Source organism: Manis javanica, chromosome 17 (genome assembly GCF_040802235.1).
Source record: "Manis javanica isolate MJ-LG chromosome 17, MJ_LKY, whole genome shotgun sequence".
NCBI lineage: Eukaryota > Metazoa > Chordata > Mammalia > Pholidota > Manidae > Manis > Manis javanica.
This window is the reverse complement of record NC_133172.1, coordinates 11,272,399-11,343,898: the sequence shown is the minus strand read 5'-3', so window position 1 is coordinate 11,343,898 and position 71,500 is coordinate 11,272,399. Positions and strand designations below refer to the sequence as shown.

The window sequence follows — 71,500 nt, the reverse complement described above, 5'->3', positions numbered from 1 at the left end:
TTTGTTCTGCTAAAAATTCTGTTTCCTCCTGAAGAGTCCTCCTCACCTTGGGGACCCAGGTTTGTTTCTTTTTACGATCTTCCAGCAAAAACAGAAATCTCTATCCCTTGACCCTCTCTTTTTAGGAACTTAGAAAAAAAATATCTTTCTTTCTTCACAGATTTCTTTTTTCTATCCAGGATCGCTTTCCAGCAAAAATCCTTCCTATCCATCAAGGATTTTTTAGTATCTCTTTCCAACTCATTAACAAACCATTCATTCCCAGTTTCTCTCTGGTCTGATACTTGTTTTCCCAACCCTCTTCCCCAACTCTCCAACAAAAGTCTCTCTTGATCAACAGTTCTTCCCCAGTTAGGCTTGTCCCAGCAAAATCCCCAGGTCCCTCCCCAGAAAGGGGGGATAGGATAGGAGGAAAAAACAACTTTTTCTTAACAACAAAACCCTTTTTCCCACCTAGAACTCTCCCGTTTGCTATTGCTGCCTTACTTCTAAAAGTTGCCATCTCCTCCAATTTCTCACCAGTGTCCTTGGTACCTTGGGGACCCAAGTTCTGAATTGTCCCCTTCCTTTCCAGCACCTGCTCTTCAGGACAAAAGAAGTTGGACGAATCCTGAATTTACCACCCGGCGTTCCAGGAGGCAGTACCCAGTGGTCTGACCATTGCTGTCCCTGTGGGTCCTGACCTGGGCCCTCCTGTTCCCTGGAGGATCCCTCACTTGCTCTTCCGGTGAGTTTCCGCCCTTCCTCAGTGGATTCCTTTCTTTCTCAGAAGTGTTTCTAATCCCTCCAAAAATCTCTGTACCAGTGGTGAAATCATTACAAAATTGCTGTTTGGGAAATCAGATAAGGAAAGGGGTTATTTGTTGTGCATGTTGACCTCTCTGGAGGAATGCAGACATTTATAGACTGGCTTATGTTTCATTGTTTATTGCAAAAATGCCTTTTCCTTCTCTAGCCCAGGCTAGCAACTTAAGATACCGACAGGCCCTGAGTGTGATCATCCAGACTGCGCCCTAAGCGACGCCAGTCAATGCTAATCGCCGCCACATAGAAATGCCAGGACAGTGTTGCGAGAACTTAATTTTTTAAAAATATCGTTGATATACAATCTTATGTTGGTTTCAAATGTACATCACAGTGATTCAGCAGTCCCTGAGACCACCTAACATTGTGACTGCAAATTACTGGGCCCCTTTATCCCCCTATCGCCGCCACCCCCCCCCCCCACCACACTGGCCTCATCCCCTCCACCTTGGTAACCACAAGTCACCTCTCAGTGTCCATGAGTCAACTGCTGTTTTCTTTCTTCTGTTTCGCATTGCAGAACTTAATTTTTTTTTTTTTTTTTTTTTTGGTGAAGAGACCAGAATGCTGTCTCTGTGAAACGCTTGGATCTTTAAAAATGCTATCAATGAATTTAATAAATATTTAAGGACAGTGTAGGCCCCTTACAAAACATGTCTGCTGGCTGCCAGTTTAGAATTTTTGGTTTAGAGTTTCTTTCTGTGTTAGACACACTTACACAGATATATATCCTCCTGGGCACATGCGTATGTGCAGGACTTGTTCTCTTTAGGGCTACAGTTCTCAAACTTCTTGATCTTATGACTTGTCTACACTTAAAAATTATGGAAGACCCCAAAGAGGTGTTCTGCATGTGAATTATATCTGCTGATATTTGCTGCATTACAAGTTTAAACTAATAAACTTTAACAATATTTATTAATTCTTTTTTTTGGTATCATAATCTACAATTACATGGGGAACATTATGTTTACTAGACTCCCCCCTTCACCAAGTCCCGCCACAAACCGCATTACAGTCACTGTCCATCAGCGTAGTAAGATGCTGTAGAGTCACTACTTGTCTTCTCTGTGTTGCACAGCCCTCCCCCCACATTATACATGCTGATCTTAGTGGCCTCTTTCTTCCCCCACTCGCCTCGTCCCCTTATCCCTCCCTTCCCACCCATCCTCCGCAGTCCCTTTTCCTTTGGTAACTGCTAGTCCATTCTTGGGTTCTGTGATTCTGCAGCTGTCTTGTTCCTTCAGTTTTTGCTTTGTTCTTTCACTCCACATATGTGAGAAATCATTTGGTACTTGTCTTTCTCCACCTGGCTTATTTCACTGAGCATAATACCCTCTAGCTCCATCCATGTTGTTGCAAGTGGTAGGGTTTGTTTTCTTCTTATGGCTGAATAATATACCATTGTATATGTGTATCACATCTTATTCATCCATTCATCTACAGATGGACACACTTAGGTTGCTTCCATTTCTTCCCTATTGTAAATCGTGCTGCAATAAACATAGGGGTGCATATGTCTTTTTCAAACTGGCTCCTCCATTCTTAGGGCAAATTCCTAGGAGGGGACAGGACTATGTTTTTTAACAATGTTAGGAGTGGGGAAATCAGGAAAAACTTTCATAGGTTAAAAGCTGCAGGTCTATTTGCAACAACATGGATGGAGCTAGAGGGTATTATGCTCAGTGAAATAAGCCAAGCAGAGAAAGACAAGTACCGAATGATTTCACTCATCTGTGGAGTGTAAGAACAAATAAAAAACCTGAAGGAGCAGGACAGCATCAGACTCACAGAACCCAAGAGTGGACTAACAGTTAACAAAGGGAAAGGGACTAGGGAGGATGGGTGGGAAGGGGAAAAAGGAGAAAAAGGGGTATTATAATTAGCAGACATAATGTAGGGGGGGTCATGGGGAAGGCAGTACAGCACAGAGAAAGCAAGTGGTAGTGACTCTAGCATCTTACTATGCTGGTGGACAGTGACTGTAATGCGGTATGTGGCGGGGACTTGATAATGGGGGGTGTCTAGTAACATAATATTGTTCAAGTAATTGTACATTCATGATACCAAAAAAAAATGTATCCTCTGACAGTCTGTCCTCTTTCCTTATTTTTTTTAAAAGTATAACCATATTATATTCATGAAGTATTGGTCTGTCCCCCACGAGAGGTATGCTGTGGAGTACCAGAGCCAATCGCTATATGTGGCTAGTCCGAACTGAGATGTCCTGTGAATGTAAATATACACCAGATTTTAAAGAATAAAAAATAAGTATGTTATCTCATTAAAATTTTTATATTGATTAAATGTTAAAATAACATTGCAGGTTGAGTTGTTTATTAAAGTTGTTTTCACCTTTTTTTGTAACCTTTGTTTAAAAAAATGATTACTAGGAAATGTAAAATTGTGTCTGACACTTGGGGCTTGTATTTCTTTTGGACAGTGATGTTCTGGAATACAAGCTGAGGCAGAAACGTTTGTTTCTGAGGTACAGACACTGCTGTACCTCAGAAGAGAACAGAAACTCAGTAAGCAGTGTTTGCTGAATTAAGGGACCCAAAAGTAGAATGCCAGTCCTTTTTGTTGTCTATCCCAGGGATCCATTTTTAGAAAATAACAAAACTTTGAGGTATAATTTCCATAAAAGTCACCCATTGTAAGTGTATAATCCAACAATTTTTAGTGAATTCACCAGATTGTCCAACCGTCAACATCCCTTTTAGAATATTTGCATCGCCCCAATCGGATCCCCTCATGTCCTTTACAGCCCATCCCTAGCCCATCCCATCCCAAGGCAACCACTGTACGTCGTCTCCGTATACGATTTCCTGTGTTGGATTTCTAAGGAATGAATCCCTGTGTCCGTCCAGGGAGCAAACTCCCTGACCAGACCGGGCCATTGCTCCTCCCGGTTTCTGTCTGTCCCTCAACGCTGCTCAGCACAGGGCCGGACCCACACATGGCTCAGGGTTTGCTCAAGGGAAGGCGGGTGAGCTCGCGCCCCCTTAGGGGTTCTCAGCCCCGCGCCTTCCCAAGGCCCCGAAGGGCAGGCCTGGGGGCTCGTGGTCCGCTGCCGCCTCCTGAAGAGCACGTGGGGCCGCCTCGCTGAGCCCCACAGCCCTGCGGGAGGGGCGCCTGCTCCCCAAGCCCTCCTCGCGGGGACGGGGACTGCGGCTCCCAACGGCCCGCACGGGCGCGAGCTCCGCATCAGCGCGTCCCGGGGCGTCCCCCGGCGGCTCCTAACCCTGCTCTGCCTTCCCCCGGCCAACCGCCTCCCTTCCCTTCCGCCGCCGGGCGCCTAACCGCGCTCAGCCCCGCCCCGCCGGAGGCCCCGCCCCTCGACGTTTGACGAAAACCCGCCGGGCCGCACGCGCGGGGAGCCCGGGCGTCTAAGGGGCGCGCGAGGATGCTCCGGGCCGGGCAAGGCGGCCGCGGCCGGTGCCGCGCACGCGTGCCCGCGTCGCGGGTGAGCTCACAAGATGCCCCGGGGGCAGGCCCGGCTGCGCGAGCGTGCCCGGCCGGCGGGCAGCGCTGTGGAGACCGGGGGACGCTTGGAGACCCGCGAGGCCCGGCGCGCGACCCCCGGAAGCGGGTAAAACCCGGTTGCTGCCGCCACGGCCGCCTCTCTTCCTCTCTATCCACCTTCCCACTCCTTCGTCATTTTCAGCCTCTTATCCCTTTAAAATCTAATTTGTTTGTACATTTATTTTTGAGGGCACCTATCAACCCTTGGATGGGCGCAGGGGGCGCCGTGAGCGCCCCTCGCCCCGCGTCACGCACGCACTGTCTGCCCTCCCAACGGCTCCGGGCCTCGCTGCAGCCCCGCAGCCCCTTCTCCCTTGGAGAAGACTCAGCGGCCGCTGGCCACTGCACCCCTTTTCTTACCCACGCCGCTCCCCAGGCTCCAACTGCCCCCTCGCAGTTCTCCAGCTCGAATCTCGGGCCCTGCCCGACCTCCGCCCTTTCTGCATTTTGGCCTTGGATTCGCCGCCCCCCACTCCAGGTTCGTTCTGCTAAAAATTCTGTTTCCTCCTGAAGAGTCCTCCTCATCTTGGGGACCCAGGTTTCTTTCTTTTTAGGATCTTCCAGCAAAAACAAAAATCTCTATCCCTTGAGTACAACCCTTCCCCTCCTTTTTGGAACTTAGAGCAAAAAATATCTTTCTTTCTTCACAGATTTTTTCCCCCCGTCCAGGATCGCTGTCCAGCAAAAATTCTTCCTTTCCACCAGGATTTTTTGGTGTATCTTTCCAACTCATTAACAAACCATTCATTCCCAGTTTCTCTCTGGTCTGATATTTGTTTTCCCAACCCTCTTCCCCAACTCTCCAACAAAAGCCTCTCTTGATCACCAGTTCTACCCCAGTTAGGCTTGTCCCAGCAAAATCCCCAGGTCCCTCCCCAGACAGGGGAGATAGGAAAGGAGGAAAAAACAACTTTTTCTTAACAACAGAACCCTTTCTCCGACCTAGATGTCTCCCGTTTGCTATTGCTTCCTTGCTTCCTTGGGGACCCAAGTTCTGAATTGTCCCCTTCCTTTCCAGCACCTGCTCTTCAGGACAAAAGAAGTTGGACGAATCCTGAATTTACCACCCAGCGTTCCAGGAGGCAGTACCCAGTGGTCTGACCATTGCTGTCCCTGTGGGTCCTGACCTGGGCCCTCCTGTTCCCTGGAGGATCCCTCACTTGCTCTTCCGGTGAGTTTCCGCCCTTCCTCAGTGGATTCCTTTCTTTCTCAGAAGTGTTTCTAATCCCTCCAAAAATCTCTGTACCAGTGGTGAAATCATTACAAAATTGCTGTTTGGGAAATCAGATAAGGAAAGGGGTTATTTGTTGTGCATGTTGACCTCTCTGGAGGAATGCAGACATTTATTAGACTGGCTTATGTTGCCTTGCTTATTGCAAAAATGCCTTTTCCTTCTCTAGCCCAGGCTAGCAACTTAAGATACCGACAGGCCCTGAGTGTGACCATCCAGACTGCGCCCTAAGCGACGCCAGTCAATGCAAATGGCCACATAGAAATGCCAGGACAGTGTTGCGAGAACTTCATTATTTAAAATTAAAGTATCGTTGATAGACAATCTTATGTTGGTTTCAGATGTACATCATTTGGTTTAGCAGTCCCTGTGACCCCCTAACATTGTGACTGCAAATTACTGGGCTCCCTTATCCCCCTATTGCCGCACACCCCACCCTCCTCACTGGCCCCATCCCCTCCCCCTTGGTAACCACTTGTCACCTCTCAGTGTCCATGAGTCTAGTGCTGTTTTCTTCTGTTTTGCTTTGCAGAACTTAATTTTTTTTTTTTTTTTGGTGAAGAGACCAGAACACTGTCTCTGTGTGGAACCTTTTGATCTTTAAAAATGCTGACAAGTTTAATGAATATTTAAAGACAGTGTAAGCCCCTTACAAAACTTGTCTGGTGGCCGCCAGTTTAGAAGTTTTGTTTTAGGGTTTCTTTCTGTGTTAGACACACTTACACAGATACATATACCCATGGGCCTATGCGTATATGCAGGACTTGTTTTCTTTAGGGCCAAAGTTCTCAAACTCTTGATCTTAGGACTTGTCTGCACTTTATTATGGAAGACCCCAAAGAGGCGTTCTGCATGTGTACTCTATCTGCTGACATTTGCTGTATTACAAGTTTAAACTAATAAACTTAAACAATATTTTTTAATTCATTTTTAAATAGCAATAGTAGACCAATTCTATGTTAACATAATTGACATTTTTATTAAAAGACTGTTTCAGAAAACAAAAAATTTAGTGAGAATAATAGCATTGTTTTATAGTTGTTTCTTATAACTGCTTTTGTATTCAGCCTCTTTGGATATGTCCTGTAGCCTCTGCAAAGTTTCCCTGAGAATGAAAAAGACAGATATTTTTTGTAAATAGTTTTGACCTCGTTGACTTCCTGAAAGACTCTTGAAGACCTGGGGGCTCCCCACATTGCCATCCACCTCACCATGAGAACTGCTCCTCTAGATTTTAGTGCTTATTTGCACCTTCTATTAGGATCAGCTTTTAGTGAGAAACTTTGGTGTCTCTTTTCTTCGTTTAGTTAATTCTGGGTAAGAAATTTTCCTGGGAAGTACAGTCAGAGGCTACTGATTGCACCATGTCTTTCTCTTTCACAATGTAAGCTTTAAATCTGCTCTTTTCATGAGATATCGGAGGAAATGAGTTAAACCTCTGGTAAAAATTATATTGGTTGGATGGCCAGAGGAGGGAGTCTTTCCTGACTAGTCAGTTTAAAAATGTGGGTGCAGAGTATTACACAGGAGTCCCTGCCTCAAGTGTGGAATTACAACACAGTGGAGTGGTTATGTGTGAGAGCTTTGAAGTCAGACTACCTGGGGGTGAATCATGACCTTGATTTGGGGTAAGTTACTTAACTTCTCTAGACTACGTCATCCATAAAATAGGGTTAATAATACAGCATATTGCCTCAAAGGGGTATTGTGGGAATTAAATGAGATGATACATACATGGTTAGAGTAGGGCCTGGTATATGATAAAGCCTTTATAAATGTTTGCTTCTACTCTTACTATTATGATGATGATTATTATAGGGGCCTGGCAAGAAGATAAGTGAGGACTGTGGGAACTGGAGGCCACAGCCTTCTCTAGAGACGGCACCATCTGTCAGCTCTCTCTTATTGATGACTATCAGGGAATATCAAATCTGGTAATTTTTAAGAGAAGTCAGAAATCCACATATTTAGTTGAAATCTCTCCATTAAAAGAAATGTCAGTGGCTGATCCATTTTCATTTTATTTTATTTTATTTTTTTATGGTTTTTTTTCATTTTATTATCTTTAATCTATAGTTACATGCTGAACATTATGTTTCCTAGACTCCCCCTTCACCAAGTCCCCCCCACAAACCCCATTACAGTCACTGTCCATCAGCATAGTAAGATGCTATAGAATCACTACTTGTCTTCTCTCTGTTGCACAGCACTCCCCATGCCCCCCCACACATTATACATGCTAATCGTAAGGCCCCCATTCTTTTTCCCCACCCTTATCCCTCCCTTCCCATCCATCCTCCCCAGTCCCTTTCCCTTTGATAATTGTTAGTCCATTCTTGGGTTCTGTGATTCTGCTGCTGTTTTGTTCCTTTAGTTTTTCTGTGTTCTTATACTCCACATATGAGTGAAATCATTTGGTATTTGTCTTTCTCCACCTGGCTTATTTCACTGAGCATAATACCCTCTAGCTTCATCCATGTTGTTGCAAATGGTACAGTTTGTTTTCTTCTTATGGCTGAATAATATTGCACTGTGTATATGTACCACATCTTCTTTATCCATTCATCTACTGATGGACACTTAGGTTGCTTTCATTTCTTGGCTATTGTAAATAGTGCTGTGATAAAAATAGGGGTGCATCTGTCTTTTTGAAACTGGGCTGCTGCATTCTTAAGATAAATTCCTAGAAGTGGAGATTCTGGGTCAATAGGTATTTCTTTTGAGCTTTTTGAGGAGCCTCCATACTACTTTCCACAATGGTTGAACTAATTTACATTCCCAGCAGCAGTGTAGGAGGGTTCCTTTCTCCACAACCTCGCCAACATTTGTTGTTGTTTGTCTTTTGGATTGTAGCGATCCTTACTGGTGTGAAGTGGTATCTCATTGTGGTTTTAATTTTCATTTCTCTGATGACTAGCGGTGTGGAGCATCTTTTCATGTGTCTGTTGGCCATCTGAATTTCTTCTTTGGAGAACTGTCTGTTCAGCTCCTCTGCCCATTTTGTAATTGTCTTATTTGCTTTTTCTTTGTTGAGGTACGTGCAGTCTTTATATATTTTGGATGTCAACTCTTCATAGGATCTGTCATTTATGAATATATTCTCCCATACTGTAGGATACCTTTTTGTTCTTTTGATGGTGTCTTTTGCTGTACAGAAGCTTTTCAGCTTGATATAGTCCCACTTATTCATTTTTGCTTTTTCGCTTGCCCGGTGAGATATTTCATGAAGAAGTTGCTCATGTTTATGTCCAAGAGATTTTTGCCTGTGTTTTTTTCTAAGAATTTTATGGTTTCATGATTTACATTCAGGTCTTTGATCCATTTCAAATTTACTTTTATGTATGGGGTTAGACTGTGATCCAGTTTCATTCTCTTACATGTAGCTGTCCAGTTTTGCCAGTACCATCTGTTGAAGAGACTGTCATTTCCCCATTGTATGTCCATGGCTCTTTTATCATATACTAATTGACCATATATGTTTGGGTTAATGTCTGGAGTCTCTATTCTGTTACACTGGTCTGTGGCTCTGTTCTTGTGCCAGTACCAAATTGTCTTGATTACTGTGGCTTTATAGTAGAGCTTGAAGTTGGGCAGTGAGATCCCCCCACCCCCACTTTATTCTTCCTTCTCAGGATTGCTTTGGCTATTGGGGGGTCTTTGGTGTTTCCATATGAATTTTTGAACTATTTGTTCCAGTTTGTTGGTAATTTGATAGGGATTGCATCAAATCTGTATATTGCTTTGGGCAGGAGGCCACTTTGATGACATGAATTCTTCCTAGCTGAGAGCATGGGATAAGTTTCCATTTGTTAGTGTCCTCTTTAATTTCTCTTAAGAGTGTCTTATAGTTTTCAGGGTATAGGTCTTTCACTTCCTTGGTTAGGTTTATTCCTAAGTATTTTATTCTTTTTGATCCAATTGTGAATGGAATTCTTCTCATGATTTCTCTTTCTATTAGGTCATTGTTAGTGTATAGGAAAGCCACAAATTTCTGTGTGTTAATTTTGTATCCTGCAACTTTGCTGTATTCCAATATCAGTTCTAGTAGTTTTGGAGTGGAGTCTTTAGGGTTTTTATGTACAATATCATGTCATCTGCAAATAGTGAAACTTTAACTTCTTCTTTGCCAATTTGGATTCCTTTTATTTCTTTGTTTTGTCTAATTGCCATGGCTAGGACCTCCAGTACTATGTGGAATAACAGTGGGGAGAGTGGGCATCCCTGTCTTGTTCCCGATCTCAGAGGAAAAGCTTTCACCTTCTCTCTCTTCAGCATGATGTTAGCTGTGGGTTTATCATATGTGGTCTTTATTATGTTGAGGTAGTTGCCCTCTGTACCCATTTTGTTGCGAGTTTTGGCTGATCCATTTTTAAAGAACATTGTGTAGCTCAAAAAAACAGGCCTGTGGTTTTTTTAGTTTTTGTTTTTTTGAATTTTTGTTTTTTGGTATCATTAATGTACAATTACTTAAACAACATTATGGTTACTAGACTCCCCTATTATCAGGTCCCCCCCCACGTACCCCATTACAGTCACTGTCCATCAGCATAGTGAGATGCTATGGAATCATTACTTGTCTTCTGTGAATATGCTGCCTTTCCTGTGTCCCCACCTGCTACATTAAGTGTGCTAATCCTAATGCCCCATTTTCCCCCTTATCCCTCCCTTCCCACCCATCCTCCCCAGTCTGTTTCCCTTGGTCACTGTTAGTCCATTCTTGGGTTCTGTGAGTCTGCTGCTGTTTTGTTCCTTCAGTTTTTGCTTTGTTCTTATACTCCACATATGTGTGAAATCATTTGATACTTGTCTTTCTCCACCTGCCTTATTTTACTGAACATAGTACCCTCCAGCTCCGTCCATGTTGCTGCAAATGGTAGGATTTGTTTTCTTGTTATGGCTGAATAATATTCCATTATGTATATGTATCACATCTTTATCCATTCATGCACTGATCCACTGATGGACACCTAGGTTGCTTCCATTTCTTGGCTATTGTAAATAGTGCTGCCATAAACATAGGGGTGCATCTGTCTTTTTGAAACTGTTCTACTGCATTCTTAGGGTAAATTCCTAGGAGTGGACAGGCCTATGTTTTATAACAAAGTTAGGACTGGGAAATGAGGAAAAACTTTCATAGGGTAAAAGCTGCAGGTCTGTCTCTTCATGCAGCTTCCAGCAGCCTGCTGTTACTCAAAGATGATCACTTCCTCCCTGTAACACCGATGCAGAGGGAAAGAAGAGGGTGGTGGTTGGGTAATAAAAGGCTGATGGTCCAACAGGTTGGGGCTTTTCAGAAAGGAAGAGAGGTGGCACAGTGGAATCCTGTCACTCTTCAGTGAAAGCGCTGCTGAGAGCCTTCTTTGATCAGAGTTCTGTGCCAGCTGAGATGTTATGAGAAGTATGCACACATAAAGCAGAGTCACAGCCACCTAGAGCTTATAGTCTAGAGAAAATTGAAGAACCTGAAAAATAAATTCTGAGGACATTTGGGATAAGTGTTAAATGGATTATCAGACAAGTGCTTATTGGGGTTCAGAGGAGGAAGAAATAACCTCGGACTGTGTTATGTGAATAGTATTCTCCAGGTCAAGGGGGCATTTAGGCATGATTTTGAAGGGCTTCATTTGGCAAAACTGACTAAAGAGATGTTGGTCAAAGAAAACCACACAAATCAGGGTTTTGAATTCAGATGCCTCTACAGGCCTGACAGGGCATATAAATGAGAGGATGGGTGGGTGTGAGAGAACAGGGAGTGGTGAAGACTGTGGCAAACTGATGGGGGCATGCTCTGTCTAAAGTAGCTACAGCTTCTTAGCTCCAGCCAGTTGTTACTTTACAGGAATGTGGACTCAGTGTTGAAAGATGCTCAGATTTTTTCCCCCAGAATTTTAAATACAAGTTGGCAGCCTTACTTAACATAGAATCTCTTAATCTGTAGTGTCCAATTTGGTAGGCACTAGCCACTTGTAGCTATATAAATTTGAACTGAATTAAAATAAAATAAATAGTCACTCAGTTGCACCAGCTGCATTTCTAGGTATTCCTTAGCTCTGTGGCTCGTGGCTATCATTAGTGCAGATTTAGAACATTTCTGTAAGTACAGAAAGTTCTTCTGGAGAGTTCATACGCTATCCAAAAGAACTCAGACAGATTTTTCAATTTGATAACTAGTAGAAAATATTTAAATTTACTGCAGGCTAAACAAAACATCTTTGTAGACCAGGTAAACATTCAGATTTTCCCCTCCCTCCAAACAATGCTACAGTAAACATTATTTATCTAGTGTGGACTTCCTGCTGCAGTCTAGAACCATATGGCAGGTTACCCCCCACCAAAAGGTAGCATTTCACAGAGTTCTTTCTCTTCCTACCCCCACCAGTCATGGAGTGATGACCCTGTTTTAAAAGAAAAAAATTGAAATTGCATTGGATCGCCAGTATTGACTTATTGTTTTTTAAACAGTTAATGCAAAAATGTTGATGAAACAAGGCTTATATTCCTAGAGTTTAACAGTTCTTATACAGTTCTCTCTGCTATAAAGTCAGCATACACTTAAACACAAGCCAAGCAACCGAGCCAATGTAATTCAAAATACAAACATGCTATTTTGTTGAAGTTTAGCTGCTTCCTTGAAACAACTACTTTCCCGACTGCCACACTGAGCCCTTCTGCATTTAGCAGACCCTGTGATGTCTCAATTCTTCCATTCTTTCTCAGTTTGAACTACAGTAAAACCTCCATTTGTACCAGGATGCCTGTTGGCTTTTAATTGAACAGAAGGCATTGCAATGAGCTAAATCCACCTCTAGCTTCTCATTAGCCTGCGGCAGTAAAAATAGTCCTTGTTTGCCTTAGTGCCATTGTAAACATACCCTAGGCATCAAAACCAAATGGTAGCACTTGGTTATAGAGTGTTAATCCAATCATATAGATACACTGATTTTTTTTCTTTTAGTTAATTCTTAAAATGAAAACACATACAATTCTTGGAAAGAGTATCTGGACCCTTGGGTATGTCTACAAGGATCCAGGGCACCACAGACCCTGCCCCACAGGGACATGGAAGGTGCTGACACTTGATGAATTGAATTTGTGTGATGACAGAACCCAAGTAAATTCAATATCGGCTGAGGGGGGCTTGCTTTACTTTGTGGAAAAGCACGGCCTTTGGACTTTGGGCTTGCTTGCCCGAGGTTGTGACCAGACCGATGTGTTCTCTGGACTTTGGGAGTATGCTGGAAAGCAGGTGATTCAAGCGTTGGGGGATTCCAGAGACAGTCTGTCTCCCGCCCTGGCCCCACCCAGAACCTCTTGTGTTTTCTAGTTTAAAGGGTACACAATGTGGTCTGCTGTTTATTCCGTAAGGAATCAGTGTTGTGTGGTGGATAAGCACACAAGCTCTAAGGTCAAATTATCTGGGTTTAAAATCTGGCTCAACTACTTGTTAAGTACATGACTTTGGACAGATTACTTGTCCTCTCAGAGTCCCTTTCCTTCCCTGTAAAATGGAAGTAATAATAGAACCAGCCTCTGGGTAGTGAGGAGTGAGTGAATGAATGCATGTAAAGCACTTGGTGTAATCCATGAGAAGGAGAAAATGCTTAACATCTTATTTTACAAATACTACTTTATATTTTATCAGCTTGTTTTATTACTGGGAGATGAATAAAGGTGGGTTCTTTGCTCCTCATAGGACTAAAAACAGCTTCCAGCAGCCCTGTAAAAGAAACTTGAGAATTGGCAGGGTAATCATTTTGCCTCTGAATAGAAACTAATACAGTTCACACCCTTTTCTCTGCAGTTTAGAAACCTAGGAAGTTCTGAGAATGCCAGGGTGTCTCCAGTCTCCTTTGGTGGCCAAACCTGAATTCACATGTTGCTCTTTGCAGTCTATTTATTTTGCTTTACTCTGAGTCATCCTAGGTGTTATGATTTGGTCACCAGGTGCTGTCCTGGACTCCCTGGGGATTATTTAAAACACGCTGTATGCATTATGCACCTTTCTAAATCCCCCATGTTGTGAATTCTGGAACTCAGTCAGGTCCCAGAGCTGTGGTCCAGGTCTGTGGACCTGTATTCAACTTTGAAATTTGAGCTCCCTCGGTGGGCTACACACGCAGACACACAGGGAGATGCACAATGTGAAACGCAGGTGTTGAGGGCACAGCAGTTCCGTTACATCTCAACACAAAAAGTTTTTAAACAGTACGCACTGATATAGCCTGGAGTCCAGGCCCAACTCCTGGTATCCTAGCATCCACCAGATTTGTTATCAGTGAGTCAGTGCATGTTTTTATTAAGTGTTTAGGTGTGGATAGAAGTATTCATAAAAGCCAAAATGGAAACACTCCGGATGCCCATCAGTAGATTAATAGAGGCAGAAAATGTGGTCTCTACAGACAATGCAATGTTTCCTGGTCATAAAAAGGATGAAGTAATGGTAGGTTAATGCTGTGAAATGTGGATTAACCCGAAAAAATGCCATGCTTACTGGTAAAAGAAGCCAGACATAAAAGGCCACATCTTGTTTGATTCCTTTTGTATGAAATAGATGACCCTGTGATTGGAACATCTTTGTTTGCATGCGTCGTAACTTTTTGTTGAGAAACTGGACATGTTGAACATTCTAACGTGGGGACTCTGGGAGTCAGATTTTCCCTCTACCCCAGGGCTGCCTGTTGCCCTTCCTCGTGGTTGTAACTATTTAGTGACTTTTCTAGACTATTTCTGTGGACTGTTCTTTGTCAAATGCTGTCAGTGAAGACTCTTTCCATTATTATTTTTTATTTTTTATTCAGGTATTATTGATATACACTCTTACAAAGGTTTCACATGAAAAAACAATGTGGTTACTACATTCACCCATATTATCAAGTCCCCCCCAGACCCCATTGCAGTCACTGTCCATCAGTGTAATAAGATGCCGCAGAGTCACTGTTTGCCTTCTCTGTGCTGCACTGTTTTCCCGTGATCCCCACACCATGTGTACTAAACATAATACCCCTCAATCCCCTTCTCCCTCCCTCCCCAACCCTCCCCTTTGGTAACATCTAGTCCCTTCTTGGAGTCTGTGAGTCTGCTGCTATTTTGTTCCTTCAGTTTTGCTTCACTGTTATATTCCACAAATGAGGGAAATCATTTGACACTTGTCTTTCCTGCCTGGTTTAATTCACTGAGCATAATGTCCTCCAGCTCCATCCATGTTGTTGGAAATGGTAGGATTTGTTTTTTTTAGCTGAATAGTATTCCATTGTGTATATGTATCACATCTTCTTAATCCATTCATCTACTGATGGACACTTAGGTTGCTTCCATATCTTGGCCATTGTAAAAAGTGCTACGATAAACATAGGGGTGCATATGTCTTTTTGAATCTGAGACGTTGTCTTTTTTGGGTAAATTCTAAGGAGTGGGATTCCCAGGTCAAATGGTATTTCTATTTTTAGTTTTTTGAGGAACCTCAGTATTGCTTCCACACTGCTTCAACTAGTTTACCTTCCCACCAGCAGTGTAGGAGGGTTCCACTTTCTCCACATTCTTGCCAGCATTTGTTGTTACTAGTCTTTTCTATGTTGGCCACCCTAACTAGTGTGAGGTGATATGTCATTGTGGTTTTCTTTGCATTTCCCCAATAATTAACAATGTGGAACATCTTTTCATGTGTCTTTTGGCCATCTGAATTTCTTCTTTGGTGAAGTGTCTGTTCATATCCTCTGCCCATTTTTTAATCAGGGTATTTGTGTTTTGGGTGTTGAGGTGTGTGAGTTCTTTATATATTTTGGATGTTAACCCCTTGTCGGATATGTCATTTACAAATATATGCCCCCATACTCTAGGATGCCTTTTTGTTCTGCTGATGGTGTCCTTTGCTGTACAGAAGCTTTTTAGCATGATGTAGTCCCATGTATTCATTTTTTATTTTGTTTTCCTTGACCCAGGAGATGTGTTCAGGAAAAAGTTGCTCATGTTTATATTCAAGAGATTTTTGCCTATGTTTTCTTCTAAGAGTTTTATGGTATCATGACTTACATTCAGGTCTTTGATCCATTTTGAGTTTCCTTTTGTGTGTGGGGTTAGATAATAATAAGTTTCATTCTCTTGCATGTAGCTGTCCAGTTTTGCCAACACCAGTTGTTGAAGAGGCTGTCCTTTCCCTATTGTATATCCATGGCTCCTTTATCGTATATTAGTTGTCCGTATATCCTTGAGTTATATCTGGGCTCTCTAGTCTGTTTCACTGGTCTGTGGGTCTGTTCTTGTGCCAGTACCAAATTGTCTTGATTACTGTGGCTTTGTAGTAGAGCTTGAAGTCAGGGAGCATAATCCCCCCGACTTTATTCTTCCTTCTCAGGACTGCTTTGGCTATTCGGGATCTTTTGTGGTTCCATATGAATTTTAGAACTACTTTCCCTAGTTGCTTTAATGTTTTCAACAAATGCCATCCCCATGGCTACTCTACTCGCTGTCCTGAGTTCCAGGTTAGGCAAAGTCAAAGCAAGACCTTTGTGTTAGCTTTTCAAGAGCCATCCAGGTCAAGAGAGACATCAGTTGTTTGAGAACAAGATTGTCTCCTCTTTCCTCATTTCCCTATTAGACACAGGCCTGGGACTTTTGCATCTGCTCCTCATATTTCCTCAATTTCTCAGTCATATTTTCCATGTCTTTATCTCTCTGTGCTGAATTTGGGGGGGAGTTGCTCACATTGCTCTGCTGATTAATTATTCCTCTTTAGCACTGTTTAATCTGCTCTTTAACCTGCCAGTGAATTTTTATTTAAATGCCTTTCTTTTCTAGGAATTCCAATTGCTTCTTTTAAAAGATATTTGCTCTTGTCTCATACTGACTTTTTCTTTTCTTGTGCTGGGTCTTTTCATCTCTTATTGTCCTGTTTTTTTTTGTTTGTTTGTTTGTTTTCTTTTAGTTCTTGGAATGCTTCTCTAGGCTTGTGTGCAGTTTCTCTTTTATTTCTTTAGTTGTCCTGTGGATGTCACAACTCTTCTGGGGTCCCAGGTCTCCATTTCCTGTGAGCTCAAGGTCCTGTTCCTTTTCCCTTGTGTCTATTTTGACCCCAGGTGCCAGCCTCCAAGGTAATGCTCTGTAATAGAAATTTAATATAAGGCATATATTATTTATAATTTTCTTGGAGCCACATTGAAAAGTAGAGGTAGACAAAATTAATTTTAATAACATTTAACCCACTATATCTAAAGTACCACTACAACTCTATAATAATGTAAAACATTACAGATACATTCTTTGTTTTGATTTGCATTAAATCTTCTAAATTGACTGTGTATTTTATACTCACAGTGTGTCTCAGCTTGGGCCTCCCACAGTTCAAGCGCTTCAGAGCCACATATGCCTTGCGGCTGCCGTATTGGACAACAGCTCCGAGTCCTGTATCTGAGTCTGATTTTTCCCCTAAGGCAGACCTGAGCTTGTACCTCCAAGTCATCTTTGAGTTTTCACTGGCAACTTGGGGTTTTACCTGTCTCTTGAGCCTGGCTATGTATTAAAAATTATCTTTTGTCATATTTGTATATGTTCATTGCTGGAGAAGAAGTCGGTTCAGTCCATGAATTTGCTGGAAATCTTTTAATTTATTCCCAACAACCACCTTATGATGGAGGTGCTCTTAGGCCCAACTTACAGATGAGGAAATAGGCTTGTGGAGCTTAAGTGAATTCCCTGTGTTGACATGGCTGTTAAATGGCAGAGGACAGACCCAGATACAGGTCTGTCTGAAGTCCAAGTCCATGCTCTGTATGCTCCATGGCCATCTCATGATTTTGATTCCTCCTTGTTTGTTTTCAGGACTTAGAAACCACCAAGGGATCTCTCCTCCCCGATTCCTTGCAAGCCTCGCTCGTCTGGAGAGTAGCTCTTGGCCAAGATTTGGCAGCAGAGAGCCATGGACCAGAACAGCGCAGGGGAGGAGGGTGCCCATCCATCTGAGATACACCTCCCTTCATTTTCTGAGAGTCAAGGACTCAACTGCAGCAATGCCCTCAACCAGGATCTGGGTCCCAGCTCCCGAGACCTGCTCTCTGCTGGCCTGAGTGGTTTGGACATGGACCCAAGCCTCCCAGCACCCAATGTGCCCAGCAAGGTGCTGGAGGACAACTTAGATGCTTTCTCCCCGTACTCTGGGGAGGACCGTGACTCTGTGAAGCTGCTGGAGAAGTATGCAGACCCAGAATCTCAGGCTTCTTTACAGGGTGAGGCTGTCCACCTGGGTCCCAGGGCCTGGTGGGCTGTGTGGAATTTCCTGGGCTAGCTACATGTTGATTCTGTGTGGATTGGTTAAGGAAACTTTCAGTTTCTGTGGGTGAATGGGGAAGGACAGTCACCTTGTGGTTTTCTGCTTGGGCATTGTTCCCAATTCACTAGTCAAGGAAACTGAATACTGATCCTAGGAAATAATGCTGAGAAATGTGGATGTTTGGAGATATCCTAATCTTGTGTGTGGAGTGGGCAGACCTTTGAGGTGGTGAGAGTCTTTCCTGCCCATGCCACATCTCAGAGGCTCTTCTCCTGTTTGCAGAATGAGCTAGGATCCTGTCCATTTGCTCCTTGGTTGTCTCTTCTTCCTAAGGATCAGTGTCTTCGTCTGCAAAGTGGGGGATGACAATACGCACTCTGCTTTCCCCAGAGTGACAGCGGTCAGAAGCAAAAGAAGAAGTGAATGTCAAAGCCCCTCGTAGATTATGAAGCACTGGACAGTGCGCAGATTTTTATCGATAGTGTTTGAGTTAATGCCGGCAGCCCATTGATTTAGTTCTACGTCTTCTCTTCAGCAAAGAGAGAACTAAGACAGTAATTAGAGTCCTTGCTTGTCTCCTTTTGCTTTGCCTTCAGGCTTCCCACACAAGATAAACTCAGTTTTTGTTTTAGCCTCTTCACGATATCCTTAGGTAAGATGCTTAGGTGGGTTGATCGAGCGAGAGTCACAGCACGTGCGGGGAAAGCCACATCTGGAGTGGCCCTGCAAACCAGATATTACTGCTGGTTGGATAAGCAGCTCACAAAGCCCCCTGAAGACTTGCTAAAATGAAAAACATCCGAGGCCCCCACTCCACGCAAGGTGCAGTGCTCCCGTGTTGCAACAGTGGCTAAATATAAATTCCTAGAATTGGGACATCCATGGTACTGCCCTGGGCACTGGACAGGCCTGTGGGTACCGTAATTGGGGTTCTCAACCCTGTCCACAGAAATTAACATGAAAATGCCAGTGTTAAAACATGTGCACATTTCAGAGAAGATAGGTAGTGATTCTACAGGATCTTAGTATGCTGGTGGATGGTGACTGTAATGGGGGTTGTGGGGGGGGACTTGGTGAAGGGGGGAGCCTAGTAAACATAATGTTCCTCATGTAATTGTAGATTGATGATACAAAAAAAAAGTGTGTGCACATGTGTGCATTTTGCTGGCCAGAGAAACTGCAGCTTTCACCAGAATTTCATACGGATCCATGCGCCCCACTGAAAAATGTTACAATCATTAACTTAGTTCAACATTTCCAAATTCATTTTAAATTGCATTTTTTAAACCTTATTAAAAAAGTCCACTGAACATTAAGTTTTAACTCTTTGTTTTTTAATGCTTCCATAACTTAAATTCATAAATGCATATACTTTTATTAATTTTAATGTTTAAGTTAGAAAAGTAATGCATATTTATTTAAGAAAACCTAGAAAATGAAGAAGAGTAACAGGAAAAATCCCCACCCTGGCTCCCACACATAGATTTTTTAAACCATGGGTGAAGTCACTCAGAAAGACATGGTTTTGCAGAAATTAAGTGGACATTTCTATTTGAAAATTTTAAACCTTAGTATATTTGCTTTCATATGTAAAGGTAGAATATTCAGTCATCGTTGTAACGATTACTCCGTGGTGTTGGGTGGCCATATTCTTGCTGGTTAGACTGTTACGGTGTTTCTGTGAGCAACTTCTTACACGTGTTTTCTCTTGGATCGGTTCTTTGAGCGTATTCCTAGCAGTGGGTTTGTCCGTCAGGGACGCACACAGCTGGAGAGCGCCTGGAACCCTGCCTCCTGGGAAGGGCAGGCGGCTTTCTGGGCCGGTGACTCGTTTGCCTCTTTGTCAGGGTCCTTGCTAATGTTTTGAAGCAACATTTTGTTTTCTAGTTTAATTAAATTGCTTTAATGAGCATTTTAAAAGTAACTCAGCAAGGCTGGGGACTTGCCCCGGAAGGAGTCCTGTTTTTCCTCATTTAAAGTGTTGGAATCATTTGACCGCTGGGGACAGTGATTTCCCACAGGAGGAGAATGTAGATCAGGCAGGTGAAGTCACAGGAGGCAGCGGCCAGAGGCAGGTCGGGACGAGAGGCCGGGCCTGGAGGCCCAGCCCGGGCTCCGTGCTGCTGGGTCTCTCCGCTGGGTCTCAGGCTCAGACGCTGAGCACTCTGGCTCCTGAAGCTGAGCCCCTCCGCCCCCCACAAGCTGGCCTGTTGGATTCTTGGATCCCACCTCTGCGGAGTCCCAGATAAATGGTGTCATAAAGCCCCTGCCGCCACAGCACCCTAGTCTTTAGAAGCCTTCCAGGCCACAACTGTCCTGAGTGTGGCCTCTGACTGGGCGCCGTCCTGCAGCGTGGCCGGGCCAGGGTCCTTACTCTCCCCACTGCCCAATCTAGGCCTTGTTCTCTCTGTGAATTAAGGTGCTGGAGATGGAGAAAGGGTTCCCGGGCCTCTCTTCCCGCGTCTACTGCGGTTCTGAGAGTCGGGGAGCGCTTTAGCCGAGCTCTTCCATGTCCCCGGGTGTCTCTAACGTGGCTTTCTCCTGTTTGTTTAGACCTGAGGCTGGCCGTGCTTCAGGTGCCTGGAGAGGCTGACGAAGGAGGCAGGGCCACCTCCGGGAGCGCAGGGAAAGAAGAGCAGCATCACACTTCGCCTCAGAAGCTGCTTCTGGACTGCAGCGTCTGCGGGAAGGTGTTCAGCAGCACCAGCTCCCGGAGCAAGCACTACCTCACGCACAGCCAGGAACGGAAACACGTTTGCGGAATCTGCAGCAAGGCCTTTAAGCGCAAGGACCACCTGTATGTAGGAGTCTGGTCACCAACGTCTGTGCAGGGGCCTGGGGTCGGGGGGCATGTTCCTAGGTCATTCTCATCACCTCCCAGATGAGCCCGACACACCCTGTTGGTGTTGGGTCCCTGTGACCGGTGCTTACACAAGAACTCCATGTCTGGGGACAGGTCTGGCACTGCCCTGAACAGGTCACCCTTCCAAGCCCCCAAAGTCTACCAATGAGAAAATCACTGCCTTGATTTGCAGACAGGACGTCCCGAGGCAATGTTGTCATGGAGGGAGTCGGGTTAACTTTATAGAGAAATGTTTGGAGACAGTGGTGGGTACCTGAGGAGAACCAGCCCGTGTTTATATGAGGAACATGTACCTGGACTCCACAGGGCATGAGAGACTCTTGTCTTTTTTAACTTATTATTATTATTATTTTTAACTCGATTTTAAAAAGAAAGCCCAATAAAAGAGTCTGAAGCAGAATTCCTTTTGTTCTTAATGTCTGGTAAATGATAAGCTTTTCCTGCTAGTGAGGAAGGACAGACAGACTTTCTCAAACCAAGAGACTGGCAAGTGGGAGACAGCAGTCCATTGCTTTTTTTGTTGTTGTTGTTATCATTAATCTACAATTACATGAAGAACATTGTTTACGAGTCTCCCCCCTTCACCAAGTCCCCCCCAGAAACCCCATTACAGTCACTGTCCATCAGCATAGTAAGATGCTGTAGAATCACTACTTGTCTTCTCTGTGCTGTACAGCCCACCCCATGTCCCCCACATTATACATGCTAATCGTAATGCCCCCTTTCTTCCCCCACCACCCCCTTATCCCTACCATTTGCAACAACATGGATGGAGCTAGAGTCCATTGCATTTTATATGGTCCTGGCCGTCCCACAGGGCTTTGACTGACCCACCTTCCGACTCATCCTCTCACCAAGCCCCCCAGGGAAGGGCCACGATTTGCTCATGTCACAGACCAGTTAACAGGGGAGCTGGAGATTGGGTCTCTCCCACTCTCCTCCGATGGAGGCTGGGGCTGACCTTTAGGGAAGGGCTTTGTCATTTATCAGACACGTCCCATGTGCAGTATTATTAGGACTGTCCAGACTAGGGCTGCTTGGAGTGCAGAGGGTGATTTTCTCATCTGTTTATAGTTATTAATGTAGATATGAGTATGACATAATCATTGTGCATATTTGTATTCATTTATATTATAGGAGGCACATTTGGCTGTTTTCTAGAAAGTTCTGGTAGCACATCTGTAAATTGTATTTTTTCCTGTGGGGGATTTCAGGCAGCTGTCTCCTTGTAGGAATTCTATGGTAGGGGAAGGACTCCTTTGATAAAGGCAGGATCCTCCCGAAATGAGCTTTTCCTCAAATGTATTCTACAAAACTTTGGTTCTTAAGGGTGCAAAGAGGGGCTATTTCAAAAAACAGTTCTGTGGGCAACTATGTTTCAGAGACATGGCAAGTTACATAGATGACCCTCTATCTATCTACCTGCTATGTGGCTTTTAAATTTGCTCCCGTGAACCTCCAAGAAGCAAATGGTGTTTTATAAGAACGGACTTGCCAGCTGAGCCCACGTCCTCAGGGAGCAACTGTGGAGGGCTGGTGTTCCTGGGGAACCCATTCTGGGGAACTCTGGCCTGGCTTCTGTTGATTTTTCTCTCAGATAAGGGGTTTGCTTAATGGTGAGGGAGAAGGGCACCCCTTCCAGATGCTTTGACTGTAGCCGGGGCTGAGTGCAGGTTCTGAACTGTGGTTCTGAGCTCCACTCCCCCTTGGGAGCACTGTGGGGGGAGTCAGGCTCGGGACCCTGCAGTGGGAGGCTGAGCCCCAGTGACCTCTGACTCCCTTCTCATGTGTGACTCCAGGACTAGGCACCTGCTCACCCACCAGCAGACCAAGCCCTTTGCATGCATGGAGCAGGGCTGCAGCAAGAGCTACTGTGATGACCGCTCCCTGCGCCGGCACTACGAGGACCAGCACGGCTTTTGCATCCTGAAGGAGGCCCCCCCCAAGGAAGAAGCCTGTGGGGACTCCTCTCCTGCCTACGAGGTGGCCGACCAGCCTGCTGCGGGTGGCCTGCGATCCCTGGTGCCTCCAGAAGCCAGGACCCCGGGCCCCCTTTTGCCCAACCGAGAGCCCCTGCGCTCTATTGTGAGCAGCACAGTCCACCAGGAGATCTCTTCTCCCGGCCCGGTCCTGGTTGGGGCTTCAGATGACGGGGAAGGGAAAAACACAGCCTGTCCCTCCCCACCCTCACTGGGGCCCTACCCCTGCACGCCAGCGGCCCCAGTGACCCTGGGCACTGATGTTCCCAAGGAGTGTCACCCCCTGTGGAAGGAGCCCGCCGCTGGGTTCACAGCCATTCACTCCAGGGAAGGAGAGAATGGTGGTCCACACCCAGCTGAGTCGGAGCGGCCACCCCAGCTGCCGCCCACCCTGGAGAGCTGGCAGGACGCTGTGCCTTCGGTGGACCCCCCACAGGACTCAAAGTCCAAGCTGACGATATCCAACAGGATCCAGGTACCTGACTTTATGCTGTGAGATGAGAGTCTCACTCATCACTTGTTTCTGAATTTGAGTCATCCAGGCATTTTACTTAGTGCCCGTGCGTCCTCAGACCCAGTTTTACAGAGGGGACGTGAAGGTTCAGGGAGATCGTGGCCCCCCCACCAACCTCACCCACAGAAAAGCCAGGATGAAGGCTTTGCAAGTCGCTGGGACGCCCTGTGTCACCTTCCCTCACTGAGTTTTTTCTGCTTGCCCTCCTTTTGCCCATCTCTTCCTTCTGGGTTTGCCCCTCAAATTCTCCAGAGGATATAAAGGGAGAGTTCCTTCCCCCTCAGTATTCCTGCATGAGATGCCATCTCTGGCTGTGGGGCAGGGGTGCCCACATGTGTCAGCACTTGTGCAGCATTAGCCTGGTTCCGGCGCAGGTGGTGGCCACGAGGACCTGGGCGCCAGGCGGTCAGCCGCTTCTCTTTGCGACGTGCTCAGGTCTAGCACCCAACAGCTGCATCCTCTATTTTTTTAAACAGCTTTAATATTCGTGTGCCATCTAACCATTTTAAATCACACCATCTGGTGACTTTAAGTATACTCAAGAAGGTTGTGCACCATTACCACTTTTTCCAGAACATTTTCATCACCCCAGAAATTAACCCCATACCCTTAGTTGTCCCCCCCAGGTCTCCCCATAACCTCCCAGCCCCTGGCACCATGAATCTACCTCTGTCTCTATGGATTTGCCTACTCTGGACATTTCATATAATTGAAATCATACACTGTGGCCTTTCATGTCTGCCTTCTTCCACTCAGCATAATGTTTTCAAAGTTCATTCATGTTGTAGCATAAGCCAGGCTTCGCTCCTTTTTATGGCTGAGTAATACTCCATTGTGTGGATACATCACATTTTGTTTATTTATTCATCAGTTGATCGCCATTTGGGTTGTTTCCACTTGGCCATTGTGAATAGTGCTTCTGTGAGCATTTGTACAAGTTTTTGTGGGGACATACATTTTCATTTCTCTTGGAAATTACCTAGGAGTGGAATTATTAGTTCATGGGGTAGCTCTGTGTTTAACCATCTGAGAAGCTGCCAGGCTTTTCCAAAGCAGTTGTGCTATTTCACATCCCCATCCTCGGGGGATGAGGGCTCCGATTTCTCCACAGCCTCATCAGCACTTGCTATTGTCCAATTTTTTTTTTTACCATAGCCATTCTAGTGGATGTGAGGTGCTACCTCATCATGGTCTGACTCACGAGGCTCTAATGGCTGGTGGTGCTGAGCATCTTTTCATGTGCTTATCAGCCATTCATGTGTCTTTGGTTTGGTGTCTGTTCATATCCTTTGTGCGTGTTTGAACTGGGTTATTTGAGTTTTGTTGAGCTGTACATACAAGGCCCTTATGAGATGTATAACGTGTAATGACTCTCCCATTCTGTGTGATCTTACTTTCTTGATGGTGTCCCTTGATGCAGAGAAGTTTTCAGTTTTGATAAGTCCAGTTTGTTCTCTTTCTGTGTCATCCAAGAGAGCATGGCCTAATCCAAGGTCACAGAGTCACACCTGTGTTTTCTTCTTGGCACTTTGTAGTTTTAGTCCTTGCATCTGCCTCATTTTTGATATGTTGGCTCAGATGTGTTTTCATCCTCAGGGTGGAAATACCTACCGGCTCCCCGATCCAGTGAAGGAGGAGAGCACGGCAGGCGGATGGTAAGTTCAGAAGCCCCTCCCTGCCGGGCCTGGGGGCTCAACCCCTCGGGAGTCCTCTGGGGGCTTTTATGTGCTGGCCTTGGGCGAGTGAGCTCTGGATGCTTCAGCCCTGAAGAGGTGCCCGCCAGGCCATGAAGGAAGGGGGTATCGTCTCCATTTCTGGGGATTCATCGAGAGTTGTCAGTGGATCAGACTTAAAAGAAAAAAAAGAAAAAAATGGGTGGAGTCCCCTTCCCCCGTTCTTCCCCCTGCCGTGTCTGTCCACAGTAACCAGCAAAATGGAGGCCCTGCAGACTGGGCAGAGCCAAGGAGCACGTATGTCTGCAAGAATTGCAGCCAGATATTTTATACAGAGAAAGGGCTGACCAGCCATATTTGTTTTCACAGCGACAAGTGGCTGTCACCTCGAAGGAAGCAGGACCAACAGGTGAAGGCGCGCGTGCAGTAGGTTCTGTGTTCGCAAGGCGCTCACAGGCTTTGGGGGAGGGAGTCAGTGGCTGGGTGTCATTGTCTCAGGATGGAGGCGTCCTCCTGGGGAAGCCTGGGCAGTGACCAGGAGTCTGGCTGCGCTGCTCCGGGGAGGGCGGGCTGGCGCTTGAGCCTGGAGCGTCCCCTCTGCCGCTTGCCTATGGTTCCTCGTAGGCTACCATCTCTTCTCTGTCGGTGTGTGGGTGTCCGGCATGGAGTTTTTCAAGCCTCTGAGACAGGTGCTGAGGCCGGAGGTGGAGGCACAGAGCCCCCCAGGAGCCTGGAAACCCTCGACGGCATGAGCATAGCTCCTCTGGGGACTCCTGCATCGGAGCCTGTGGGCCCAGTGAGCCAGCCCCCGGGAGCATAGCCAAGGTGGGTACTGGTCGGTCCACTTCCCACTGCTTCCTGCACAACCTGCCAGTGGAAGCCATGGGCAGAGCCCAAACCAAGTGCCACAAAAAATCTCTCCAGAACAGCTTGTCTTGCGCGTTCATTCATCCACCTTCCATGCCGGCCCTGTGGAGGCAGTGCTGAGGAGACCATGGTGACAGGGACGGCCCCAGCCTGGCGTCCTGGGGCTGCCAGTCCAGGTGAGTAGATGGACCCATGCCAGACAGTGAGGTCTCAACTGGGCTGGGCTGGGAGGGGGAGCAAAGGGACTGAGGGGACCCCAGAGACCCCGCCTGAGGAGGTCAAGGAGGACTTTCTGGAGGTGGTTAGAGCTGAGACCTGGAGGATGAGGAGCAGTAAGACTGGTAGAAAGAGGGGAGATTGTGTGGAGGTGGGTAAGAGATGTAAGTTCATGGGATCAGCCATTGCAGCCTGGACTGGAGGGTCCCACCTGGAGAAGCCCCCTCCAGGCCAGGCGACAGGGTGCATAGATCCCCTTGTCCATCTCATGGAGCTGCGGTCATTTTTCATCTTGTGGTGCTGTTGCACTGCATCTCCGGCCCCATCTCTAAGTGCCGGTCATTTTAACAAGTTGACGCTGGCCTCATACATCTCCGAAACCCTTTGTATCAGGGCCTCTCCCTGGGGGCGGGGCACATGAGGAAGCTTCCCACACCACACGTCCATGCCGAGAGTCTGGGGTCTGGCTCGGGCGTGGTGGCCCCGCTCGGCTCCCTTGCTGAGGCCGGCTCCGACAGGGGTGTTGGGTGTTATGTTTCCCTCTGGCTCCATGGGCAGTGCCCTTGCCTATCCGTGCGCCCCCTTGAAGACTGAACTGTGCACACGTGGCCTCAAGTCACCCCCTGTGGCTTTGAATTCTCTTCTCCAGGGACAAGACAGAGATGGGGAGGAGAGTAGCCAGCCCAGAAAGCGGAGAAAGTGCCTGCGGCCCAAGGCATCGCTCCTGCCTCCCGCTCCTTCTGCCTTTGGGGAGCCGGGCCCCGAAGGAGGCCACCAGCACTGCCCGTGGTCTCCGGTGCTCCCGGTGGACCACTCCCTGCAGGGATCGTTCCAGTGCTCTCCCGATATGCCGCCCCTGGTGCTGAGCCCCATCCGGGAGGGGTCTGGGCTGTATTTAAACACTGTTCCATGTCCACTCAGGATGATTCTGACAGAGTTATCGGCAGCAAGCTTGGTGAGTGAGGCTCAGGCCTGTCATCTCTGACCATCACACGGCAGGCCTGCTATGGGCAGATGCAACTCGACATGTAGCATTTGATCCAGGCGTTCTCTCTGGCCTTCGGCTGTGTCCAGCCTGGGGGTCCCATGGCTGCTCAGAGGTATCCCAGGACGATGTGGAACCAGCAGCCTTCTAGGTGCTGAGAATTTTACAGGCAGAAGGAAAATATGGAGGCCATGTAGCCTGACCACCCTTCTGCCTGTCCTCTTGAATAATTTTGTTAGCAGTTTTATTGGTACATAATTCACATACCATATGAATCACCCATTTAAAATACAGTGTTTTTTAGTAAATTCATAGACTTGTGCATCCATCGCACCATGTAATTTTAGAGCAATTTCATCACCCCAGAAGCAGCACTGTACATTTGCAGTCACCCCCCCCCCCACAGCCCCCATCTCCCCAGCCCTGGGCAACCACTGATCATCTCTAATCATCATGGACGCACCTGCTCTGGACATTGCATGTAATTGGAATCATACAGTATGTGACATTTGGCGTTTAGTTTGTTCATTTAGCATAATGTTTTCAAAGTTCATCCATGTTACAGCATATACAGTGCTTCAATCCTTTTTATGGCTGAATATTATTCCATTGTGTGGATACACAACATTTAACGATTTATACCTGATGAGTATTTGAGCTATTTCCATCTTTTAATTATCATGAATAATGCTGTTATGAACATTCACATACAAGTTTTTGTTGGACAAAGGCTTTCATTTCTCTTGAGTTTATGCCTAGGAGTGGAATTGCTGGGTCATAGGGTAACTATGTTTAATGGTTTAATGCCAGACTATTTTCCAAAATGGCTGAGCCATGGTAATAAATTACGATGCACATTACATGCAAGTTCCAATTTTCCACATCCTTGTTAGTGATTCTTCATAAATTATAACTCTCCTAGTGTGCATAAAATATCTTATTGTGGTTTTGATGTGCATTTCTCCTATGGTAATGATGTTGATACCTTCCGATGTGCTTGTCCATTTGTGTATTTTCTCAGAAGAAATGTCTGTTTAGATCCTTTGCCCCTTTTTAAAATTGAGTTATTATCTTTGTATTACTGAGTTGTAAGAGCTCCTTACATATTGTGGATGCAAGCCCCTTATTAGATACATGATTTGGAAAGTCTCTCCTGTTTTATGCCTTATCTTTTCATTTTATTTATGGTATTTGCTATACAAGAGTTTTAATTTTTTGTCACTTGTGCTTTTGGTGTTGTATCTGCAGCTTTGCCTGACTAAAAGTCACAATTGCTTTTTTTAAGTCAGTTAAGAAAAGAGAAGAAATATGTAATTATGCTGACTTTTACTCCTTTCTCTTCAAAGAGTTTTATAATTTTAGCTCTTACATTTAGGTCTTTGATCGATTTTAAGTTAACTTTTATATATTATGTGAGGTCAGAGTCTAAATTCATTCCTTTGCATGTGGATATCAGTTGTTCCAGCACCGTTTGTTAAAGAGATTATTCTTCCCCCCATTGAGCTGGTGTGGCACCTTTGTGGAAAATCAACTGACCTTAGTGATTTTAGATTTTTCTTAGTTTTTAATACAGGCAGTTACAACTATATGTTCCCTCAGAACATTGCTTTAGCCACATTCCATAAGTTTTAGTATGTTATATTCTTCTTTCCATTTATCTCAAAGTATTCCCTAATTTCTCTTTTGATTTCTTCTTATATACATGGATTATTGAGGAGTGTGTTGTTTTATTTCCACATATTTGTGAATTTTCCAAATTGTCTCCTTTTGATTTATAATGTAATTGTATTGTAGTCAGAGAACATGCTTTGTATTATGTTGTTCCTTTTAAATGTATTGAGACATGTTTTATGGCTAGAATATGTTCTGTTCTGAAGAATATCCCATGTGCGCTTAAGAATATATTCTACTGATGTTGGGTGGAATGCACCAAAAATGTTTCTGTCTTGTTTTATTCTGTGTGGTTGTCCTATCCATTACGGCAAGTACTGAAATCTCCAACTATTGTTTTGAATTGTTTATTTGATACTCAATTGTGTCAGTTTCTGCTTCATGTATTTTTGGACTGTTTTTAGGTGCATATATGCTTATAATTGTCATATCTTCCTGATGGTGTGATTGTTTTTTCCAAGAAGTGACTACAGTGTTCTTTATCATCACTGCATTAATTTTATCATTATCTCTAGTTTTTTTTATAGGCTAATTAGCCTAACATTAGTACCATTCTGCTTCTTTTATGGTTGTTTACTTGGTATATTTTTTTCTGTACTTATATTTTCAACCTGCTTGTGTTTTTTTCAAATAAACCATGTCTTCTATAGATTATATTAGTTGGATCATATATTTTTTATCTAATCTGACGAACTCTGCATTTTGATTGGTTTATTCAATCCAGTGTCACTTAATGTTACATTGTTATAGGGAGGTTTACATTTGCCATTATGCTTTTGATTGTATGTACCTTGCCTTTTTCTCCTTCTGTTCCTCTATTCTGGCTTTCTTTTGTATTAAGTGTTTTCTACTGTAACATTTTAATTCCTTTAGTTTTTCATTTTTTTCTTAGTCTTTCCTTAGTGGTTGCTCTAGGACTTAAAACTACATCTTAACGTTATCAGAATCTGTTCAGATGTATAATAACTTACAGTGAAATATAGACACATTACTCCTATGCAGCTCTATTTCTCCTAACCCTTTTTCTCTTATTATGTATATAAATACTTTATATATATATTTTATTTTCTGTATGTGTGTGTGTGTATATACATATAAATCCAGCAATACATTGTTTAGTTCTTACATTATACTCTTTTGTATTATGTAACAAAAACTGAGAGAATAAAGGAAAGCAAGCATTATGTATACAATTTGTTATGTAACATTTTTAGTTATCCTTTCTCGTCTCTTCATTTATTTATTTCTGTGGATTGGAGTTATGGTATGGAGTGTTATTTCTCTACTCCAATGCATCGCCCCTCTGTTGTGCTGTTGTTGTCATATATATGTTTATAAATTACAGGCCTATAACACTAATGTTTCATGCACTTACTTTTTAAGTCAAGAAAAGAAAAAATATGCAATTATACTGCCTTTTATAATTACCTACATCAGTAGATTTACCAGTGTTTTGTATTTGTTTGGATTCAGGTTACTATCTAATGTATTTTTTTCTTTCAGCCTGAAACTTCCTGTAGTATTTATTTTCATTGTGGAGGTGTAATTCACATGTCATACAATTCATCCCTTTAAAGTACACAATACAGCAGTGGTGGGTACATTCTCAGAGCTGTGCAACTGTTGCTACCATCAGTTTCCAGATATTTTCGTCATGTCCCAAAGAAGCCCTGTACTCAGCAGTCACTCTTGTCCTTCCCCTCCCAACCCAGTCCCCAGCCGTAGGTAACCACGAATCTACGTTCTGTCCTGTAGGCTCGGCTCCTGTGGACATTTCATACAAGTGGAAATCATATGATGTGTGCTTCTTTGTATCTTCTTTCAGTTAGCATAAAAACTTAGGGTTTCATCCATGTTGTGTATATCAGAACTTCATTTCTTTTCATGCATGGCTGAATAATTCTCTACCTTTAATGTTCCTTATAAGACAGGTCTGCTAACAACAAGTTTCCTTGGTTTTTATTGACCTAAGGATATCTTTTTTCATCTTCATTCTTGAAAGGTAATTTGCTGGATATAAGATTCTTGGTTAACAGTTTTTACTTCCAGCAATGAGATGATGTTGTCCCACTGCCTTCCAACTGCTATCATTTTCAATGAGAAGTCAGCTGTTAATCTTACTGGGGTGTACATCTATATCATGTTATTTTACTTTTTTGATTCCAAGGTCTTTCTCTTTGGCTTTCAGTATTTTGCCTATGATGTGCCCAGATGAAGAGCTCTTTGTGTTTATGCTACTTGGAGTTTATAGAGTTTCTTGGATGTATGCATTGTTTTTTTGTCACATTTTGCACATTTTCTGCCATTAAATACTGTAAATATTTTTCTGTTCCTTTCTCCACTCCCCCTTGTATTCCCATTACACCTGTTGCTACCCTTATTGATGCCCCACATTTCTCTGTGGCCCTTTGTTTTCTTTCATTCATTTATTTTTCTCTCTGTTCTTCAAAATCCGTAATCTCCATGAATCTATCTTTAAGTTGGCTGCTGGTTACTTCTGCCAGCTCAAATCTACATTTTGGTTATTGTCCTTTCTTAACTCAAAAATTTCCATTTGATTCTTTTTTTTTTTAAAACAATTTCTACTTCTTAATAGTATTCTCTCTTTGATAAGCATTTTTCATTGTACCTTCCTTTAGTTCTTTAGGCATGAGAGCTGGGAGGAGAGGGACCCCCTGTGTCCCTGGCTGCACCTCCCTGGAGTAGAGCCCTCCAAGTAGCGCTTCTGATACACAGTGCACGGGGTTGGTAGGTAAGGGAACAAGTCATGGCTCAGATGCCACAAACTCACTATTCTTACCCACATTTACTCAGTTTTCCTGAATGAATATGTCTTAAAATGCTGCATACCTTTAGGATAACTTCTAGAGACTTTAACTGCTTTTAAAATAATTTTTACCTCTTAATTTGTTGCTTTACTCTTTGTATTTTCAGAAGTCCTAGTCCTCTTCCACATGATCTTTTGAACAATTTTTGTTGTGACAAGAAGAGTGAACATAAGACCTACCCTCTAACAAATCTTTTAAGTGTTCAGTATAGTATTGTTGGGAGTGCTGTACAGCAGATCTCTAGAGTTTATTCATCTTGCTTAACCAAGACCTTACATTCCTTGGTTAGTAACTCCCCATTTCCCGTGACACTAACCCTGGCCACCACCATTCCACCCTTTGGTTATATGGATTTGACTGTTTTAGATAATACATGTTAAGTGCATTCATGCAGTATTTCTCTTTCTGTGACTGGCTTATTTCATTTAATGTTCTCAAGGGGTTCATCCATGTTGTTGCATACTGCAAAATTTCCTTTTTTCAATGCTAAGTAGGGATCCATTGTATGTATAAACCACACATTTTTTTACCCATTCATATGTCATTGGGCATCTTGGTTGTTTCCACATCTTAGCTATTGCGAATCACGTTGCAGTGAACATGAGAGTGCAGGTGTCTCTTTGAGAGCCTGATTTCCAACCTTTTGGGTCAATGCCGACAAGTGGGGCTGCTGGATCATACAGGAGTTCTATTGTAAGTGTTCTGAGGGAGCTTCCGACCTTGCAAGCTTGGAAACCCTACTTTCAGCTGCTCTACAAAAGCAGGTACAAGGGGACACTGCATCTCTTCCACTCAGTCTTCTTGAAGCTTTCTGTTTCGTGTTTTCTAGATCAAGTGGATGACTCTTCTGGCAGCCATGTTATCAAGGATAACACCAAGCCCTGCATTCGAATGTGAGTTAGAGCAGACTTGGAACCTGGGGGTCCTACAAAAGTGGGGATATTTTTACCCTTCTTGTGTTCCCCCAGAGTTCCTTCCTCTCTGGGAGAAAAGTGGTAGATTTCTCTGGGTGTATGTGGGAAGTTCAACCAATATTCCTTCTATCTGGGCATCCCATAGTTGGGCCCACGGGGACAAATGCCCAGGACCCTGGGGTTATAGGTAGAATTGGTGATGGCACATGTGAGGCTTGAGTATCCATGGAATGTGACTAGAGAGATATGGCCATGGATGTAGAAGCATGCCAGGCATCAGCATACACCTCCCCTGTCCTGGACCCCTAGAGGGGTACCTGAGGGAGAAACCTGGTGATAAAATTGGAGGAAGGGGATATAGCTGGACAGTACCTAGAATTCTTGTCCATGTCTGTCTGGGGTGACGAATACTCAGCAGATGCATCTGGGAGATGACAGAGGTTTCCACAGAGCAGGGCTGTGGCCTGAGAGCAGGGCACATCACACATCTCTGTCTTATTTCGCATCTTGGTCACATGTGTATGTCTCGTGTGTGGCCTCATTTCAGGCGCATCAGGATAGGAAAGAAGTTTCAGGCTGAGATCCCAGAGCTCCAGGAGCGCCCTCCAGTCGAGACCGGTGAACATGGAGCTTCTCTGGTCTGGAAGCCATCGGACGATGTGATGGGCCATCCAGAAACACAGGATAGAGGTGGCTGAAACATGGGGCGCAAGTTCGCAAGGGTACCCCCTCTTCCCTGATCTCCAAGGAGTTCCTCCTCCCAGTCCTCACCTGGACCAGGAAGCAGTATCCCTGGGTGGGGCACCCGGCTGTGGGACCAGGCCGTCTCCTCCCACCCCCCGTTATCCTCATGCAGTAACCAGCCAGGCCATCCTGAGCAGGTGCCAGGAGCAGGGTTTCTGCCCTTCCTCCCTGGCTTTCCCGTCACCTGCAGTGAAATGCGGAAACATTACTCCTCTGCAGCTCTCTTTCTTCCGAACCCTCTGGCTCTAATTATTCATATATGTACTTTATATATGTATGTGTATATGAGTGTGTGTGTATATAAACCCAGCAATACATCAATTCTTATACAATTTTGTTTTATGTAACAAAAAGTGAGAGAATAAGGGAATGCAAGCATTATTTATACAGTTTGTTATATAACATTTTTCATTACCATTTCTCATCTCTTCATTTATTCCTGTGGATTTGAGTTACTGTATGGAGGGCTATTTCTTTACTCCAATGCATCTCCCCTTTGTTGTACTGTTGTTGTCATATATGTATGTGTGTGTGTGTGTGTGTGTGTGTGTGTATATATATATATATATGTGTGTGTGTGTTTATAAATTACAGGCCCATAACAGTAGTGTTTTATTCAATTACTTTTTAGGTCAATTAAGAAAAGAGAAAAAATATGCAATTATACTGACTTTAATAATTACCTATATAAGTACATTTACCAGTGTTTTTTGTTTGTTTGGATTCAGATTACTATCTCATGTCATTTTCTCTTTCAGTCTGAAGAACTTCCTGTAATATTTATTTTCATTGTGGAGATGTAATTCACATGTCATACAATTCATCCCCTTAAAATAAAGTATACAGTGGTAGTTGGTATTTCACAGACCTGTGTGTGCAATCGTTGCTACCATCAATTTTCGGGTATTTTCATCATATCCCAAGGGAGCCCTCTACTCAGCAGTCACTCTTGTCCCTCCCCTCCCGACCCTGTCCCCAGCCGTAGGTAACCACAAATCTACTTTCTGTCCTGTAGGCTCTGCTCTTCTGGACATTTCATATAAGTGGGAATCATACAATGTGTGCTTCTTTGTGTTTTCTTCCAGTTAGCATGAAAACTTAGGGTTTCACCCATGTTGTATATATCAGAACTTCATTTCTTTTCATGGCTGAATAATTCCCTCCCTTTAATATTCCTTGTAAGACAGGTCTGCTAGCAACAAGTTTCCTCAGTTTTTATTTACCTAAGGATGTCTTTCTTCACCTTCATTTTTGAAAGGTAATTTGCTGGAGATAAGATTCTTGGTTGAGTTTTTACTTCCAGCAATGAGTTCATGTTGTCCCACTGCCTTCCAACTGCTATCATGTTCGATGAAAAGTCAGCTGTTAATCTTACTATAGTGTGCATGTAGGTCACGTTATTTTTCTCTTTTTGCTTTCAAGATCTTTATCTTTGGCTTTCAGTATTTTGCCTATGATGTGCCCAGATGGAGAGCTCTTTGTGTTTATGCTACTTGGAGTTTGTAGGGTTTCTTGGATGTATGTATTGTTTTTTCATCTCATTTTGCACATTTTCTGCCATTAAATACTTTAAATATTTTTCTGTTCTGTTCTCTACTCCTTGTATTTCCATTACACGTGTTGCTGCACTTATTGGTGCCCCACATTTCTCTGAGGCTCTTCGTTGTCCTTCATTCATTTATTTTTCTCTGTGTTCTTCAAAATCCATAATCTCCATGGATCTAGCTTTAAGTTGGCTGCTGGTTACTTCTGCCAGCTCAAACCACCATTTTGGTTATTGTTCTTAACTCCAAGATTTCCATTTGGTTCTTTAATAAAAACACAATTTCTACCTCTTAATAGTATTCTCTCTTTGATGAGCTTTTTTCATTGTACCTTCCTTTAGTTCTTTAGGCATGAGAGCTGGGAGGAGAGGGACTCTCTGTGTCCCTGGTTACACCTCCCAACCTTGCAAGCTGAGAAACCCTACTTTCAGCTGCTGTACAAAGGCAGACAGAAGGGGCCCCTGCGTCACTTCCAGTCAGTGTTCTGGAAGGTTTCTGTTGTGTGTTTTCTAGATCAAGTGGATGACTCTTCTGGCATCTGTGCAATCGAGGATGACACCAAGCCCAGCATTAGACCGTGAGTTGGAACAGACTTAGAACCTGGGGGTCCTTCCAAATTGGGGATATTTTTACCCTCCTTGTGTTCCCCCAGAGCTCCTTCCTCACAGGGGGGTTAGCTTCTCTGTGGGAGAGAAGTGGTAGATTTCTCTGGGTGTATGTGCGAAGTTCCTCCAATATTCCTTCTATCTGGGCAGCCCATATTTGGGCCCACTGCGACAAGTGCCCAGGCCCCTGAGGTTCTAGGTAAAATTGGTGATGGCATGTGTGAGACTTGGAATGTCCATGGAATGTGACTAGAGGGATGTGGCCATGGATGTAGAAGCATGCCAGGCATCAGCATACACCTCCCCTGTCCTGGACCCCAAGAGGGGCACCTGAGGCCAGCAGCCTGGTGATAAAGAAAATTGGAGGAATGGGGGTGTAGCTGGACGGTATCTAGAACACTTGTCCATGTCTGTGAGGGGTTACAAATACTCCCCAGATGCATCTGGGAGATGATAGAGGTTTCAACAGAGCAGGGTTGTGGCCTGAGAGCAGGGCACGTCACACATCTCCGTCTTATTTCCCATCTTAGTCACATGTGTATGTCTCGTGTGTGGCCTCATTTCAGACGCATCAGGATAGGACGCGAGTTTCAGGCCGAGATCCCGGAGCTGCAGGAGCGCCCCCCAGCCGAGACCGGTGAACAAGGAGCTTCTCTGGTCTGGAAGCCATCGGACGATGTGATGGGCACTCCAGAAAAACAGGATAGAGGTGGCTGAAACATGGGGGCCAAATTCCCAAGGGTACCCCTCTTTCCCTCATCTCTAAGGTGTTCCTCCTCCCAGTTCTCACCTGAACCAGGAGGCAGTATCCCTGGGTGGGGTAGCCGGCTGCGGGACCAGGACGTCTCCTCCCGCCCCCCATTCTCCTCATGCAGTAACCAGCCAGGTCATCCTGAGCAGGTGCCAGGAGCAGGGTTTCTGCCCTTCCTCCCTGTCCTTCCCTTTGCCTGCTTTTCAGGGAGCTGTGAGGGAGACAGGGACAAGGAGCCCCTCTCTGTGCTCTTGGGGACGTCTCCTCCCGGCATTCACTGACTCCCTGTGTCTCCCTCTCTCACACTCTTCTGGGGACGTTTGCTGTGCACAGTGACTGAGCTCTGCAAGATGGCCTCCAGCGCAATGCCAGGAGGGGGCACCAACCTGGAGCTCGCTCTGCACTGCCTGCACGAGGCCCAGGGCGATGTCCCGGTGAGCTGGAGGCAGAGGCGGGCTTGGCGGGTCCCTGGGAAGCCCCTGCTCTCCTGAGGCTGGGGATCTGGTGCATGTAATGTGCCCTCTGCAGGCTTTGCAGCTCATGAAAACTAAAGAAAGACCACCCATCCTTCTCCCCAGTGGCTGTGGGGTTGATGTCGTCAGTTGTAGGGCAAACGTGCAGATGTGGCCCAGTTAGTTATTTACCTGGGGCAGCTGCAGAGCACCAGGTTCCTCCGAGATCGCAGGGGCAGGGGGAGTGGAGCCCAGTAGACTGACTCAGGTCCTGCACTGATCTGGTTTATCGATGGAGCTTTACCTTTTTGATTAAAATCCCATGTACGAAAACCCCTGATGCAACGAAAATATCTGCTTCCTCCAAGGACCCGCTTCACAATCCTGAAGTTTAGAAAATGAAAAGTCCAACTCTGAGTAGTGGAAATGGGGGTCATGTCACCCAAGTTAGGGCCCCAGGAGTCAGTATTGGCAACTGTACTTTTCCTCAAGTTGCAAGGCAGTGGCTGCCACATAGTGGGTGCTCAGCAGAGTAACCAGCACATGTGTGTTTGCCCTCATGAGTGTTGTGGCCCTGGGGCAGGGCTGGCTTTGGGACCCCCCTCGGTCTAATGCTCTGCTTCTACCATTTTTGAAATTAACAAATTTTCAAAAAGCCTGCAATTTCATTTTGCACTGGGCCCTGCAGGTTCCGTGGCCAGTCCCGATCGGGTTGACACTGTTGAGCGAGACAAAATCCTTCTCCGTGGGGCTTGCATTTTAAATTTAGGACAGTCAAAGGGAAATCTGTTTTTAAAAGTTGTTAGTGATTAGTTCTATGAAGAAAATAAACTAGGGCATGGCACAGCCAGGGCTCCTACAAATGCCAGTCCTTGACGAAGGAAAGAGCTGGCACAAGAGTAAATCTGCACACTGCTTCATTCATCAAGAAAACCCTACTATTAGAAAAACCCCAGCTGCACTCAGTATGCGTAGCGACAGAGCCGGTACGTCCACATGCAGTTTGCAGGCCGTGGCCAGTCCACGGCCCCACCACACGCTGAGTAGCCCTGGAGTGAGGGAGGCTTTAGGGAGGCCTGTGTTTCTCAAATGAATGTAAGGATGAAGGCAGGCCTCCACCTCACCTTCCCTCCCTCAGAAAGTAGCCCGCTTTCCTTCCTGCTCCAGGTGGCCCTAGAGACCCTGATACACGGAGGACCCCAGAAGCCGCCAACTCACCCGCTGGCTGACTACCACTACGCAGGTACTGGAGCAAGGCTGCGGGAGTGGGTGTGCCCGGCTACTACCCGGGAGCCAGTCGGTCTCGGCGGCAGGCCCTGCTTGTGCCCCTGGGTGTGCTCTTGGGGCCCTCCTTCTCCTGCCTTTCCAGAAGGGCCTCTCCTCTCCAGGGGACATCAGTGGGTGCCTGTCTCTCCTGGCTGGGTCCTCCCTTCCCCCTTCCAGTACAGTGGTTCCCTCAGGGGCTGTTCCCAGCCAGGAAGGGGATCCCTTGGCCAAGGAGCCGTGAAGGCGGGCTCAGATTCAGTGGCTGAGCACCCCAACCTAGGAGTCAGGCAACTGGGGGTCCCTGCCTCCCATTGGCAAGTCTGTTAACCAATGGAAGCCTTGTTACTGCATCTGTAACGTGGGGATAGTATTGGTCCCAACCTGCTGAGGTTTTTCTAAGGATTGTATGAGACAAAACAGAATTCTTGGCACATACTTGGTACTTGGTAATGACAGCTTTAAAAAGGGCAGGCTGCATTCCGCCATGGCTGCGGCTGCAGAACTGTCCTTTTTCCTCCTGTTTCTCTGATAGGTTCTGACGTCTGGACCTCCCAGGAGAAGGTTCTGTTTAATAAGGCATTCCAGGCTCACAAAAAGAACTTCCACTTGATACACAAGATGGTAAGGTATACGTGGGTGGGCTGGTGTAGACAAGGCCTCGACTCACACCGCTGAGCTGAGCTAGAGCTGGAGGGCCTATCGGGGTTACACGCTGTTCACACTGTAAACAGTTGGTAATTTAAAAAGGCCACTGATGTGAACAACGCCAGACAGTACAGAAATGCCATCATGTGCTCAAAGCCCTCCACACCTATCCCCATCATCCCGCTTCTGAATGATGACCTCTGACTTTGGCTGGGCACCTCAGGCATTTCCCCGTACAGATCTTACGTGCATATACACATGTATTTAGGAAAGGATGCAATCATACTACACTTAATGTCTGATGATGTTTTTTGTTCTTTTAACTTGATATACACAAAACTGCACGTAACAAAAAATGTACTATTTCATGTTTTGACATATTTATACCTGCAAAACCATCACCATAGTCAAGATAAGAAACACATTCATCACCCCCAAAAGTTTCCTCCTGTCCCCTTGGTAAATCCCTTTTTCCTACCACCCCTATCCCTCCATAATCACCTCCTTATCTTCTTTCTGTCACTCCAAATTAGTTTGCATTTTCCAGAGTTTTCTATCTGTCCTGCAGCATGTGCACTGCTTGTCTGCCTTGTGTGACTTCTTACACTCAGCATCATTGTTTTGACGTTCATCCATGTTATTGTGTGGACCCTTTTTCTTGCTGAAGAGTATTCCATTGTGTGGATGTAACACAGTTCATTTAATCATTCACCTATTGATGGACATCTGTGGGGTTTCCAAGTTATCTGCAATTATAAATAAAGCTTCTGTGAATATTCACATTCAAATCTCTACATGAACAAGTACTGTAGGTGGGGGGGGAGGGCAGCAAATACTTAGGAAAGGAATGAGTGGCTCACATGGTAGGTGTACATTTAACTTTTCAAGAAAGTGCCAAACTTAACCAAAGGGGCTGTACCATTTCACATTCCCACCGGGAGGTACAAGAGTTCCAGTTGCTCCACAACATCTCCAGCACTTGATATGGTCGGTTTTTTAATCGTAGCCATTCTAATGAGTATGCAGAGGTATCTCACCGCGTTTCCCCCTGACTAATGTTTCTGAACAACTTTTCATGTGCTTGTTTGCTATCTGTGAGCCTTCTTTGGTGTCTGTTTGCTTCTTTGCCTTTGTTTTCACTGGGATGTTTGTGTTTTTATTGAGTTGTAGGAGTTCATTATTTGTTCTGGGCACAAGTCTTTTATCCAGATATATGCTTTGCAAGTATTTTCTCCCAATCTGTAGCTTTTTAGTCTTTTAACAGTGTCTTTTGAAGAAAGTTTTAAATTTTAATTAAATTCTATTGATTACTTTTTCTTTCATGGACCATGATTTTGGTGTTGTATCTAAGAAATCTTTGCCTAACCCAAAGTCACAGAGTTTTTCCTCTATGTCTTCTAGAAGCCTTATAGCTTTAGGCTTTACATTTAGATGCATGGTCCTTTCGGGGTTAGTTTTTGTATGTAGGGCATGGTATGGATTGCAGTTCCATCTTTTCCTGTGGATGTTTAGTTGTTCCAGTGCCTTTTGTTGAAGAGGCCATATTTTCTCCACTCAGCTGCCTTTGTACGGTGTCAGATAGCAGTTGGCTGTGTATGTATGTGTTCTTTTTATATATATTGTTGGATTCTATTTGTCAAAACTGTCTCTGGAATTTCCCCCCCCCGTGTCCATGGTGGGCACTGGCCTGTCGCTGTCTCTCCTGCGGTGCGTTTGTCTGGCTTTGGGATGGGGGTAGTGCTGACCTTGTAGAATGAGTTCAGGAGTGTTCCCTCCACTTCAGTTTTTTGGGGGAAGAGTTTGTTTAGAATTGGATTACTTCTTCCTTCCTTAAATATTTGGGCCTGCAGCTTTCTTTGTGGGGAGGTTTTGAAGTACAAATTCAACTTATTTAATAGATATATGGCTACTCAGGTTATCAATGTCCTTTTGAGTGAACCTTGGTAGTTTTTATCTTTCAAGGACTTTTGTACATTTCCTCTAAGTTGTCTGATGTATTAGCAAAAGTTGTTTATTATATTCTTATATTCTCCTTTTTGGATTTATAGACTATAGTGATAGCCCCTCTCTCATTCCTGGTATCAGTAATATATCTTTTTATTCTGATCTGACTAAAGACTTATCAATTTTACTGATTTTCTCAAAAAACCAGTTTTGGCTTCCTGGTTTTTCTCTATTTGGTTTATTTATTCTGCAATTTCTTCTGTTTGCTTTGTGTTTAAATTGCTCTTCTTTTACTAGTTTCTGAAAATGGAAGCTGAGCTCATTGATTTGAGACCTTTCTTCTTCCCAAACATGGGTTTGTAGTGCTGTAAGTTTCCCTCAAAGTACTTCTTTGATAAGTTTTCTTATTTTGGGTTTTCATTTTTATTCAATTCAAAATACCTTTTCATCTCCCTTTTGATTTCTTTTTTGAAGTATGAATATTTAGAAGTGTGTTAGTCTCCAAATGTTTGAGGATTTTGCATAGTTCTTCAGTTAACTGATTTTTCAGTTAATGCCATTGTGACCAGAGAAATACTTTGCATGACTTGAATCCTTTTAAATTTATTGACCCTTTTTATAGTCCAGAACATGGTTTACCTCTTGGTAAATGTTCTTCGTACACTTGAAGGTGGTGTACCTGCTGTGGGTGAGTGGAGCTCTATAAGTGAGAATTCGTTGTGGCTCAGAGTGTGGTTTAGGTCTTCCACCCCTTTACTGTCTAATTGTTTCAGCAATTGTTGAGAATGGGATATTGAAATGTTTTCCTATAACTGTGGGTCTATTTTTCCCCACAGTTCTATAATTTTTTGCTTCATACATTTTGAAGCCCTGATGTAGACATATGAAATTTTAGGATTCTTATGTCTTCTTGATTAATTGACCCTTATATCATTATGAAATTATTTACTTTATCTCTGGAAGTACTATTTGCTCTGAAATCTACTTTTTTCTGATATTAGTCTATCCAACCTCTCCAGCTTTCTTAAAAATGGGTGCCAGCATGCTATATCATTTTTCTGCATCTCACTTTTAAACTATTTAGCCTTTACAGCTAATGTGTGTTCTTATAAATATCATGTGTTCGGTGTTGCTTTTTTATTTCCCATTAAATATTCAGCCTTTTAAATTAGGGTGTTTAGAACATTCACATTTAATGTTGTTATTGAATGGTTAGGTTTAAGTCCATCATCTTGCTATTTGTTTTCTATTTGTCCCGTCTGTTGTTTGTTTCCCCTTTCCACTTTTTCTGCCTTCTTTTGGCAGAAAAAATTAATGTAGTAAATTGTAGGATTCTGTTTTATCTCCATTGTCAGCTTATTGGCTATAACTGTATTTTATTATTTTGGTGGATGCTTTAGGGTTAATAGTCTGCATCACTAACTCACCCCAGTCTCCCTTCCAGTGACTTGATAACATTTCATGTGCAGAATGACAGCCTTCCAGTAGCGTACTTACATTTCTCCTCCTGGCCTTTATACAATTGTTGTTATGCATTTCATTTTACATATGTTGTAAACCCCACTATACATTGTTGATATTTTTGCTTAAGTGGTCAATTATTTATAGAGAGCTTTAAATAATGAGATGTCTTATATAGTCGCCCATGTACTTACATTTTCACTGCTCCGCATTCCTTTATGTAGATGCATATTTCCATCTGGTATCATTTTCCAGAAGGAAATAAATGTAAGTCACTTAACATTTCTTAAAGTGCAGATTTGCCAATTATGAATTTTTCCAGCTTTTGTATAGCTAAAAAAGAACCTTTATTTGGCCTTCATTTCTGAAAGATATCTTTGTTAAGTGTGGAATTCTAGCTTGACAGGTCTTTTCCCTGTAATTTAAAGAGGTAATTTACTTTCTTCTGGCTTTTATTATTTTTCATGAGAAATCTCCAGATTTCTGTGTCTTTGGTCCTCTGCATATAACATGTCTTTTTTTTACTGGCTGGATATTTGTCAGAATTTCTCTTTGTCACTGGCTTTGAGCAATTTTATTATGATGGGCTTTGGTGTGCTTTCTTCATTTTTCTTTCTTGTGCTTGCAGTTTGTTGAGCTTCTTGTGTCTGTGGGCTTATAGTTTTCCTTACATTTGGGGAAATTCAGCCTTGTTTCTTCAAACATTTCTTGCATCCCCCCTTCTGCTTTGAGGGCTCCACTTAGTGGGCGCTGGGCTTCCTGCAGCTGTCCGGGAGTCACTGATGCTCTTTTCATTTTGACTGAGTCTCTTTTTCTCTGTGTGTTTTATTTTGGATGATTTTTATTGCTGTATTTCCAAGTTCAGTAATCCTTTCTCTGCAGTATCTAATCTGCAGTGTAGTTTTCATCTCAGACACTGTAATTTTAATCTCTAGGAGTTCTTTTTGGGTCTCATTAGTGTCCCATGTCTCTATTTAACTGTTTCAACATATAATGTACAATTATAATGACTCTTAGTGCCCTTTCCCGCTAATACTAACATCTGTGTCCATTCTGGGTTGATTTTGATGGATGGATTTTTTCCCATTATATGTCATATTTTCCTGCTTTCTATGCCTGGTAATTTTTCAGTGGATTCCCGGCATTGTGGATGATAGCTTGTTGAGGGCTGGATATTGTTGTATTCTTAGTAAGTATTCTGGAACTTTGTTCTGATACATGGTTACTTGAAAACAACTTGTTCCTTTTGGGCTCTGGTTTTGGATTTGTTTAAATTGGGCCATTTTTGTCTAAGGCTAATTATTCCTCATTACGGACGCAAAAGCCTCCGAATTTCTCTATCAATGTCCCATGAACTATGAGTTTTTTCGCACCCCAGCGGGTGGGAACCAGGTGCTGTTCCTGGCCCTGTGTGAGGTGCCTTTTCATCTACTTCTTCCAAGCGGTTCTTTACCCAGTTTTGGGCACCTCATATGCCCACGCTGGTCAGCGCGGTGCTGAACGCTGGAGGGGAGCGCCCCCCAGATCTCTGGAATTTTCCTCTGAGCAGCTCTTCCCTGTCCTGCCTTGTCCTGTGAACTCTCACCGCCTTGTTCCCCAGGAATCCTCCCTCCCATCTCAGCTCAGGAAGCCCACCTGGCTCTGCCCGGACCCCTCTCCCCGGGCCACAGCCTGGAAACTCTCCCAGGGTGTAGTGTGTAGGGACAGCGGGGGCTTATTTTCTGTCTCTCAGAAAGACTTGTTCTTGGCTTGCCTAGCATCTTACCAAACATTATTTCAGACATTTTGAGTGTTTCTTCTCATTGTTTTGAATGGGAAGGTCAGTGTAGCTCCTGTTACTCCATCTTGTTTGGAAGCAGAAGTCCAACTTCTTTTTTTTTCTTCTAACTGAGTGATATTTCTTAGGCAGAGGATTTACTACTTTGGCTCCTAGTCTTTGAAGATACACAGAGCTGAAAAAATTTCACATGGAGAAAGTATTTTCTGAAGTGAGCCCATATCTTAACTGGCCAATTAAATTTTCCTGAGAAATCATCTTCCTAGAGCAATTAAACTTTCCTGTTCCGTTTTGTTTTTACAGAAGTTATTATTAATGGGGTCAATTCTTAGTGGTGGGAGAGCACACAGTGGGGTCTGAATGCCCGAGGATCCAACTGTGCCCTCAAAACCCCCTCCTACTCTCGTGGGCCCCTTATCTCTGTGCTGCAGGGCGCTGCCTAGCTGTTGCAAAGGCTTTGTGGTCTCTGCTGATGAGGGCAGCCTGCTGCAGGGAGTCCCAGCTGGTAAATGCATAGCCATTAGGCCTGACGTCACAGTGAGCGCCTGTGTAGGGAGCCCTCGTGTACACCTTCCTGTAGGGAAGGCCTCCCGGGATTGACTTGGGGCTCAGAGAGCATGCAGAGCTTGGACGGTGCTGGCTACAGTGGCGTCACCCTGAGCCCCTTATCAGCAGCAGGACTCTGTGCTTCTGTGCTCCTTGTAGCCCAGGGGCGTGCCAAGCCCAAGGGGAGAGACATTCCAGGAGAGCTTTCAGGAAGTGCCTAGCCCCACGGCGAGGGGGCGTGTGGGGCAGTGCCCAAAGCCCGCTGCTGTTATCTTTCACCAGGTCCAGACAAAATCGGTGGCCCAGTGTGTAGAGTATTACTACACCTGGAAAAAAAAGACCAGGTTTGCCTATGTTCGGGCCCCAGGCCTGGAAAATGGGGTCAAAAGGAAGCTGTTCGAGTCAGACCCAACAGAAACAAAGGTAGGGGATTCTGGGGCAAGGAGTCTCACTGGAGTTCAGTGCTGGTCTGGACAGCTGCTGATCACCCAGGTCAGGGTGGGGAAGGGGCCCCTACAGAGGAAAGCATCTCCCTCAGAAGGGTGGAAGGTCGGCACCCTGATGTCATTTCTGCCCCTTGTGCAGGCCACTTGCAGCGCTAAGAAGAGACGCAGCCGCCGTCCAACCCCTGAGTTGAAGACAGAGACGGAGAGTTGCAGGGGAGAATGCGTCATCGCCACCAGCCCAAGTGCTGGTCCCAAGCGGACCCCTGAGCCTCCGGGGCATGGCCAGGGCCAAGGCGCTTTTCCCTGCAGGGAATGTGAGAGGTGGGCACCAGCCCTGTCCCCGGATGCACCCACACAGCCTGCCCTCTGTCTCCGTGGGCCCTCAGCCCACCTTCCCCCTGCTCTGACCCATGTCCTCTGCTGACTCTGCAGGGTATTTGATAAGATCCAGAGTCGAAATGCCCACATGAGGCAGCACCGGCTTCAGGACCCCGTGGAACCAACTGTCAGGGCAGAGAGACCAGCGAAGGCCTTTAAGCTGAAAGAGGAGGAGAAGGAGGAGGAAGGGGAGATGGGGGCTGACATGGGCCCCTTGCAGGGGTGATTTGGGCCGTGAGCCGGGGCAAGGCAGCAAGTCATCAGGATGAGGACCTCGGGCCCTGTCACCTCTCCTTTCAGCCTTCCCGAGGTGTTCAGGGCATCCCTCTGCCTCCACCCCCACTCCCCTGCCCCCCACTGACCAGCCCAGCTTGCAAACACAGCGGGCATTGACCATCAACACGCAGAGCGCTGCCATCATTGGACACTGTGACATCCTTGCCAGCTGGTGCCAGAGGCTCTGTTCTCTTTAGGTCAATAGTCTCTCCCCTTCTATTCTCCGGAGCAGAGAGCCTTGTGTGGGGAAACATGTTCGATCTGAGTCCTCACCAATCTTTGCCTCAATTTTGGGGTTTCATTACATCTGTTAGAGAAGGCCGAGTTGTGGACACCCAGTGGGAAAATAACTCCGGATCTCCCAACATGTCAGACTCCTCATTAGGAGAGTGTGCCCTCTGCATTTAGCCCCTAGTATGATAATGACTTTGTACATTCTTAAGTTTTTTTTTGTACAAGTCAATTTGTAAATCTAATTAAATTGTGTTCTTAAGCAGCTGTCTTCTGGCTTCTCTGGCCTGTTGAGCCAACAAAGGCTTTAGGGCTCTTGCCAGTCACCAGCGCCACAGAAACGAGTGAGCTTAGTGTCCGCCCTGGAGGGGCCGGGTCCCCATACATTCCGGGAACCGGCCCTGAGGTGCCCACTGCAGTGTGTGTCAGCACCCAGTCCATGCAGTGGGCCCACAGCGACACAGGAGGGACACAGGTGCTCCCCTCAGGGAGCTCACATTTTAGGAGCAGGAGAGCAGCAGGAATAAATAAGCAAAGTGGTTTTAGCTCCTGCTTTGGGCCATAAGGACAGAAGAGTCAGCAGCGTGGTGACCAGCAGTCAGGACATGAACGGGGGTTCCAGTGTGTCCGGGGTGAAGTCAGGGTCTGCCAGCAGCGGCCAGCTCAGCATGCGGATCGCAGCGGGGACGAGGATCACCCCCTCCTGCCCCGAGGTCCACACCAGAGGGCACAGGAAAGAGCACGTTCCTCCCTCCCTCCTCGTGTCCCTCTTTAAGAGCGGGGAGGCTTGTGACGGTCTCCAGAAGAATGCCTCCGGGTCCACTGGTCAGGACGGGGGCCCATGCTGTTTCTAAACTGATCCCTGGCAGTGGGAAGCGATATGGCGCAGTCATCCCCATATCCAAGGTCTCCTCAGGACCGGGGGAAACCAGCATGTTCGCTCAGGTTTCCTGCCTCCTGACGAAAGCGGAAATTCTTCCTGCGGGAAAAGAAGAGGAAGCATGAGCGGCTACCGGGTCGGCAGCCCTTGCGTCCACCACAAGGTGACGGGAGGGAAATAAGGCAGGGGCTCAAATCCTAAGGAGTGACCAGGGTGTGGCCGATGGCGTTAGGGGGACGGCCAGGGAAGGCCACCCAGAGGAGGCTGCTGGGGCCACGGTCTGGACTCCAGGCCACGGCACGGCAAGTGCTGCCACGGGAACTAGCGGAGGGTTCCAAGCTCTGCGGCTGCTGTGCCGAGGTTGCAGGAGGCAGGACGGCAAGCCTGGAGAGGTGACAGAGGCTCTCAGACGACGGTGGCCTGGGCTGGGTAGCCGTAAAGAGGGACAGAAACTCAGGGATTACGGATGCATCTTAGGAGACTCAGACTTACTGATGGGTCACACTGTGAGAAACCCACTCACTGGTCCAAATTCACTAAGTGGACACGGAGACAGGAGAGCGGAGCGAGGCTTTAATGACGGTCTGGCAGGATTGGGAGTCTAGTGGGCAGGCACACCTGGGGAGTTTGGCCCCAGTAATTTACCTCGGTGCGTGTGTCCCTCCCCTGGTTCCTCATTGGCTGAGTACTGCAGGGTTCACATTCTTTCCCGGACGTCGCCTAAGCCAGTTACATCTTTCTTACTGGTACATTTAAAAAACTCAACCAGGTATAGCCAGGCCCTTATCAATTCCCACCCCGACTCTCAGCCTGAGCAGCTTCCATTACATGGCCTTTTGTTAATACCTTACTGTTAAAATGTTTTAAACCTCCTGGTGGGAGTAAATCACATTTAGGTTTTATGCTCTTTTCTAACGGCTGTGACAGTTTCTCAGGCTTTCCTTGTTTCGGATGCCGTGACAGCTTTGAGACGTCCTGGTCAGGTATTTTGGAGAGTGTGCCTCAGTTGGAATTGTGTGTTTTTCTCATGATTAAACTGGAAGACCATAGAGGTGAAGTGCCACTGTCATCGCATGTTATTAAGGGTACATGTGTCAATGTTTTGATTTATCACTGTTGGTGTCAGCCTCCGCCGCCTGGCCGGCAACGTTTGTCAGGTTTTTCCACCCTCAGCTCAGTGTTCCTCCCCATACTGTGCAGGAAGTCACTTAAGGAGGCAGGAGTTGTGCTCCACCTTTTTTATTTTGGTATTAATGTACAATCACATGAGCAATATTGTGGTTACTAGGTTCCCCCCTGTGGGATTGATGGGATTGATACATAATTCAAGTAAGGTAGAAATCAAACTTATAAGCTCACATGACTTGACTGTTTTTCCCACACACTCAGTTGATGTGTAATCAAGGACTGAGTGATGGGAACCGAAGCAGTTCTCATGGCTCGGAGCCATCTTCACACAGTTTGGTATCCTTGAGAAGCGTCGCGACCTTGGGCTAGACTCAAGGCCGGATAATGATGTTTGAGTTCATTGTAAGTTCATTTGCTCAGTAAACATGAGGAGTGTCTTCTCAGCATTGCTCCTGAGCTGTTACGCCTTGAGCCCCCTGGCTGACCCTTTCAGGTCTTCAACAACTCATCACGTCTCCTCCTTTGTCTGCGGCTTAGAGGCAGGGAGGGGACTGACTGGCAAGCGGGGCTCGAACAGGGACCGTTGACAGAGCAGGGAAGCTCCGCTCGGGCGACCCTTGACCAGCAGAGCTGGCAGCTCCGAAGATCGCTGATCCGGTAAGACTCCCGAGAAATCGCGCGTAGGGACAGCGAGACGTCAGGACACTATAATGGGCCAAACAGACCAAAGCAGCTAACCGGAGGACTATTTAAAATTACTCTGTGCCCTCCTAAAAACACCAGGAGTGAAAACTTCTAAGAAGGATTTTGCCCAATTGCATAAATACATTAAAAAATATTGTTATTGGTTGCCGCCCCAGGGAACCCTCAAACAAACAAATTGGGCTAATGTTATGAGATCTTAAGAAAGCTCCTGGACGGGGCGATGCTATGCCTTGGCCTGTCTAGTCTTTATGTAACTTGATCACTCTCGCTTTGCAACCTTTGCAAACTCCCCCTTTTTAGGGGCTCGCCCGGGATGACCTCAGAGGTGAGCATCAGCACCCAAGCCTGCCTTTTCTCTCCCTGTCCTTATAGAAGGGAGCCGTCTGTGGCACACATCGGGCGCTCGTCAGCCACTTAAATGGGACGAGCCCGGCTGCCGATGTCAAAGTCTCGAGCGACAGTTTCCCCTGCGTCTCCCTCAGTGGATCCCCCGTCTCCCTCGGGAGCCGGGAATGTCAGCTGAGTGGAGGCCCGGATTCCCGTTCAGAGGCCTCTCCTTGGATGCGAGGGACCGAGGAAGGCCGTGGGCACCTGCGAGACTCTAGGCTGAGGCTGCACTTCAGCAGCTTCTGAAAGGCCCGCGTGTCTGGAATCAGACCCCAACAGCCCGACTGGGTGTCCGTGAGGAGCGCCTCTCTCTCTCTGCCTCTGACTCCCAGCCTGCTTCTTCAGCCTGCCCTGGCCTCTGAGTGAGGCAGGGGGTGTCCCTAACTCTCTTCTGATTTCATCAGTCTCACGGAACCTGACGCTCATCCCCACAAGGTAGGAGACCCACGCTTCGCTCTTATTCCTGACTTAATGCTGCACTCTTTATCTCATAAAATGTGTCTGGGCACCCATTAGCCACTTAAAAGATGATTAGTGGTGGCTACCAGTCTTAAGTCTCAGGTGAAAGGTTTCCCGGTGTCTGCCGCTCCTTGATCCCCCGCCTCTGGACCAATGGGAATGTCGGGGAGTGGCTGAGCCGATTTCCTACTTTCCTATCCTAATCCGGCGGACTCCGAGGGCGGACTGGATCAATAGACCATGGTCCTTAGATCTCAGCTCCGGCTGATTGATCCTATGGCGCTGAGTGAACCTCCAGCTAGGCTGCTGCCTACGCGAAGATGCAGATGATCCGACCTCTTATCTCACAGATCAGATCTCTTACAGTAGGTGATTAGCAGGATAATTCCCAAGCAGTGAGAGAAACTGGTGTTTAAGGGTATAAACCCCACCATAAATGTCCGTAACAGTCTCTGAATTTTATCTCTCCCTTTGCAAGGGTTCCTCTGCTCCCTTTCAAAGCAGTCCTGTTAGGCCTGCGCCACTTTTTCCTGTGTAATGTAATGTAAGTGGCGTCTGTAAAGCCATCAAGCTGAAAGGGCAAACCAACAAGTCAATAGCTCTGTTCTGTTGACTCCTTTCCCTAGAGGCAGTCGTCCTGGAGCTGAGCATTTCCTTGTCTGCAGCCCCAGGGAAGCGAGACAAGCCTGTGACTCAGATCAAGACTCTAAGCAGTGAAGAAAAGTCACACACTCCCTGCACTCATCAGACAGGCAGGGGCCTCTTGAGGAAGGACTAAAGCTCGGGCAGAAGAAACTAGGAAAACTAACTGAGAGTAATTCAATCCCTAAACTAAGAAAGAAGTGTCTTATCTTCTGCACATAAACCTGGCCTCAACACAAACACTGATTAGAGAGGCTTGGCCCCTGAAAGAAGTATGCGATATAATGTTATGCAGCTAAATATATTTTGCCACAAGGAAAATAGTGAGAAGTCCCGTGCACTACTACAATATGGAAGTAGTTTTCTAAATTCCTTTAGTGAAAATCTATTCTACTTACTGGTTCATCATGATCTTTGAAAATTGGGAAGTCTTAAACTAGACTCCCTGAGATAGAAGAGATTTATATTTTATAACACAGCCTGGCTTTAAATGACTGGTGCTAGAATTGTACTTGCATTTCATTTCCAGCCCCCTGGACACACACAGTCCGTATCAGTTCAGAGCGTTCGTTGGCCCTGTTAGTCTGGGGCCATCTAAACCTTAACCCAGTTACGTAAACTGCTCGCCCTTAGAGTGTATTCTTGAAAACTGAAGTACTTTAATCAAGTAAGCAAAAAAGAAAGAAGGCAATTGAATATTAGTAACTCAAATCTTTAATCAGTTTGTGTGTATGTTTTTGTATGAAAAGTGTTGCTAACTGTAGTCATTATGTCTCAGTCTGTATGTTTGTGTGTCTAAGCATGTAAATGAAAAATATTTCCTACCTCCGGATGGTATTAATAAAAACTGATTTAAAGACAAGCGCTTGTGAACATTGAGCATTCTAAAACTTCCATGAAATCTAATAAAAAATGTTAAGCATTAAAGCTAATTTAAGTGAAACGGACATGTCCTTATAGTTAACAACTGCCAAAGTTTACTTAAAGTCATTTAAGTTGATGTTACCTGTTAAATATTTCAAGAAGATGCTTAAAGAAAAGCTTGACTTTGATGTTTGGTAAAAGTTTTATAAGTAATCTGGCATGGTTGCTAAAAATAAGTAAATAAGTGTAGCAAATAAGCATCTTAATAATAATACTGTATTAATGTATAATGGTATATATATCTGTAAACAGCCTGAGAATTTTTGTGGTAACCAAAATTCTTAAAGTTTGCTAAGTTATATAGACATATTTTGTGCTTAATGAGAAATTGTGCTGTAAGGCACATTTCCAAAAATGATAAAATATGTTCATAGATGTATCAATCTGAAGAATGCTGGTGTAACAGTTTACAGTGGCCTGTTTTTCAGTGTTCACTGAAGGTTAAGGTACCAAATGGTTTTAAGTTCTAATGAAAACTACTTAATATAATAAGGAAAACATTTCTGTATGCTAAAGAGTGTATGTTTTAATAAGAGAAGGTATAAGGAATAGAAATGCATTGTATAGGAAGTAAAAGAAGATAACTATTCAAAAGTATAGCTGTTTGTTTAAAGACAGTTATATAAAATGCTTTATTCATATTTATAACTGAGATTAAACAATGTCATTTTCATATGTCAAAAAAAAAGAACAAAAGTTTCTTACTCTACCTTTAATGTTGAAAGATTATAAAAAGTTTTCTGATTATTAAAACAGTTTCTTTTGCTTAAAGTCTCAATGAATTGTCTGAGTATTTAAGAAAATGAGATCTTAATATTAAAAAGACTAAGCTAAGTGTTGTTAGCTGTGTAACCTTCTGCATTTGCTTTTAAACTTTCTTATTATCATTCTGGTTAAATAATAAGTGTTATTTAATAACTATAATTCTATTTAGGCAAGTGCCTTAAAAACTTTTGACAACTTCCCAAGACCAAATTTTAAAAAGTTTTTTTACTTCTAATTAACTCTGATATGTTTCAGAGGGCCCCTGAAACATATCAGAGGAATTTCTTCTCCTCATCAAGGAAAATATTTGACTAATTTGGCGTATTTCCCCGATATATATTTGCCTGGAGAGCACCGTCAAAGGGAATGATGGCAAACTTTAGTACTGAATGTTGTAAGTTACAGAAATAGCACTCCTCCCCCTGAGACGCTTACTCCTGATGCCCAATTAAATTTCCCTGTGAGCACTGCGAGCATCACGGACTGTGTATGTACTCACTGTACTCATGTAGCCTCTTACTGTAATTCCACAATCAATGTGAAATGGTCTTCTGGATATACACTTCCAAATGGTTGGGTAATTTTGTGTAATGACAAAACACATCAAGCCCTTTCTTCCCACTACCGAGGTGTTTGTGGGGTGGGACGCATTCTTCCTGATCTAATAGACCGTCCGGATATAAGCGTAAGAGACGTCTCTGAGCTCTGCCGTCAGATTGTGATGAAACCTTGAAACTTGGAGATCCTGCCGCTGTTGCAGCTGCAGCTGCGTTCCTCCTGCCGGTTCCTGGACTTGTCGTAGGAATGCAGAAAGAGATCTCTAAGCTGGCCTGTGCGTACAGCAAAACAACAAATTTGACTGCTTCTATATTATCAGAACTCAACCCAGACCTGGGAGAAGTGCGAGCTGCAGAGCCTCAGGATCGCGCTGCTGTGGACCGTCTGCTGTTAAAAGAGCACGTAGGATGTGAACAGTTTCCAGGAATGTGTTGTCTCAATTTGTCTGATGCTCCTCAAACTATTCAGAATCAATGAGATGATATCCATCATATTGTCAATAAGTTTTCACAAATGCCTGGGTTACCTGACTGGTTTTCTTGGTTTTGTTGGATATGGCCAGTAATTGTAGGCCTGCTTTTACTACGTATCTGTATTCCCGCTTTGTTAATGTGTGTATGCAATTTAATTAGTAGTTTGTTAAAACCTATACATGCTTACGTTACTCTACAGGAAATCATGTCAAAGAAATAATCAATCTTCTCATATTCTAGAAATAATCAATCTTCTCATATTCTCTTCCATCTGCTACTTCCATAGCTTTTTTTCTTCCTTTCAAAATACAGCTCTTTACTAGAATTCGTGCCTCATACTTAAAATTGCTGTGCATCATAATCCTTTTCACTGGCAAAGATGTCTTAAAGCAAGTGCTGGACACAAGCCACGGGGCATAAATCTGTAAAGAAGTGGAAAACTAACCTTTTCAAAGGATATTACTTCTCTCTCACTTACCAACTTTACATGTCCCTGTATGGCCCCCAAAGATGGCTGGTTAGCCAGAGACGGGTAAGATTCCTCAAGGGAGGAACAACCTAAGACAGGCACAGTCGCAGGGGGGCCATCAGGTGAGAGATGGGGGGCCAACAGAGGTGAGACTTAGAACCTCACCCCCCCTGTTTTGAGAGAAAGCTTCTGCATCCGTGGATGTTTTAATGCCCTTGTCTAGCTTGGATTAACACTTAGTCTACAGGCACACACCTGATCATCTAAATTTGCTCTCTTACAGCACTAAACTATGTTTTCTACCTTTATCTTGCATCTACCTACCACTTCAGCATTTTATTAAAAAAATAATAATAATAATAAGGGAGAAATGTGGGATTCACATATAAATCAAGTATAAAAATCAAACGAATATTCATATTTGACCTAATTGTTTATAGTTCATAATGCATGATCAAAACCGAAAGTTCCTGTGATGACTGCCCTTGCACTGTTCACCATGTAAGAACTTATTCACTATGTAAGAATTTGTTCACCATGTAAGAACTTGTTCATTGTGCTTCAGAAGATTGGAGACTGTTGAGAATTAGGCTTGGGGTTGATTAATGATTGTGCATTGAGTCCCCTGTACAGAATTTTATTGTTGTTAACAACCATTTGATCAATAAATATGAGAGACGCCCTCTCAAAACAAAATAAAAAACAGAAACAGACTCATAAACACATACAACAGACTGATGGCTGCCCTGGGTGAGGTGGGGAACAATATTAACAAAGACACAGAGGTTGGATTTTTTAGATTAATGACAACTCTGAAAGTTATGCTTATTTGAAGGTCTCATCATGTTAGCCACAACTACAATCTCTAAGAAGTTGGACAAATTAAATGGAAGAAAGAGAATTCCAACTGCAGGTGAAAGAAGTTTTAGACTGACCGAAAGAACTTTTAGAATCCACAAATATGAGAAAGTGGTTGATTAAACCAAGTGGGATGTTTAAGAAATTCTATGTTGAGTATAATTTTAATTACTGAAGAGGCCATGAAGAAGTAATTATATAACAATAAGAAAGGAAAAAAAGACAATCCTCTAGTCCAAATCGTTACATGGAAATAACCTTTTCCATTTTATTACCATCTGTTTATGTAAGGACGGTTTGTTACATTGATTTAACAACGGGAAAAACAATGTTGTTTGCTCCACTGCGTGTATTATGGTCAGGTGCCAGAACTAGGAGGGGTAGCATCTAAAAATGAATTCGTCAACCAAATGAAAAGGCAAACTTACCAAATGAGAGAAATTATTTGCAAATCCTGTATCTGATAAGGGCTAAGACCCAAAATACAGAGAGAACTCATGTGACTCCATAGCAACCCAGAACTCAAAAGCCATCTGAAATGGGCAGAGGTTCTCAATACTTTTCCAGACACACAGGGGGCCGGGGTGCCACGTCATGTCCACACCCAGCCGGCCAGAAGGCAGCAGAGGAAGAGCGCGCCCTCCCTGTAAGGAAGTATCTCCGAGATCGCGTATCCCGCTCACCCTTTCCCGCAGAGCCTGGCCGCACTTGCCCTTAGACCGCAGCGACCGGAAAGTGGCCTTTGAGTCTGGATGGCGTCTACGCAGCAAGATTCAAAATCACAAATTGTATCACCACAGGAAAAGGGAGGAAAGGACATCAAGGAAAAACACATAGTTTCTTCCTCAGAAGGTTAATATTCTGTTGCAGTAGGTTAGGCTGTGAGTAATTGGTGGGGAAATTATCAGATGAAATTGCCAGTAAAGTTTCTGGATACACATGGAGAAAGTTCATTTTTCTGATTTTCTCACTACTACTATTTTAAGTGGATATTTCCAAATATTCCTGTGTTAACTATAAATGGAAACTGTTAGCCCCCTAAATAGTAACCTTACTTTCAAGGGATAGGAAATGAAAAGGAAAGTATCAGAGTCTAGGCAAAAAGAATTCCTTCTCAAACTTCAAGTTACTTGTTTTCTTGCATCTTACCTACAGGCTAAAATGTTAAATACATGAGGTCCTTTTCTTAGACTGTCTCTTCAGTGCCAAGTTCAGTGTTAACTCTAATAGATTCTGTGAAAAGCATCTCTTCAACTCTCTGGAGGCATGCTTGGGAGATCCTGGTCTGTAGAAGTACTTACGGAAGGTCCTAAATGTGGTTAACAAAAGCCAAAGACCAAGATGAGGACACTGTGGATAAAATGAGAGTTCCTGTGGCCAGGATTCTCACCTGGCCCTGGTTAACTAGCTCACTGCACGCCTGTGGGCAATACACGGCTGTTGACTCTATATAAAGAGCTCTGCCCAGTGCTCTAGGCGCGACACGGTGGCAGGGCTGCAAGGCTGCAGGAGAGCAGAGCAGAGGCTGGAGTGGTGGCAGCACCGAGGACAGAGGCCCAGAGGACAGCTGTGCAGGACAACTGTGCAGAGAGGCCCAGAGGTCGGCTGTGTGGGATGGCTGTGTGGGACGGCTGTGCAGGCAGAGAGGCCCAGAGGATGGTCATGCGGACAGAGGGGCCCAGAGACAAGGGGAGAGACCAGCTTGCTGCATGCAGACTTGCTCTGAGTGAATGGGATTTTAGTGACTGACCTGCCACCTGGAAATACAGTTGCGTATATCCCTTTCACCCCAAGAACGTTTTGCTGTCATTTTCTTTGGTCACACTGAATCCATAGCGAACTTGCCCTGGGCTGAAACCCATTGGCAAGACAATAGTTAAAGTGATTCGTCATCTGAGATAATGGCACCCAAGAGTGGAAACGACTGGCTGACACCAGAGCTCAATTTTGAGCAAAAATAAGTCACCATGTGTGAGACAGACCTAGGCATAGAAGCATACAGGGACTTGTGTGCTGATACTATTATCAGTTAATAAGCTCCAAGTACATGTACGGTTCAGACCACAAAAAGAACTCTGTTTCAAGTGGTATCTTTAAAAAACATTCAACATGAATGCATTTCCTTCAACAGTTTTAGATTAGTTTTAAGTAATTTTTAAAAAGTACAAAGAAGAGTAATGGAGGGATCTGGCAGAGGGTAGTTGAGGCAAGTGAATGAAGTTGCATCAGCTGCGATGAGACAAATTGGTACCAGGTGCCTGATGTTTTCCAAAGGACACAATCTCTGCTATGATATTGACCAGAAAAACACATAAATCATAATCTAAATCTAATCATGAAAAACATCAGTTTTATTCAAACATCAAGACACATAGAGCACCTATATCCCATAATCTCTAAAAATTCATATAAGTAAACTGTCTTTAGCATACTAGAGAGCCTGTCCCTTCTAATTCCTCTTATTTTTTCAGAAATTTCTGGTTATTCTGGGCCATTAATGCCATCCTATTTAGATGTGCATTTTCTTTATCCTGTTCTTCATGGAACTGATGGAGCATCCGGATGGGACCTAAAGACTCCTTCTCCACTGAAACCCCAGCAGCCTATACCCCCCTTCATCCCACATAGGGATCTCGGATATCAGCGCCTTCCCGACTTGATTTGCCACAAAGGGGACATTTTCAGTCGTGGCAAGTCATTAATCAAAGGCGGGCGTTGCTCAAGGCACAGAGTGAAAATGGAGAGAAGGCTCTGCGATGCAGGGGAGAAGTGCTCTAAAGAACGACCCTTGTCTGACAGAAGAGGAGCAGGGGGGAAAAGTAGCTGAAATCACACTTGTTAGGCAGGAACACCAGAGACACCGAAGTAAATGTTGACACATTCTCAAACCACGGCATCTCAGGAGGGAAAGAGGACAGAGCCCTGGCACAGGACATGTCCTTTACCTGAGAACCTGCCATTTCTTCCTCTTCTTTAGCTGAGTTTCCTCCGCCGGTAAGACTATGTGGAGGAGTCACCTATGCTTCTTGAGAACATGACTTCAAAGCCTGGGGCACAGACCCTCCCCCGGCCACCACCACACCCACAGGCAGATGGGACTCGAAACCCAAGAAGTCCACCTTTGTCTTCTGTCTCTGGAGAGATTCAAGAACAATGAGCTGCAATGAAGAGACCAAACTCGGGGTTTCTCCTCCGTCTCAGGGGCTCCCTCCGTCCAGAGACGCCCTAACGCGCTGCTGCAGCTGACCCGCCCCGGTCACCGCCCGCGCAGCCAGAGGCCGGGCTCCACTCCCACGGTCATCTCGGGAGCTCCCACCCTTGGCCCTGGCCTCACCGGGAATCACCTGGAGCACTTAATGAACAGCACGCTGATGTTCACGGGCTGCCCGAGAGTCTCTGGGAGGAGGGCACGGCGATGGCAGTTCTCTGAACGCCACGTGTGATCCTGACTGGGAGTCCGCGATGAAAGCTACTCATCTAAGCCTTGCTTCTCAAGCCTTAATGGGCATAAAAATAATTCAGATGGATGTTCACGAGACTTACTGTGATTATTCTGAAACAGACGCAAATATCGAATCATTATGTTGTGTACCTGAAACAAATACAATGTTATACGTCAATTATGTCTCAATAAAAATATCACCTGGAGATCAAAAAATAAAAATACACAGAGGATAATTAGAATCAAGTCCTCTCTGGACCTCTCAACGGCAGCCTAGAATGTGACCGGGATTATTTGAAATATATGACTTTTCTAGGAAGGAAAAATGAAGGAGAATAACACTTCGAAGAGATCCTAACTTATTATTTTTTCCCTCTCCTCAAGGTCTATGTTACATTTCAAGGAGAGGAGCTATTCCTTAAAAAAATAAAATAATAAAAGAAAAAAATGAACGTGGCTAATATGAGAAAAGACCTCTTAAATTACTACAGGATATTTGGGCAGTAGTAGCCACCCTGTTTACAGAATTTCCCGGGGCAAGAGCAGAGACAGAAAGGTGGGGGTGCAGCGTTAAGCGAGGCTCTTATGTGAGCTGCACAACAGATGAGAAGCCCATCTGAGATCCCTAGTGCGCCCCCTGAGTGTAAGTGTTGAAAGAAGATCCAACCTAATACGCACGCCCCTTTGATGGCGCAAATTGAATATTTTTCAAAAACAAGAATCCAATCATTTAAATATGATGAAACATTCCAATACCTACTACATGGGAAATTTCCACTGCAAGGCTTTAGAGAGCTGGTCCCTACGGCCCGGATGCCTCCAGCGGCACCAGGATGCGGTGAGCCAGTGAGACACACCACCGAGGCTTTGAAACATGCGTTTTTCTTCCAGATGTTTTAATTGCACACCGGTACCATCACTGATGACTAAAGAAAGGCATTACTTTTCAGTGTGAAGGTCACATTTAGATTTTTAAAAAATCTCCTTTCATTTTGGTCTCATTTCATTTTATTTTACATTATCTTACGACAGGAAAATGAAACAAAAGGAAAAGGAAGTTTACACACATTTTATTTTAAGTTACAGTTTAAATGAGCATCATGCAGGAGCGTTTCATTTAATTCATTGGGTTGATACCTTTCTGGTTTCCTGAGATGCAATCCATTAATCCCTGTTTGCAGACACCTTGGAATATTTATTGAATAATACAATACAGATTCTAAAACATAATCTTCTTTTATGAATACTGGCACAGTTTCACCCAGCTCTGCAGAAGATTTAAGAAAAATGGCAGGGCAAGATCAGACATTGTTTACATCACACCGCCAGCAAGATATAACCTTACTCTTGGCTGAGCTTTAAGCAAACGCAATGGTTATGTAACCAAGTAAGCTAAAAACTAAACAGGAAAAGTCACAGAGCTGGGAACGAACTACAAACTCACACTATTTGTTCAACTGAGATTTTTATCATGTTGCTCAAAGAAACACTAAAGTTTTCCAAATGGAAAAATGTGACTGATATTTTATCTTTGCTATCTGGATGTGTACATAAATATTTCAGTATTCGAAAGAGGTTATTTAGGAGTCAACTGCAAAATGCCCTGGAGTATTTTGTGATGTTAAGCAGTATTACTGGTTGACCAAATGAAATTTTTGAATGAACTGCATTCTGTCTTCATATAAATATTGGTCATAATTAATGTTTATAATGATTGTTCCTGAAGCATACATCCTTGCATTGTTCTTAAATAGATTTATCTTTGTAAAGTTTTAAGTACAGCCTTGTCAAGGGGCAGAAGAATAATTTGTTAAAGTCCTCATAATCAGAGTACCTTTAAATTTTTGACAGAATGGAATCACCTAGTATATTTTGTATTTCATCTGCAGTAGAATCTTTAATATATCTGTAAGTACTTTTAAAATCATTTAATCAATGAAGCTATAATGTGAATCACTGTATACGAAAAGAAAGCTGGAGAGAAATAAAATTGCATTAAAAATGTATGAATTGGAGAACATGTTAGGCGCTGTGTATTCACAGATGAGCAGGACACAGACTGCTTACCATCTAGTGCATGAGATGCAGAGAGAAGATAAACAATTAAAATATGGTGGCCCAGTAGTTTAACAAGGAAAATCATATCCAAGTACCTTGCAGGGGCACCTAAATGAGTCTTGGCAGAGGAAGGGTCCCTGCAGAAGAACTCTCTTCTAAGGAGCAACAGTGAGCCAAAGAGAGTATAACTCATTGTAAATGTACAGGACGTTCAGTGTGGCTAGAGGAAGGGACATGGGAGGCTGAAGGATGAGGCTGAAGAAGGAGCAGATGTGGACAGCCCTGGAGCCACGTAAGGAGCTTACAACTTCTTCTAAAAGAACAAAAAGAAAAACCAACCACCCCACCAGAGCATTTTAAACAGCTGACTGATGTGGCCGCGTTAGCTCTTCAGGATGACCCTTTTGGTTGCATTTGGATGATGAATGGAAGGAATGCAAGACCAGAATCTAGGAGAGGATCAGGATCGGGAGCTCTGTTAGTCAGTTTTCCAGAGAAACAGAACCACTAGGGCATCTATAGGAGTCGGTTCCTGCGGTTAGAGAGGCCGAGAAGCCCCCTAGCCTGCCGCCTGCAGGCCGGGGAAGCAGAAGAGCCAGTGGTGTGATTCAGTCTGAGACTGGACCCGAGACCCCAGGGAACCAATGATGTTACATCCAATCAGAGGCCCGATGCCCCAGAGGTGCAGGGGTCACGGTGAGGTGTCCCAGCTCAACACAAAGTGAGAGGGAGGGAGAGCGAGTGGGAGAATTCGCCCCTCCTTCACCTTTTTTTGGTCTATTTGGGCGCTGAATGGAGTGGATGAGGGGAGGTCTCGCCCCTTAGTCTACTGAATCAAACGCTAGTCTCTTCCAGAAACATTCTCACAGACACACCCAGAAATGTTTCACCATCTTTCTGGGCTCTCCACCCAGTCAAGTTTCACAGCGTCAACCACCACAGGAGCCTATAGCATTAGCCCAGGGAGCGGTTGTAACAGCACCGAGGTAGGAAGGAGGGAGAAGGTGGATTCGGAGACCCTTAGAAGGTATTGGGCTGACTGTGCTCAGTACAGGAAAGCAAACAGGCTGCTGCATTCGCTGAGACAGGTACAGGGAAATAGGACTAGGTGGGGGCAAGGAAGAAGAAAAAGGTCACGTCAGACATGCCACGTTTCCTTTGCAAAGCTTGGATGTGGATGTCAATGAAGCAACTGGATACATGGGAAAATCTGGACAGTCATTAGGGAGTTTTGAAATATAAACAAGATTTAAACATTGCCATCTGTTCCAAATATACATGCACAAGTCAAAGAAGACCACAGTCTAAATGCATTACATATAAAGATTTTACTAAAGTAAGAAGAGTCTAATCAGGAGGGTAAACAACTGGGAGAGGAATTGGAAGATAACCTATGAAAAATTGTTTTTTAAAAAAAGGAATACAGGAGGATTAGACGGTAAATGAAACATGTCAGAGGGCTAGGTTCAAAATGTGTCTTTCATTAGAGACGCAGACCTAGCCACTGCTCTGATGTTGCTCTCGTGTTTCATCTTTCTGTCGGTTTCTGTCTGCGGGGTCTGTCGGTCTTGGTAAGATCCCTCAGCTCTCGCAGCACCTCAAGGCGATCTGCACTAAGGAGCTGCTGTGACTACTTGTTTCCTGTGGAGGAAAGATCCATAAATGACAGCTCAGGTTATTTGCCAGTTATGTAGTTTAAAAATTCTTTGGCAGATAGGATTAAAGTATGAGAATTGATCCTGAACTACAGGTGGACTTGTGAAATTATAAAGATAGTATGTTCACTACGGCATCTCCCGCTGCCCAATTTAAAGGTGCTGGGTAGGAGGTCAGTGGAAAAGGGAAGGCAGTTACACGGCACTATTTGAAATATTTTACATAAATGTTTTGTAAGAGACTACTGCATTATGTTAAGGAATGAATTTTTTTTTTTTTTTTTTTTTTTGCTAAGCAGAATCTTTATCCAATCATTTGATTTACAAATGAGATTTCACTTAGACTCTTGAGTCTTCCGGTCAACCCAGTTTTCAGCAGAGCATTCTTTTCCATGGTATAATTGTAATGCCTGGTTTAACCTCATTTTCCAAATGAGTAATAAGAAAGGCTTTATTTTTTTCTCCATACTTTCCCCTCAACAAAACATTCTGTTGTCTCATCATTCTCAGAGAGAGAAACTTGCTGACCACATTCCGCAGGAATCCTTAACCATGTCGTGGGTTTATCTGCTGCTCCAAAGCAGGGCTGAGCCTCCCACAGATCCCCAGGTTGTCACACTGTAAGTTGGCTGCGTGATCCAAAACAAAACAAGACAGGCGACATCTCTGGGTTTTCCTTTGGAATGACCAGGTTACCTGAAATCAAATGGTTAATTACGTAGGCACAAAAGCCAAAGTTGCTTGGTCGATTTGTTCCAGAAGGGTTTTAGGTATTTACAAACATGTATACAATGTAGCAAAATAAAACTTTCCAACTTGTAGTAAGAATGAAAGATAAAGAACATGAAGGAGGAAAGGAAGAAGGGAACGGGAATGAGGGCAGGATCCCAGATACAAGAGGTGGTACCCACTTGCAGAAGAGGAGCTCAAAATGTGCTCTAAGCTTGTATCATCAAGGGGAAAATGACATTTAAATACAAGGATGACAGTATCTATGAGGTAAAAATGAAGCGTTAGTGCAGAAGTCTGTAGCATTTTGATGTGCAATCTGAGAGTAAGAGAGGGGATGCTTTACAAAGGAATGAACAATAAAGTCCCATCGTTATAGGAGACATAGCAACGAGCTGTGTCTCATGATGTCCCTTATGGAGGCAGGTGACACAATGCCTGTGTTAGAAGAGGAATCTCAGAAGCGGGAGAGAATTAGGTGTCAAATTACCAATATGAATCCTAGCCAGGAAAGGTTGAGAGCCCCAAGTATGTAACTATAGCTTGTTATTTATAGAAAAAAGATAGTAATAAAAGAAACACCATGTTGAGCAAGATGTATTAACAAGCAGGAATAGCCGAAGTTAATATCCCGGCAATTCAACTGTGGCCGAGTGGGAAGGGCACTGGATTGGAGGAGCCTGCGTCTGCCCTCCGGCACTGCGAGCTCCCAGCAGTGGGGTTCGGGGGGCAGGTCGTGGATGACCTCTGCGGACCCATATGTCACATCTGTAAAATGGTGTGAATGATACCAATTCAGGTTTATCTGAAGATTCAGCAAAACATTGCACATAAAAAGCATTTCATTACACCATCTGAAATATTCTTTCATTATGTGAAAGATCTTTTAACTATAGTTTAAAGATATATTTCAAGTATATTGTAAATTGTTTTATAACTCCCACATGATAATCTATTTTTATGTGAATTCACATAAGATCTAGTGCAAGATATTTTGTTATTATTACTAATAATACCCACACTTTGAGCTCCTAGAATGTGAAAATCAATCTAGTCAATGCCTGATGTGCTTCATGTTATGTAACCTTAAAAGATCATTTAGAAGCAAATATTATTACTCTACCCATTTTTTAAGTTGTGAAGTTAAAGAAAGAAAGATTCTGAGCTGGGGTTAGAAACTGACATTTGTCAAAAGAGGAGAGGGCAAAACTAAAAGGAACTTTATGAAGGAGGTGAAAAAAAGAAATATTTAAATACAGATGTCAGTCGCACAATAAAATAAGATCTTTTAAGTTTTTGGTATTTATTGGTATCAGGTATGTAATTCCTTTATAAGAACATATTTGAAGACCAATTTTTGAAAAAGATATGTTTGGGATCTGGTAAAAGTTTTCAGGTACTTTGTGTAGAGCATCCCAATCTTTAATGTTCAAATCCCAGGCAGCCGGACATGCCTCCCGGTCTGATGTCCACCCAGGGAGCCCAGGTGCTTCTGGGATGTGTGCACATCAAGACCCTGCAGGGGCTTATCTGAGCTTTAGGGTGTCAGTGCAAATCATCATGTCAGCTCCTAAACGGTCATTTTGTTGTTGAGTATGTTTTGGGAAGAATCCTTTATTTCCTTTCAAATTAGAAAGTTAGGTTTTAAATGATCCCACAGAAAAACTAATGTTTACATAAACTCACAACTAGTTATTAGAACATACACAATTCGCTTTGCTCATTTTTGGTCAAACTGCATATTACAAGAAAGGAGAAAACCAGAAATAAAGACCTACCTTGCTTTCCATCTAGGGGTTATGAAATCCAAGTGGACAACAAAATAGAATTATTGAATAATAAAAAGCACTGAAAATGTTAAGAAAGTGCTAAGACATTATGTTACTCAGAACAGCAAGTATGCCTGTAAGATTCTAGCAGCCAGAGTAACTGTGTTAGCTCACTAGGGCTTCCACAGCAAGGTGCCACAGACTTACACAACAGAAACCGAATTTCACACACTTCTGGAGGTCTACCTCAAGATGGTGTTGGGGTTGGTTTCTTCTGAAGACTCTACTTTGGGGGGCAGATGGCCGTCTTTTCCCGGTGTTTAGATGGTCTTCCCTCTGTGCCACTGGTATCCTAATTTCCTTTTCATATAAGGTCACGAGTCATGTTGGGCTAGGGCTCACCCTCATTTCAACTTACTGACCTTTTGAAAAACACTGTTTCTAAATACAGCCACATTCTGAGGTACTGGAGACTTCAAGTACAAATTTGGGGAAGGGGCACATAAAACAGCCCATAACATTAACATAGTGTAAGCACAGACAAAGAATAACAATGTATGGCCCAAATATTTTTCAATAAATAATAAGAATAGCAGTGTAAATAGCAGATAGTGAACATACATCATAATAATTTAGTATTTTTTATTGATTCCTGATCTTAAAATGCCTGAAGAGTATCAATTTGCTTCTGTGTTATGGTTGTAAAAGCCGAATACTGGGAACTGGTTCTGTATTCCTCCCAGCATCGCCCAACCATCCTTATGTGTTTATTGCGAGGAGCTAAGAATCAAAAGGGAAAGAATGGACAGACCCTAGGGGCTTAATACCTAATTGCAGCAACAGTGTGGATGTTTAAAAGAGAAAGAAGAATAAATAACAATACAAATTTGCATGTCCTAAATTCCAAGTGGAAGATGATCTGTCTTCTTGATTCTGAGGTCACAGCAGCCAGCTCTGTGTTGACTTCTAAAGGATTCTAGGAGAAAACCAACATTATTTCTTTTAATTATATAGATAATTAGTGGAATAGAATTTCAGGGGAAGGAACAACAGTGATTCAGCTGCTGAACGCTCCTGGCTGCCAGCTGCTTACGCTTTCTCTGCTTTTGAGTGAGGGAGAAATAGAAAGGTAAAAAAATTCCCACAATTATTTAGAAGTTCCATCATTTGGGGTCCATTCAATTGAAGTTTTGCTATATTACATAAATGATAGAGGAAGAGATTTTTTTTCATATTTAGTTGATGTGAATTCAGTAAACAAAGTAAATACAACCCAAGAGAAAGCAGGCTTGAATTTTAAATGCCTGAATCAGCTTTAATGTCTTTTTAGTGGAAAGAAGATTTGGCCTAAGTCAGTTCCCTATTCCACTGTCAAAAGGGGGAGTAAAAGGGAGGAAAAATGTTGGTTATGTTCTATGTGTACGAACTATTACAGAAGTTTCTGATGAGTAGATTAAAAAAAATACCAAAATATTTTACAATGGCCAAAATACTAGAGTATTTGATTTTGTGGGTAGAAGAACTTGGCACTGAAGTTAACAGATTCTTGTTAGCATTTTCGTATATTAAATGCAGATAATGTGTTCGTTTTAAGCAGATAGAGAGTCTGCTAGAAGAAGAGGTCGGAGAAGCAGCGTAGTGTCAATGGCTACATGTCTACACTCAAATCAAAGCGCTTAGGCATGAAACCCCTAACTTATTACTTCCACGTCCTCAGGCAAATTACTTTTTCTATCTCAGCCTTAGATTTCTCATCTTTAAAAGGGGATAATAATGGTATCTGTCTCATAAAATAACCATGAAGATTTTAGTTAGAGAATACATGAGGAAAATACCTAGCCCCAAATCAACAATAAATGTGACCTATTAATGGTGGCCAATAATTAAGAACATATTTTACATTTACTTCATTTCTAAATAATGGTTTTCAATATCATCAGCACATTAAAATCATCTGAGGATTTTTTTTCTTTAATTCTACTGACTTTACCCTTAGAGATTTTGATTACATTAGTGTTGGGTGAGACCCGGACATCTGTGAGTTTTAAATGTTCCCTCAAGTAATTCTAACATCCAGCCAGAGTTGGAGAGATCGGATGCAAGTAACTCACCCAGATGTGTAGCACTGGGGAGCTCGGGGAGCATCTGGCCAGTCCTAGAGGAACTCTCCCCAGCTGTATTCTGCATAATACTGGCCCCTCAAAGGCTCCTCCCACAGTCAAAAGTAAGTCAGAAGGGATGGATACAGAGTGATGACGGATGTATTTCCGAAGACTCATTTCTCACACTGGCCTTCTAAAATTCTGAATAGTCCTACTTTCAGTAAATTTGTTTACTACTGATGAACCCAGATTTCCCCCCAATTTTATGCAATAAGGAAACAGTGCCCTAAGGAATACTTAACTTCCTGCTGTACAGCATAGTTTGCCAACTATCACTCCTATTTGCTACAATATCAATCAGTTAATAATTGCATCAATAGTATGACATACATTATTAACATCTGCTAGTTCCAGGCCCTGTTCTAGGTAGTCCTAGGAATTTAAAACTCAAAGGCACAGGGTTTGCCCACTAGAACCACCTGTGGAGTGTTCCCTTTAAATTACAGGTGCCTCAACTTCACACCAGACCTCCTCTCCTGTGAGAGTGGCCCTGCTGAGAGGTGGTCCTTAACCTTCCGCTGAGATTCTCATCATGAGCCAGATCTGGGAATCCCTGAGGCGTAACCTAGCCTTTCATCCTAAACCACTCCAGTTCCAAGCTGTTCTGCAACTATCAATGAAGAAAACAAAGCTGGGAAGAGAAACTACGGACCAACTCTAGAAAAAGAAAGGCTACAAAAAAGGATAGATAAGAAAGGGGAAGTAGACCCCCACCCAGGAAACGCAGGGGAGCTGGGGAGGGAGCAGAAAAAGAGGTACGCTTTGGGTCCAACATGGGCTGAGGGGGAACAGCGCTCTAACCTTTATCAGAGAATAACAAACACCTCCTGCCCCTTAAAGATACTGGGGTGAATGGAAGAGGGAGTCTGAGCAGGAGGAATGAAGTGATTGCAAACCTGTGAACTGAATGGTTTAAGACCAGCGACTTCAAACTTGTTCTGACGGCAGAGGAGCTTAGGGATCATCTTGTTCGTGAGGAACCGTATGAAATACTGACATGATAGACTTAGAATATATACACACACTTCTTTTTTCTAAGTCAGATATTATCATTTCCTAGTGGCAGCAGATGATGGGGTGTAAGATAAATATAAAGGACGGGACTTCAGAGAATGTTCCTGTGCCTCTTTGAATACAACTCTGTTAAAGGTGGGATTTTGAAAACTGTATGATCTTGCTTACATTAAAAAAAGGCAATTTTTAGAAACAGAGAGTAGAACGGTGGTTTCCAGGCACTGAGGGATAGGGTTTATGGGGAGATACTGGCTAAGGGTACAAGCTTCCAGTTATAAGAGGAATATGTTCTGGAAATCTAATGTACGGCATGTTGATTACAGTTAACAATACCATATTATATCCCTGAAAAGTTGCTAAGAGAGTAGAGCTTGAGTGTTCTCACTGCCAAAAAATAAAATGGTGAATATATGAGGTGATGGATGTGTTAACTAACCTTGTTGTGGAAATCATTTCACAATACATATGTGTATGAAATCATCACTTTGTATACCTTATAGTTATATTATATTACATGGCAATTTTATCTCAATGAAGCTGGGAAAAATAGGTGGGGTTTATTGGGTGCCACTTTTCCATTCTGGGGATTCCTAAAGCGATTTTTACTTTCACGTAATGTAGGTAACTGTATCTCAGATTAAAACATAGAAACTTCATCTTGTTGTTGGAATTTTGTGAGAAAAAAATGTGCCCACTGTCCAAATATTGCATGCATGGTTCTTAGAATACAACCTCAACATTAGAGACACATGGTAGATATAATATAGATTTTGGAATTTCTATTTTGGAGGAACTATACCTCTGTTTAAGACTGGATCTTTTAAGAAGAAAGCCAGATTTATGTGATATTATATGTAATTTTCAAAATTCACTTAATGAAATTGTAAAATGAAACTTAATTTTAACTTCAATTTCAGTGGACAGAGTTTGGATAGAAAGAAGACATCAAAGTCAGAGCTCCCCAGATCGGTTCAGGGCTGCTGCCCATCCTCCTGCAGAAACGGAAGACCGGGGACGTGGCTGCCATCCCGCGGTTTGCAATCAGCAGGCTTTGGGACCACGCAGGGGCTATTCCCTACCAGGAGACAAAAGATTTCCGGCAGCACTGTGCCCGGGACAGGAGCTGAGACTTAAAGCCATAAGTAGATCATGGAATCCAAATGCTGCAGAAGCATTAGCCCTGAATGCTGAGAAATGACAGAGACTAAGTGAGGATCTATTGGGAGGATTCTCTGACCTTAAGTAATTGGGACTTGATTTCTTTGGAAGATTTTCCCTTCAGCAAGTGTATAGAGAAGTGGATAGGGGCTGGGCTTTTAGCTGCAAATCAGTAAGAGGGCAGAAGTGTTCCGTATCTGTGTTAACGACAAGCTTTTTGATGACAAGCTTTTTGTCAGCAAGCAGTAAAGCACAACTAAAAGGACAAATCATTTCTTTCAAAGTAGAAGCAGAAACCAATTATAGCCAAGATTCATTAAGCAAGCCTGGACTTGTTTGCAATCCAAAGCCATCTGTCCAGTTCTCTCTGTGGCTACCTTGGCCACACACCATAACCAAGTCTGAATGATAGAGCTCAGGGTCACGATGCTGGGAAGAATCTGGCGGGCTGGAAGGGTGTCCCAATATCTGGTGGCTCAGGATAAGCTCATTCTCCAATCTTCATGTAGAATTCCCTACAGCCGGAGAGGTAGACCAATTTTGGATGGGAAGCTGAAAGTCTAGATTTACCTTTCTTATGCAGGAGAGTATCTCATAAATTCCTATAAGCAACTGCTACTTGCCACTAGCATTTAGCAGACCCAATTATGAACAAAATAAATATAATAATGACATGAACGGGGCATAGAAAAATATATTTTTCAATTGTTATTTGAGACACTAAGAGAGCTCAGTGAGAGGCATCAAGAGGCTGTGGGGACATAGAACATGTGAAGGAAACAAGACAGGATCTAGGAAACACCGCGGTGGGCTCTGAAGTAGGGTGCACTTCACGTTCCTGAAGAGACGCAGATGGAGATCGAACTCTCTCCTAGCCCTTTGGCTGGGGCCAAATATACTTTTGAGTTTGTATCTAGGTCATAGAAGACTTACTGAGTCCCATCTGCTGTGGGCAAGCACTGGGCTAGGTAGGTACTTCACATGTGTCACTCCCTTTCCTTTTCAGAACAACTTTATGAAGCGAAGAGATGCTCTCTGGGTCTCTCCTCTTGCTAAGTGGCATAATCAGAATTTGAAACTAGGCTGGACTGACTCTATAGCATGTGTTATTTCCACTATACCAGGAAATCATGAGTCATTCTCTACTGATGTATGTTTTTTATTACGTCTAACTAGGAGCAGACTTTCAGAAGCAGCTGACAGTAGTTACGAATTATTGTCAGAAGCAGCAGCTTAATAAAAATTATTACCATGTCTATTTGGTAAACATTATTATTCAGGTAAACAATACTAAAAACCTCGCTCAACAAGTCAATTCATTCATCTACTTTGGCTGCATTTTGCTGCCCACTCACCTTGATTGGCTACCATGATAAAGTATTTTTCAAAAGAACTAAGCATTTCAGAGGGCACATAAAACTTACTTCTGGCCAACTCACTTCCACTATTAATATGTGCCATTACATTTTTTTCAGGACTAAATGCCTTTTCCAGGTTGTATAATGAAGCAATGAAACATTTAATACCAAAGTACATTTTTTTCAAAAGCTGGAGTGGTTTCAAGGCTCCTGTTAAGGAAAAATGTAGTCCTTTCAAAAGGTACCCTTGGCCCACTCCTATGTACTGATGGGCTGGCTCTTTGCAAGAAAGTACATTTTGAGTTCTTCAACTTTTATAGAAGAATATTAGTTCTGCATCAGGCATGTTTGATTAGTAAAGCTATGGATCTCCTTTCAGTTAATAACACAAAGAAATAGCTCATGAATTGACTTCCATTCTATGCTTGCATAAAACTCATTTGAGATTAAGTGTCCATCTCTCTAGATTCTCCAGGCCTCATCCTCTGATAATCTGCATTACCAGAAATCAATGTTCTTGGACTCTGTGCATACAGAGAACTGGGTTCATGTTCTAATCCTCCACTATATATATGTAAATATGGGACCTTCAGAAAACTGCTGACTCACCTTGAACCCAGTTTCCCCACCAGCAAGAGAATTTTAGAAATCCAGTTTAGTTCAGCAAACATCCTTAGAATTACTGTTACATACCATGGTTTGCGCTGGAGTTAGGTATGAGACAAACTCATTCATTTATTGATCTAATTTATTTTGAGTATATACTGTATGTTAGGCATAGTCTTGAGGGATAAGGACAAATCTTTGAACAAGCTGACAACGTCCCCCTCCTGGGAGCTTGTATTTTAGCAAAGTGTTCAGAAAATAAATGAGAAAACCAAGAACTAATTCAATATAAATTCAAATAAGTGGTAGGAACTATGCAGAAAATAAAGCAGAATGAGCAGGTGAGGTCGTGGGAATACCGTTGCTTTCGAAGTAGTCGTCAGGAAAGATTCCATCCAGGACATGGACGTTTGACAGAGGAAAGGTAAGACAAGAGCCCCAAGAAATCTCTGAATCCAGGAGTGTATAGTCTAGCGGGGAACAGAGGAGCAAATACAATGTCCGTGAAGTGCTAGTCAGACATGCACAGAGATGTTCTTGACAGGATGTGTCTAAGCAATGTCGAAGCGCCTCACGTGACGTTACGTGCAGATAGGTTCTCGCCAAATGTTAGTCATCTTTCCTTTCTTTAATATTTAGCATGATGTCCTTCTCCTTTAATCAATAGAAGAGAGAACCACTTGAACTGTCATGACTTCTAACTCAGGAAGGTACACTTGGTCTAATTAGATGTCTAAGGAGCATACGCTTCCTTTTTTTGAGGCAATAAAAATTATAAAATGCCACAGCCTTCCCTCTTCTCTTGGCTTCTAGTACGAGCTGTGGTGCTGGACTTCTGCCCTGAGCCTCTACTTCTCATTGTGGCTTTATTTCTAATTGCCTTTATTATTATTTTAATGTCATAAGCTGTCTCTATGCTTTTATATATCTAGACAGAAAATTTTTGAAATAAAAAGCATGTTCACCCAGTTCAGTTATTTTTTTTGTTTGAACTGTACAAAATAGTTCCAATATTGCCTTTTCCACACAGTCCCCGTCTCCAGGATCTTGGATATGATAGAGGCAGGAAGTTAGTAGAGAAAATCACTTTAACCCACTCCATTACTTTACCATCAGATATTTGGGTTTTTTTCAAAGCATATAATCTACACTAGAACCTTATAAATGCAGTCTTCCTGGAGTTGAAGGTAAACCATTAATAAAAATCTGAAATATAGACTCTCTTCATGCACATGTACAACGTAGTGAGCGTTTAAGAACACACCCTTTGGACTCTCACACTGATGCTCAAATATTGTTTCCTGACTGAGGCTTAGTATGTGTTTCAGTCTTGCTGGGTCTCATCTGCAGAGTGTGAGAAATAACACCTACCTCATAGGATTCTAATGAGGCTGAAGACTTTACATAGATTAAACAATATTTATAAAGTGCTTAGCAAAACACCTGGTACATAGCCAGCAACCAAAACAGAAATTATTATTCAGATTTCCTATCAGTTTTATCTACAGAACAATTACTGGGCTGATACATGCTATCACAGGGAGATGAAGTCTTGGAAGACTAATAATTTTTGTCAAGGATTACAGTATACCAACAACCAGGTTGCTCAGAAGCCCTGTATCCATCACGCTTCAAGCACTAGCAGCAGCAGGCTGTGTCAGAACAGCGTCTGTCCACAAAAATCCAATCACATCCATACGGTCAGAGCTGACGGGGCTAATCATGGGAGAAAGGCCAAGAGCTGGTGTTTGTAGTGTGGGGAAATAGGAACGTGAGGCTAAGATAAGCCTAGAAGTACAAGAGACAGGCAAGCTGGGAGTACGGTTAGCTGAAGAGATGGTACCAAATCTAAGAACCAAATCAGCTTAAACCTGCGTGGGCACATGACCATTCTAGGGCAAGG

At 43.9% G+C, this 71,500-nt stretch overlaps 1 protein-coding gene and 1 long non-coding RNA gene across 3 annotated transcripts; both read left to right on the top strand.

Annotated features, from left to right (window-relative positions):
* Window positions 1-17,375: 17,375 nt before the first annotated feature.
* LOC140847145 (zinc finger protein 541-like) lies at window positions 17,376-47,575 on the top strand. Its single transcript, XM_073226396.1, has 18 exons — window positions 17,376-17,778; window positions 20,376-20,619; window positions 22,485-22,770; window positions 22,936-23,139; window positions 24,775-24,833; window positions 25,221-25,277; window positions 25,833-25,894; window positions 26,758-26,889; window positions 32,248-32,311; window positions 32,880-32,991; window positions 34,962-35,197; window positions 35,792-35,934; window positions 36,310-36,410; window positions 37,596-37,671; window positions 38,227-38,315; window positions 44,350-44,490; window positions 44,653-44,834; window positions 44,946-47,575. The coding sequence occupies exons 1-18, from the start codon at window positions 17,472-17,474 to the stop codon at window positions 45,115-45,117; spliced, it is 2,667 nt and encodes an 888-aa protein (XP_073082497.1). The 5' UTR covers window positions 17,376-17,471; the 3' UTR covers window positions 45,118-47,575.
* Window positions 47,576-47,624: 49 nt separating this feature from the next.
* LOC140847006 (uncharacterized) lies at window positions 47,625-70,607 on the top strand. 2 transcript variants are annotated; one of them, XR_012126565.1, is made up of 3 exons: window positions 47,625-48,063; window positions 48,484-48,933; window positions 67,393-70,607. It is a non-coding gene; the product is annotated as an uncharacterized lncRNA (long non-coding RNA). The 2 variants fall into 2 exon arrangements; XR_012126564.1 differs by lacking the exon at window positions 67,393-70,607 and adding an exon at window positions 49,584-53,772 and having other exon boundaries at window positions 47,629-48,063.
* The last annotated feature ends 893 nt before the right edge of the window (window positions 70,608-71,500 follow it).

Bases quoted from the DNA above. Each gene is read 5' to 3' on its own strand.
- LOC140847145 (XM_073226396.1), top strand. From the start codon at position 17,472: ATGGACCAGAACAGCGCAGGGGAGGAGGGTGCCCATCCATCTGAGATA. The intron at 20,620-22,484 runs GTATGTAGGAGT...GTGTGACTCCAG, and splicing joins TTTAAGCGCAAGGACCACCT to GACTAGGCACCTGCTCACCC. The intron at 35,935-36,309 runs GTGGCTGAAACA...TGCTGTGCACAG, and splicing joins TCCAGAAAAACAGGATAGAG to TGACTGAGCTCTGCAAGATG.